Source organism: Lolium rigidum, chromosome 1 (genome assembly GCF_022539505.1).
Source record: "Lolium rigidum isolate FL_2022 chromosome 1, APGP_CSIRO_Lrig_0.1, whole genome shotgun sequence".
Lineage (NCBI taxonomy): Eukaryota > Viridiplantae > Streptophyta > Magnoliopsida > Poales > Poaceae > Lolium > Lolium rigidum.
This window is the reverse complement of record NC_061508.1, coordinates 84,473,577-84,545,665: the sequence shown is the minus strand read 5'-3', so window position 1 is coordinate 84,545,665 and position 72,089 is coordinate 84,473,577. Positions and strand designations below refer to the sequence as shown.

The 72,089-nt window shown below is 43.8% G+C and overlaps 2 protein-coding genes across 2 annotated transcripts; both read right to left on the bottom strand.

Moving 5' to 3' along the window:
- Positions 1-48,433: 48,433 nt before the first annotated feature.
- Positions 48,434-51,453, bottom strand: LOC124687804 (phenylcoumaran benzylic ether reductase Pyrc5-like). The gene is made up of 5 exons (XM_047221576.1): positions 51,091-51,453; positions 49,975-50,109; positions 49,300-49,537; positions 48,958-49,161; positions 48,434-48,836 (listed from the first exon to the last, which is right to left on the bottom strand). Exons 1-5 carry the CDS (start codon positions 51,286-51,288, stop codon positions 48,670-48,672), a joined length of 942 nt encoding a protein of 313 aa, XP_047077532.1. The 5' UTR covers positions 51,289-51,453; the 3' UTR covers positions 48,434-48,669.
- Positions 51,454-66,616: 15,163 nt separating this feature from the next.
- LOC124687694 (phenylcoumaran benzylic ether reductase Pyrc5-like) lies at positions 66,617-69,361 on the bottom strand. The gene is made up of 5 exons (XM_047221484.1): positions 69,061-69,361; positions 68,374-68,508; positions 67,505-67,742; positions 67,187-67,390; positions 66,617-67,076 (listed from the first exon to the last, which is right to left on the bottom strand). The coding sequence occupies exons 1-5, from the start codon at positions 69,256-69,258 to the stop codon at positions 66,910-66,912; spliced, it is 942 nt and encodes a 313-aa protein (XP_047077440.1). The 5' UTR covers positions 69,259-69,361; the 3' UTR covers positions 66,617-66,909.
- Positions 69,362-72,089: the final 2,728 nt, after the last annotated feature.

Here is a 72,089-nt window from a genome sequence, read left to right as displayed (position 1 = left end):
TGCCACTCCCGAGTGCGTGACACCAAACTTGTCGCCGCGGTACAAGGATACGCTGCCGTATGGCGGCTTCAACCCCAACGTCGTCTTCTACTCCCCGGCATACGAGCAAGCGTCCCAGCGCGAGCCAGGCCCCGGTGCGGACGGCGCCCCGTTCACTGGCCGCAGGGGCCCGCTCGAATTCGAGGCCGAGACTAGAGGCGACAGCGGCAGCGACGTCAGTGGCGTGGTATGCCTCTTTCTTTGATAATCTTTAGCGCCTACTTTTTGTTCGATGATCTGATTGTGTTTCCTTTGGTTAGTTCGACAAGGCCATGGATATGTAAAGAGAAGTGAGCCTACCTTATTTGGTTAGGGAAGTAGATGTACAACCCAGCCATCCAGGTTCAAGTTCCCACGGATGCAGATTTGAGTTCTTATTATTTTTAAAAAAATCACTGTAGGGGCTTCCCCTACCATATTCCGTTAAAAAAAGGCCATGGATATGTACTGGAAGCACTCAGAAGGGCATAAGTCTTTCGCGCTGATGCATTGCTATAGCAAGCTCAAAAAGAACGAGAAATGGCGGTTGACGCACCAGTCGTTGTCGAAGGGGAAAGACGTTATTGATCTGGATGCGCCGCTGGCAACGTCGGCAGGGCTGCCAAGGCCGCCTTGGCCGACGCTGCGTCGACCGAGAAGACGCAGGCGTCGATCACGCAGTGCCTCGCCGAGGTCTCCTCGACCCTGCTCTTCCGCGACAAAAAGACCGACGAAAGGTGGGCGGCGCTGCTCAAGAGGCAAGAGGAGAAGATGGAGCTCAAGAAACACAAGGACGACATGTCCCTGCTGACACCGTCGACAGAAGGAATGTCTCTCCGGACGCGGGTGGCGCACAACTTCTTCAAAGGCCAGATCCTCGACGACATCAAAGCCAAAATAGCGGCGGCCGAGGCAACGGCAGCAACCCCAACCCCGGAGCAAGAGCCGGCAGACGCGTCTGCGACAACATCTTCTAGTACACCTGCATTGGCCTTGCCTCAGCGTCAGCGGCATCGGCCTCTGCTTCGGCATCACGATGGAGCATGCACACCGGGCAGATCACGACGAGGTCGTCGTGATCGACGGGCCTACGTCGACTCAGGATGCACCGTCGGTGTCGCCGTCGCCCAACCCCTTCTTCTAATTTACGTCGGTATGTAATATGATCGCACACCCAATACTTTAATCGCGGCTACTCTGATCGCGATGACTACGGCGGGAACTATCTCTTTTGAATGCGAACTATTTGAATTTCTATTTGGGGGCGGCGTTTGGGGGATGCGATTGGGGAGCGACGTCCCCCAAACGTGCCAAGAACAAAACACGTCCCCCAAACGTTCGATCCGGCGCCGTTTGGGGATGCTTTGGGGGACGCGGCTGGAGATGCTCTTAGGTTGGGTTGCAACAGCTTAGACGTAGATATGGTGGCGACTCCAAAATTTCTGTCCATATAGTGATCTGTGCAACGAACTGAGCTAAACCTGGTGAAATGTGCAATTCCCTCCCTAGTCTCGCATCGGGGTCATAATTTTTGGGTCATTTGGACGTCCGGTGGTCTCCATGTTCTTGCATAACGCGGGTCTTAAAGCAGAAACACCCGGTTTGGCATTTTTCAGGGATATGCCCGAGCGCAATGAAAATTGACAACGCCGTTTGCCAACCTAAACTATGTAGAGGCTACAACAAGATCAGGAGAGGATTGCCAACCTAAACTACATCAACTACAACAATGCAGAGGCTAGCCAAATGATTCAGATGATAATATGCCCTTTCTATGCACTTGTCAAAACATCAGGGAGAGATGACTGCTAGTTGATAGCATACACACATGTGTCGAAGAACAAGTCATAATGTTTCTTCATGTCATGAGTCATAACTAGAGGTTCAAAGTGATCCATAACACATTTAGGCGATCCACGGAGACTATCTCTCGGTACTTCCAGCAAGTGTTGTATGCAGTTGGGGAGCTCAGTGGTGAAATGATCAAGCCACCGTCAAACAACACACCACCCAGTATCAAGAACAGCTGCGGGTGGTTCCTGTATTTCAGGGAGAGTATGTAAGGGTAAACTCTACCCTAACCTATATTTTGGTTAACTATGACATGTGGGCGTAGACGCTGCCAGGTTGGCCCGGGCCAAAGGGGAAGGACACACGTGCGGTCCATGTCGCTTCCGCGTCAACACATTTCTAGCCCAAATTTGAGTTTGGATTGGGTCGCCGCAGACATGTTGGCCCGTTTGCGTGGGGCCACTAGGCTAGGTTTTCCAGGTCCTCTTGCCCTCAACGCGGACCAAAATGGATCGAAGCGGATTGTTTGCGTCGGACCGTTGGAGATGCCCTAATGAACAATGTTCTATGTCCGAGGTGAAATTCTAGCTTTTACTGGTTAGATCCAGTTAATATCTGCATCGTCTTATTAATTAGATAGAAATCTTTGTTATGGTAGTGACAAGATGCACTTAGAGCATCTCCACAGGCACGCCCCAAATAGGAGTTGGTAGAAGTGCCGACACATGATTGGTTCGTATTGGGAGGGGTTGCCCACACACGCGCTCCCAATAGGCCGACCCCAATAGAAATTTTCGCCAAAAAGGTAAATTAAAATCACAATAGGAAAACAAATTTAAAGTCTAGGGATTAGGAATACAAATTCAAAGTCTACCACATCTGGATATAAAAATAAAATGCAAGTTCCGCCCAAGAGATCAGACCACCAAATCAAATTCTAGCTACCAAAAAAGCATAGACTTCATTTGCAACATAGATGGGGTTGGCATTCCATCACCTTCGGCTCTTCCGTCACCGGTGGCTCATAAATTCCGGGCAAGTTCCCGAACACATGGCGGTCATCACTGTCATCATCGATGGACAAGCTCAAGGAAGGTTGGTGCCGTCGGTCGCGTGACCGTCGTCACCGCTTGGTCACTGCCACAAGGCATGTGAGTCGTTGTAGGAGTAGTTGAGGTCGAGGAGGACACCCTCGTGTCATGGAGCCGCGATAGGCGAGAAGGCGATGTTGGGATCAGTGGGCGCCTCACTCTCGCATTTCTCGGGGGAGTCAAACCGCATCTGCAAGAGCATCGACATGTCATACCTCATTGTAGTACAACAACAACGAGGGGGGGGAGGGGGTGCTCCTAAAAAACCCGGCGGTGGTGCTACCTTGTGTTCCTCCGTTGCGAGCGTAGTATCCAAAACCTCCCTTGGATTGGCTGAGGCTGCCTCCGAAGTGGCATGGTGGACCTCTATATCTTTGCGGTCCACCCGCATGATCTTGCACCGGTTGCGCTCAGCCTCCCAAGCCTCGTCAGACATGTTCGTCGGCTTCACCTTCAATTTCTTCTTGCACTGTTGGGCCGTCATCACTACCTTATTCTTCAGAGGCATGCCGGTTGCGGTGGCGGTGTGGGGGAGAGCATACTCTAGGTGCAAACTGAAGAGGCGGGAGAATGGAGTGGAGGGGGAAAATGTGGATAGTTGTAGGGTTTTGGGTTGTGTGGCTGTCAAGTGGGTTCCACGGGAAAAATCTAAAGTGGCGACATGTGTCGGTGCCCACACCATGGCTCTTGTGGGTAGGGGCCGGCATGAGGTTGTCGGCTATTTTATTGGCTCGAATTGTGACGACTAGTTATGCGGGGGGGGGGCACCAATGTCAACCATAAAATTCATCGGGACCCCAATACGCCTATTGAAGCTGGTATTGGGTCCGTTGGTCGGGATGACGACTCAGTTATAAGGTGTTTTCTTTTTCATATCGCGTTATGGTTGTGTCTATTGTGTTACTCTTGAGTGGGAGGGTACTAGAGCATCTCTAGCAGATTCCTTAAAATGCCCCCGCTCGTTAGCGGGAGGGACATTTTAACGCCTCAGCCCCGCGGCTTCTAGCCTCGTTGCGCCACCTAATCGTCATGATGTAGCTCCTGAAGCAGGCCCCTATTCATATTCTAGGACACACCATTCCAAATTGTAGCCTCCCCAAAGTTTTGTGCCTCTCGCGGTCGACATCCATGTCGCCCTGCCAAATCCTTCCGCCATCACCATGGCAAAAATGAAGCTACATGGCAACCACCTTATCCAAGGATTCGGACACCCTATATATGGATGTGTCCTCCATTATCTGTCCCTCCAATAGTGGTGTCTCATCATCTAACATTGATGCCCACTGGGCCAAAGAAGTTAAAGAAGTCTGAAAGGACATGGATGCTGCCTGGAGGGGAGAATAGGAGGTTAAAAACTTTTACGATAATGGCTTGTGAATGTACTAGGACGTCGCCTAGAGGGGGGGTGAATAGGCGGTGTATAAAAGCTTCTAATTGAGAGCTAAACTAGATGGAATAAAACTACACATGTGTTTACTAGTTTAGCTCAAGGCCTATTAACTAGGAGTTTGCCTAAGTGCTCCAACAACCTATTCTAGCATGATGAGCAACAAGGTGATAACAAGATAGGTATAGCATCAAGCATGATAGATATCACAATGTAAAGCGTATAGGTAAAAGAGCTCGGGTTGAGAAGTAACCGGTGCACGAGGAGACGACGATGTATCCCGAAGTTCACACCCAAGGGTGCTACGTCTCCGTTGGAGCGGTGTGGAGGCACGAGGCACTCCAAGAAGCCAACTAGGGCCACCGTATTCTCCTCGAGCCTTTCCACCAGAGGAAAGCCTCGATCCACTAAGGGACACTTGAGGGTGGTCACTGAACCCGTACAAGCTTGGGCAAACACCAAGTATCAAGCTTGAGGCAACTCCACAACACGGAGGCTCTCAAGTACACGGCCACAAGAGGCACCACACACCACCAAGCCACCAAGATGCTAATGCGCCACAAGAGGCTAACACACTCCACAAAGGCCACACCGCCACAAAGACCACCACGCCACTAAGACGATAAGATCACTAAGGCTACAAGGCCACCAAGGAAACACGGTTCCACAAGAGGCAACATGGCCACTAAGGCAAGATGGACACTAAGGCAAGATGGCCACTAAGGCAAGAACACCACTAAGGGAACATGCCCTCTACGAGATCGAAACTCCGGAGAGAACCCAAACCGATGCACCTAATGCAATGGCTAAGAATACCACTAAGATGCCCAAGTTCTTCTCTCCCAAATTCCAACAAAGCTACAAAAGCTATTGGGGGAATAAGGGAGGAAGAACAAATATGAGGAGAAACACCAAGCAACTCCAAGATCTAGATCTAGCAAGATCCCCTCACTTGGAGAGGGATTCAATTGGTGAAGCTCTAGATCTAGATCTCCTCTCTCCTTTCCCCCAAAAATATGCAACAAGTAGTGGGGGGATCAAGAGGAGGATCAAGCAACTCAAGGTCAACAATGGAGGAGAGAGAGTGGAGGGGAAGAAGTGTTTGGGTCGGAGGTGGAAGAGAGGTATATATAGGGGCCTAGAAATATAGCTGTTGGGCTGGAAAAACGGTCAGATTCGCGCCCGAGCGGTACTACCGCTTGTCAAAGCGGTACCACCGCTCGCGCGCGAACTGCACAGAAAACGGTCAGAAAACGGGCCAAACCGGTAGTACCGCTCTGCGGAGCGGTACTACCGCTTGTGTTGAAAACAGTGCAAAAACGCAGAGAGAGAATGGCAGAGCAGCATGCGCGGCGTGGGCGGGAGCGAGCTGGGGCGACGCGTGCGTGGCGGCAGACTACAGGCGCGTGCATGTGCGGCGCAGGGATCGAGGGCGGGCTAGCGTGCGGCGCGCGGGTCAACGCTCGATGGGATCGAGCGCCCCCGGCTCTCCCGCGAGCGAGCGGCGTGCAGCGGCTCGACAGCTGCGTGGTGACGGGCCAGCGGCCCAGTGCGGGGCCGGGGAGGTGCTGGCTGGGCCTGGGTAGCAGGGCGAGCTGGGACGGGGCGGAGTATGCTGGGCGGCGGTGGACTGGCGTGGTGCGGCGCGGCCCAAGGCGGGCTGAGGCAAGCTGGGCCGGTACTACCGGCCACGGTACCGGCCTGGTACCGTAAATGAGTTACGGTAGTACCGGGCCGGTACCGGCCTGGTACCGGTCAGGGTCCAGTAAGCAAAAACCACGCGAGCGGTATTTAGGCCGGTACCGCCCGCGGTAGTACCGCCCGGCCCATATGTTGTTTCCTTTTCTTTTTTTAAATAGATGCATACGGAAAATGCAATATCTTGAGCTAGGAAGATCGGAATGACATGAAACCAATTTTGTTGGAAAGAGGGCGACAAGAGCTACATCTTTACAAGGTGAAATCATGCAAAAGAGTGAGTTATGATTTTCTCATGGTCATAGAGGTGTAACCTCTCAATACGGTATATCGAGAAAATCATCACTCTCGCATATGCAACATGCGATGCAACCCAAATCCGTTTCATGCATAAGAACCAAGAAGAACCAAAAACACGATGCAATACATGCAAGGTTTGAGCTCTCTCCGATGATGCGACTCACTATCCTATCGAGCACAAACCTAGTCCTTGCGCGTTCTTCTCGAGTCGGCAAGCTCCGTCTTCATCCTCTTCATGATTGTACATGCCACCGTCTTCCTTCAACATACCCGCCACCGTTTTCTTCCATCTTGTACGCACGCCACCGTCTTCATCCATCTTCAATGCCGTCTTCTCTCTTCATCTTCTACGCCATCTTCTTTCTTCATCTTCAACACCGTCTTCTTTCTTCATATTCAACACCATCTTCGTCTCTCTTCGACACCATCTTCGTCATTGTACTCCGTCTTCTCCAACTTGCAACCTTGAGTCCAACATGGCTATGGACTTGACCTAAGATTGATTCTCAATGCAACCGTTAGTCCATAGGGATTGTCATCAATTACCAAAACCACACATGGGGTAATGGACATGTTCTTTCAGCTTGAACTAATGCGGACTAAAATTAGCGTTTAATTTGTGAAGCACAAAACCTATATAGGTTTTGTGCTTCACAAATTATGTGATAGCAAGACATGCAACTATGTGATAGCAAGATATATAACTTCAAGCACGAAGGCTATCACAAAGTGAATAAGTGAGGCACGCGGAGATGACGATGAATCCCAAAGTTCACACTCTTGTGAGTGTTACTATCCGTTGGAGCAGCGTGGAGGCACAAGGATCCCGAAATGCCACAAAGGCCTCACCATATTCTCCTCTAGTCTTCCCACCAAAAGGGAAATTCTCGATCCACTAAGGAATCCTTGTGGCGGTCATAAACCCGTACAATCTTGGGGCTATCTCCACAACTTAATTGGAGGCTCCCACAAAATCACCACAAATGCCCCATACTTGAGGAATATCCACAACTTAATTGGAGGCCCTACCAGCACTACTAAGATCACTGAGCCATCCACGGTCCAAATACCCAAGGGTAACAAGCTCAAGGTACAAGCACCCAAGATAAATATCTCACGAACTTTCACCTCCACGTATAACCATGGAGAACTCAAACCGATGGACCGAATGCAATTGCAAGTCTCTCACTCTCAAATTCCACCAAAGCTACAAAAGCTATTGGGGGATAAGAGAGGAAGAACAAAGGAGGAGAACAACAAAAATTACCAAGTTCTAGATCTAAAGGATTCCCTCATAAAGGGGGATTTCGATTGATTGGAATGTATATCTAGATCTCCTCTCTCTTTTTTCTAAAATTGTAACAAGAATCATGGAGGGAATAAAGAGCAGGGAAAGCTTTCAAGGTCAATAATGGATGGGAGAGATTAGGGAAGAAGCAACCAGGCCTTGGGGAAGAAGGGGGTCTTTTATAGCCCCCCCCCTGATACGTCTCAAACGTATCTATAATTTCTTATATTCCATGCTACTTTTATGACAATACTTGAATGTTTTATGCATACTTTACAACATTATTATACATTTTCCGGCACTAACTTATTAACAAGATGCCGAAGCGCCAGTTGCTGTTTTCTGCTGTTTTTGGTTTCAGAAATCCTAGTAAGGAAATATTCTCGGAATTGGACGAAATCAACGCCCAGGGTCCTATTTTTCCACGAAGCTTCCAGAAGACCGAAGAGATAACGAAGTGGGGCCACGAGGTGGCCAGACCATAGGGCGGTGCGGCCTGGGCCCTGGCCGCGGGGACCTATGGTGTGGGGCCCCCGTGCCCCCTCCTGACCTACGCTTCCGCCTACTTAAAGCCTTCGTCGCGAATACCCCTGTACCGAGAGCCACGATACGGAAAACCTTCCAGAGACGCCGCCGCCGCGAATCCCATCTCGGGGGATTCAGGAGATCGCCTCCGGCACCCTGCCGGAGAGGGGAATCATCACCGGAGGGGCTCTACATCATCATGCCCGCCTCCGGATTGATGCGTGAGTAGTTCATCCTTGGACTATGGGTCCATAGCGATAGCTAGATGGTTGTCTTCTCCGCTTGTGCTATCATTGTTTAGATCTTGTGAGCTACCTAACATGATCAAGATCATCTATTTGTAATGCTACATGTTGTGTTTGGTGGGATCCGATGAATCTAGAATACTATGTTAAGTTGATTATCAATCTATCATATATGTGTTGTTTATGTTCTTGCATGCTCTCCGTTGCTAGTAGAGGCTCTGGCCGAGTTGATACTTGTAACTCCAAGAGGGAGTAATTATGCTCGATAGTGGGTTCATGCCTCCATTGAATCTGGGACAGTGACAGAAAGTTCTAAGGTTATGGATGTGCTGTTGCTACTAGGGATAAAACATTGATGTTTTGTCTAAGGATATTTGTGTTGATTACATTACGCACCATACTTAATGCAATTATCTATTGTTTACAACTTAATACTGGAGGGGGTGCGGATGCTAACCCGAAGGTGGATTATTTAGGCATAGATGCATGCTGGATAGCGGTCTATGTACTTTGTCGTAATGCACTGATTAAATCACATAGTAATCATCGTTGATATGTATTGAATCTTGATTTGTCAATTGCCCACCTGTAATTTGTTCACCCAACATGTTAGTTATCTTATTGGAGAGACACCACTAGTGAACTGTGGACCCCGGTCCATTCTTTTACATCTGAATACATTCTACTGCAATTATTGTTCTTTACTCGTTCTTTGCAAACAAACACCATCTTCCACTCGATACGTTTAATCCTTTGTTTTCAGCAAGCCGGTGAGATTGACAACCTCACTGTTACGTTGGGGCAAAGTATCTTGATTGTGTTGTGCAGGTTCCACGTTGGGGCCGGTTTCACTGGTGTTGCGCCGCATGATACATCTCCAACGTATCGATAATTTCTTATGTTCCATGCTACTTTATTGATGATACCTACATGTTTTATGCACATTATATGTCGTATTTACGCATTTTCTGGAACTAACCTATTAACAAGATGCCGAAGAGCCAGTTGCTGTTTTCTGCTGTTTTTGGTTTCAGAAATCCTAGTAACGAAATATTCTCGGAATTGGACGAAATCAACGCCCAGGGTCCTATTTTTGCACGAAGCTTCCAGAAGACCGAAGAGGGAAGGAAGTGGGGCCACGAGGCGCCGTCACCATAGGGTGGCGCGGCCCAGGCCCTGGCCGCGCCGACCTATGGTGTGGGGCCCTCGTGTGGCCCCCCACGTTGCCCTTCCGCCTACTTAAAGCCTCCGTCGCGAAAACCCCAGTACCGAGAGCCACGATACGGAAAACCTTCCAGAGACGCCGCCGCCACGAATCCCATCTCGGGGGATTCAGGAGATCGCCTCCGGCACTCTGCCGGAGAGGGGATTCATCTCCCGGAGGACTCTACACCGCCATGGTCACCTCCGGAGTGATGAGTGAGTAGTTCACCCCTGGACTATGGGTCCATAGCAGTAGCTAGATGGTCGTCTTCTCCTAATTGTGCTTCATTGTTGGATCTTGTGAGCTGCCTAACATGATCAAGATCATCTATCTGTAATACTATATGTTGTGTTTGTCGGGATCCGATGGATAGAGAATACTATGTTATGGTGATTATCAATCTATTGTTTATGTGTTGTTTATGATCTTGCATGCTCTCCGTTATTAGTAGAGGCTCTGGCCAAGTTTTTGCTCTTAACTCCAAGAGGGAGTATTTATGCTCGATAGTGGGTTCATGCCTTCATTGACACCGGGACAGTGACAGAAAGTTCTAAGGTTGTGATGTGCTGTTGCCACTAGGGATAAAACATTGATTCTATGTCTAAGGATGTAGTTGTCGATTACATTACGCACCATACTTAATGCAATTGTCTGTTGCTTTGCAACTTAATACTGAATGGGGTTCGGATGATAACCTGAAGGTGGACTTTTTAGGCATAGATGCAGTTGGATGGCGGTCTATGTACTTTGTCGTAATGCCCTGATTAAATCTCACTATATTTATCATATCATGTATATGCATTGTTATGCCCTTCTCTATTTGTCAATTGCCCGACTGTAATTTGTTCACCCAACATGCTTTATCTTATGGGAGAGACACCTCTAGTGAACTGTGGACCCCGGTCCTATTCTTTACATCGCATACAATCTACTCGCAATACTTGTTTTACTCGTTTTCTTGCAAACAATCATCTTCCACACAATACAGTTAATCCTTTGTTACAGCAAGCCGGTGAGATTGACAACCTCACTGTTTCGTTGGGGCAAAGTACTTTGGTTGTGTTGTGCAGGTTCCACGTTGGCGCCGGAATCCCTGGTGTTGCGCCGCACTACATTTCGCCACCATCAACCTTCAACGTGCTTCTTGGCTCCTCCTGGTTCGATTAAACCTTGGTTTCTTTCTGAGGGAAAACTTGCTACTGTGCGCATCATACCTTCCTCTTGGGGTTCCCAACGAACGTGTGAGTTACATGCCATCAAGCTCTTTTTCTGGCGCCGATGCCGGGGAGATCAAGACACGCTGCAAGGGGAGTCTCCACTTCTCAATCTCTTTACTTTGTTTTTGTCTTGCTTTATTTTATTTACTACTTTGTTTGCTGCACCTAAACAAAACACACAAAAATTAGTTGCTAGTTTTACTTTATTTACTGTCTTGCTCTCTATATCAAAAACACAAAAAAATTAGTTACTTGTCTTTACTTTATTTTCCTAGTATACTTTATTGCTACTAAAATGAGTAATCCTGAAGTTGAAGTTCGTTCTTTTAAGCAACAAGGTGGAGAAAGTTTTAAAGATGATTGGTATAGAATTAGTAATGCTCATCATAGGTGCATTAAGAAACACTCCACCACTATCCTTCTTAGGAACTTTTATGTTGGTTTATCTAGTTGGAATAGGTATGTTCTTGATGCTCTTTCAGGAGGTAATTTCCTAGGTGCTCCCGCCTTAGAAGCTAGTTGCATCATTGAGAGCCTAGTTGGAATACCACCTGTTAATGAAGTTAAAATTGAAATCTCTCTTGAGGATGTTATGAAAAAATTGGAAACCATAGAGAAAAATTTTCCAAGTATTGAAACTAAATTGGAAATGTTATTGGATAAAACTGATGAACTTGATAAATCCCTAGGAGGAATTGATGAAAGAATTAGTGTCTTAGGAACTTGTGTTGTTCACGATAATCAAACTAATAGGATTGATGAACTTGAAAAAGCTATGGGAACCTTGGGTTCAACCTTTTCTTCTCTCAAGAATAATGAGAAAGCTTACGTGGGTAAAGAGCAAAAATTTATGTATGTCTCTAAAGTGCCTAAACAAAAGAATTATTATAGGCCTAAAATTGCTAAAACCCCTAGAACCACCATAGAAAATTTAGATAATGGAGCACCTAAAGTACCCTCTGCAACAAGTTGTGTTTGCATGAAAAATAATGATGTTGATGCTTCTACTCTCGATGTTACTTGATTTGCACTTTCTGCGCCTAGGCTGAAAGGCGTTAAAGAAAAGCGCTTATGGGAGACAACCCATGTTTTTACTACAGTACTTTGTTTTATATTTGAGTCTTGGAAGTTGTTTACTACTGTAGCAACCTCTCCTTATCATGTTTTTGTGCCAAGTAAAGTTTCTATGTTATAGTTGATGTTATATTTGGGATCGCTGCGCAGAAACAGCATTGCTTGTCTGTCACGAATCTGGGCACAAGTCTCTGTAGAAAATTCTAAAAAATCTGCCAATTTACGAGCGTGATCCTCAGATATGTACGCAACTTTCATTAGTTTTGAGTTTTTCCATTTGAGCAAGTCTGGTGCCATTTTAAAATTCGTCTTTACGGACTGTTCTGTTTTTGACAGATTTTGCCTTTTATTTCGCATTGCCTCTTTTGCTATGTTGGATTTATTTCTTTGATCCATTAATGTCCAGTAGCTTTATGCAATGTCCGAAGTGAAAATAATGATTGTGTCACCTCTGAATGTGTGAATTATTAATTGTGCACTAACCCTCTAATGAGTTTGCTTGAAGTTTGGTGTGAAGGAAGTTTTCAAGGGTCAAGAGAGGAGTATGATATACTATGATCAAGAGGAGTGAAAGCTCTAAGCTTGGGGATGCCCCCGTGGTTCACCCCTGCATATTCTAAGAAGACTCAAGCGTCTAAGTTTGGGGATGCCCAAGGCATCCCCTTCTTCATCGACAACATCATCAGGTTCCTCCCCTGAAACTATATTTTTATTCGATCACATCTTGTGTTCTTTACTTGGAGCGTCGGTTTGTTTTTGTTTTTGTTTTTGTTTGAATAAAATGGATCCTAGCATTCACTTTGTGGGAGAGAGAAACGCTCCGCTGTTGCATATGGACAAATATGTCCTTAGGCTTTACTCATAATGTTCAAGGCGAAGTTTCTTCTTCATTAAATTGTTATATGGTTGGAATTGGAAAATGCTACATGTAGTAATTCTAAAATGTCTTGGATAATGTGATACTTGGCAATTGTTGTGCTCATGATTAAGCTCTTGCATCATATGCTTTGCACCCATTAATGAAGAAATACATAGAGCTTGCTAAAATTTGATTTGCATATTTGGTCTCTCTAAGGTCTAGATAATATCTAGTATTGAGTTTCGAACAACAAGGAAGACGGTGTAGAGTCTTATAATGTTTACAATATGTCTTTTATGTGAGTTTTGCTGCACCGGTTCATCCTTGAGTTTGCTTCGAATAACCTTGCTAGCCTAAACCTTGTATCGAGAGGGAATACTTCTCATGCATCCAAAATCCTTGAGCCAACCACTATGCCATTTGTGTCCACCATATCTACCTACTACATGGTATTTCTCCGCCATTCCAAAGTAAATTGCTTGAGTGCTACCTTTAAAATTCCATCATTCACCTTTGCAATATATAGCTCATGGGACAAAATAGCCTTAAAAACTATCGTAGTATTGAATATGTATTTATGCACTTTATCTCTTATTAAGTTGCTTGTTGTGCGATAACCATGCTTCTGGGGACGCCATCAACTATTGTTGAATATCATGTGAGTTGCTATGCATGTCCGTCTTGTCCGAAGGATCTATCACTTTAATGATTGGAGCATGCAAATTGTTAGAGAAGAACATTGGGCCGCTAACTAAAGCCATGAATCATGGTTGAAGTTTCAGTTTTGGACATATATCCTCAATCTCATATGAGAATAATAATTGTTGCTACATGCTTATGCATTAAAGAGGAGTCCATTATCTGTTGTCCATGTTGTCCCGGTATGGATGTCTAAGTTGAGAATAATCAAAAGCGAGAAATCCAAAATGCGAGCTTTCTCCTTAGACCTTTGTACAGGCGGCATGGAGGTACCCCTTTGTGACACTTGGTTGAAACATGGCATGCAAAGATCCGGTAGTCCAAGCTAAGTAGGACGAGGTGCGGGCACTATTAGTATACTATGCATGAGGTTTGCAACTTGTAAGATATAATTTACATAACTCATATGCTTTATTACTACCGTTGACAAAATTGTTTCATGTTTTCAAAATAAAAGCTCTAGCACAAATACAGCAATCGATGCTTTCCTCTTTGAAGGACCATTCTTTTACTTTTATTGTTGAGTCGGTTTACCTATCTCCCTCCACCTTAAGAAGCAAACACTTGTGTGAACTGTGCATTGATTCCTACATATTTGCATATTGCACTTGTTATATTACTTTATGTTGACAATATCCATGAGATATACATGTTATAAGTTGAAAGCAACCGCTGAAACTTAATCTTCCTTTGTGTTGCTTCAATACCTTTACTTTGATTTATTGCTTTATGAGTTAACTCTTATGCAAGACTTATTGATGCTTGTCTTGAAGTACTATTCATGAAAAGTCTTTGCTTTATGATTCACTTGTTTACTCATGTCATTACCATTGTTTTGATCGCTGCATTCATTATATATGTTTACAAATAGTATGATCAAGATTATGATGGCATGTCACTTCGTAAATTATCTTTGTTATCGTTTTACCTGCTCGGGACGAGCAGAACTAAGCTTGGGGATGCTGATACGTCTCCAACGTATCGATAATTTCTTATGTTCCATGCTACTTTATTGATGATACCTACATGTTTTATGCACATTATATGTCGTATTTACACATTTTCTGGAACTAACCTATTAACAAGATGCCGAAGAGCCAGTTGCTGTTTTCTGCTATTTTTGGTTTCAGAAATCCTAGTAACGAAATATTCTCGGAATTGGACGAAATCAACGCCCAGGGTCCTATTTTTGCACGAAGCTTCCAGAAGACCGAAGAGGGAAGGAAGTGGGGCCACGAGGCGCCGTCACCATAGGGCGGCGCGGCCCAGGCCCTGGCCGCGCCGACCTATGGTGTGGGGCCCTCGTGTGGCCCCCCACGTTGCCCTTCCGCCTACTTAAAGCCTCCGTCGCGAAAACCCCAGTACCGAGAGCCACGATACGGAAAACCTTCCAGAGACGCCGCCGCCGCGAATCCCATCTCGGGGGATTCAGGAGATCGCCTCCGGCACTCGCCGGAGAGGGATTCATCTCCCGGAGGACTCTACACCGCCATGGTCACCTCCGGAGTGATGAGTGAGTAGTTCACCCCTGGACTATGGGTCCATAGCAGTAGCTAGATGGTCGTCTTCTCCTAATTGTGCTTCATTGTTGGATCTTGTGAGCTGCCTAACATGATCAAGATTATCTATCTGTAATACTATATGTTGTGTTTGTCGGGATCCGATGGATAGAGAATACTATGTTATGGTGATTATCAATCTATTGTTTATGTGTTGTTTATGATCTTGCATGCTCTCCGTTATTAGTAGAGGCTCGGCCAAGTTTTTGCTCTTAACTCCAAGAGGGAGTATTTATGCTCGATAGTGGGTTCATGCCTTCATTGACACACGGGACAGAGTGACGAAAGTTCTAAGGTTGTGATGTGCTGTTGCCACTAGGGATAAAACATTGATTCTATGTCTAAGGATGTAGTTGTCGATTACATTACGCACCATACTTAATGCAATTGTCTCGTTGCTTTGCAACTTAATACCGAATGGGGTTCGGATGATAACCTGAAGGTGGACTTTTTAGGCATAGATGCAGTTGGATGGCGGTCTATGTACTTTGTCGTAATGCCCTGATTAAATCTCACTATATTTATCATATCATGTATATGCATTGTTATGCCCTTCTCTATTTGTCATTTGCCCGACTGTAATTTGTTCACCCAACATGCTTTATCTTATGGGAGAGACACCTCTAGTGAACTGTGAACCCCGGTACTATTCTTTACATCACATACAATCTACTGCAATACTTGTTTTACTGTTTTCTTGCAAACAATCATCTTCCACACAATACGGTTAATCCTTTGTTACAGCAAGCCGGTGAGATTGACAACCTCACTGTTTCGTTGGGGCAAAGTACTTTGGTTGTGTTGTGCAGGTTCCACGTTGGCGCCGGAATCCCTGGTGTTGCGCCGCACTACATTTCGCCACCATCAACCTTCAACGTGCTTCTTGGCTCCTCCTGGTTCGATTAAACCTTGGTTTCTTTCTGAGGGAAAACTTGCTACTGTGCGCATCATACCTTCCTCTTGGGGTTCCCAACGAACGTGTGAGTTACACGCCATCACCGCACTACACTCCTCCACCAACAACCTTCACGTGCTTCTTGGCTCCTACTGGTTTGATAACCTTGGTTTCATACTGAGGAAAACTTGCTTCTATACGCATCATACCTTCCACTTGGGGTTCCCAACGGACGTGTGCATCTCCGCGTATCACCCCCCCCCCACAAAAATCTGACTGTTACAACCATCTAACACCGGAGAGTCTGGCCTGGAGGGACGGAGAATCCGCCCCATACTGGGATCAAGGAAGACTTCTAAATAGAGAAAACATGATTCGGACTGGAGTCTCTAGCCCTGAAAAATCAAAAAATAGCTGAAACTAAAACGACCATAACTTGATCATCCGAACTCTGATTTTGATGACGTTGGGCTGCTTTCTAAGCTAGCAAGGAGCTTAACAAGATCATTCGGAGAAACATCATAGTATAACAAATGAGGGTAAAATGAAACGAAGAAATGCTTAACCTATATATGAGAGATAGACCAGTAAAACCTCCAACATCGAAAATGCAACAACTTGAGTTAGGAAACTCCAATTTAGGTGACACTAATTTTGCTGGAAATATGATGGCAAGAGCTAACCAACAAATAGTGAAAATATTATGAATAAGTTGGTTAGATTTTTTCCATGAAATTATAAGTGAAACCTCTCAATACAAAGAAAATGCAACAAGTATTTCATGCGGAATCTGTTTTCGATGAACTAGAGTTTTTCATGATAATACACACAAGATATAAAACACCATATAGATTGGATACAATTTCAACCAAGAAATATGATACAACGGTGAAAAAGTTTGAGATCGTTCCGAATGATACGATCAAGTTACTCACTCGAGAGGCCTTTTGACAGTGCGGCCAACTATCCTATAAACCGGTCTCCTGATGACCCACAAGTATAGGGGATCGCAACAGTCTTCGAGGGAAGTATTACCCAATTTATTGATTCGACACAAGGGGAGACAAAGAATACTTGTAAACCTTAACAGCGGAGTTGTCAATTCAGCTGCACCTGGAAATAGACTTGCTCGCAAGAGTTTATCAGTAGTAACAGTTTTATGGCAGTAGGAATAGTGAAATAACAGCAGCGGTGAAATAAAGACAGCAGTAGTGATTATAGTAAACAGCAGGATTAAAATACTGTAGGCACAGGGACGGATTAACGGGCGTTGCATGGATGAGAGAAACTCATATAACAGTCAAAGCAGGGGCATTTGCGAGATAATAATAAAACGGTATCCAAGTACTAATCAATCAATAGGCATGTGTTCCATATTTAGTCGTACGTGCTCGCAATGAGAAACTTGCACAACATCTTTTGTCCTACCAGCCGGTGGCAGCCGGGCCTCTAGGGAAACTACTCGGATATTAATGTACTCCTTTTAATAGAGTACCGGAGCAAAGCATTAACACTCCGTGAACACATGTGATCCTCACATCACTACCATCCCCTCCGGTTGTCCCGATTTCTGTCACTTCGGGGCCATTGGTTCCGGACAGCGACATGTGTATACAACTTGCGGGTAAGATCATAAACAACGAATATCTTCATGAATCAATAACATGTTCAGATCTGAGATCATGGCACTCGGGCCCTAGTGACAAGCATTAAGCATAACAAGTTGCAACAATATCATAAAAGTGACATCTACGGATACTAGGCACTATGCCCTAACAATCTTATGGCTATTACATGACCAATCTCATCCAATCCCTACCATCCCCTTCAGCCTACAACGGGGGAATTACTCACACATGGATGGGGGAAACATGGCTGGTCGATGGAGAGGCGTTAGCGGTGACGGCGGTGATGATCTCCTCCAATTCCCCGTCCCGGCGGAGTGCCAGAACGGAGACTTCTGGCTCCCGCGACGGAGTTTCGCGATGTGGCGGCTCTCTGGAGGGTTTCTGGCGATTTCGACTTCTCTCCGTGCGTTTTTAGGTCGAACCCGATAAGTAGTCCGAAGGGGGGCGTCGGAGGCCAGCCGAGGGGGCCACACCATAGGGCTGCGCGGGCCCCCCCTAGGCCGCGCCGCCTTATGGTGTGGGGCCCTCGGGCCTCCACCTCTCTTGCCCTTCCGGCTCCGTCGATATTCCGGTAAAATAGGGCCTTCGCATAAATTCCGAGGATTTTCCCGAAAGTTGGATTTCTGCACAAAAACGAGACACCAAAGCAGTTCTGCTGAAAACAGCGTTAGTCCGTGTTAGTTGTATCCAAAATACACAAATTAGACGCAAAACAATAGCAAAAGTGTTCGGGAAAGTAGATACGTTTTGGACGTATCAACTCCCCCAAGCTTAGCTTATTGCTTGTCCTCAAGCAATTCAGTTAACAACTGAGCGATAAAAGAACTTTCACGAACACATTTGCTCATATGATGTATATATTCTCATGCTATGGCTAATACTTAAGCAGTTCATAATGAGACACATGCAAATAAGATCGTCCAACAGTTATGTCAATCATGGAGAGGTACCAACAATTAATAATAAGCATCATGAATCATGTATATAAGCAGGATTGCAATGTTCATAAGAGAATATGGTAAAGTGGTATCTCGCTTGCCCGTATTTGATCGGCAAAACATAAATGCCGAGGCACCTCTGGGGTTCATAGAAAGACTAGAAGTAGTGATTGTCAAAGATAAAAGCATCAAAGTCATACCACAATCAATCATATTTTGAGACAAGCATATTATACTAAGAATGACTGTTGTGCTCTCAAGATAGTGCTCAAAGAAAGAATGGAGACACAACATAAAAGTAAAAGGTTGACCCTTCGCGAGAGGAAGCGAGGGATTAACATGCGCTAGAGCTTTTCATTTGTAAAGCGGGAGTAAAATTATTTTGAGAGGTGTTTGTTGTTGTCAACGAATGGTAATGGGTACACTAACTACCTCATCAACTGGACTCACAAGAGCGGCTCCCATTTTATTTATTTTTGGGTGGCACTCCTTCCAACCTTTCTTACACAAACCATGGCTAACCGAATCCTCGGGTGCCTGCCATCGATCTCATACCATGAAGGAGTGCCTTTTTATTTAAGTTTTATTATGATGATGACACTCCCCCCAACCTTTGCTTACACAAGCCATGACTAACCGAATCCTTCGGGTGCCGTCCAACAATCACGAACCATGGAGGAGTGTCTATTTAAGTTTTATTAATTTGGGACTGGGAATCCCATTGCCAGCTCTTTTTGCAAAATTATTGGATAAGCGGATGTGCCACTAGTCCATATGAGAGTCCGTCAAAAGTAAATGACAAGGTTGAAAGCTAAACACCACATACTTCCTCATGAGCTATGAAACATTAACACAAATTGAGAAGCATTTTGAAGGTTTTAAAGGTAGCGCATGAGAATTTACTTGGAATGGTTTGAAATGCCATGCATAGGTATTTATGGTGGACACTTTGGAACAACTTGGTTTTCAGGTATTTGGAAGCACGAGCGGCGTTTCCGCTCAGTACAAGTGAAGGCTAGCAAAAGACTAGGGAGCGACAAATCAAGAGAGCGATGAATCGTCATAATCATGCTTGCGGCAAAATAAATTAACGGGGGCATAAAAGTGATACAATAACTCGAAGCAATATAAATCATCGAGGCTTAATTGACTTTTTGTTCAGTCATATGCATGCGTGAGCATGTGCCAAGTCGATATAAATGAATTATTCAGAGGAGGATACCACAATGCCATACTTACTTATGAATAAAACAATGCAAGCGAACATCCATGACATGCTACTCATATTAATAAATTGGAGCTAAACATGAGAGATCATGAACTACTAGACTTTCTCAAATAACATATACCTCACATGAACCAACTAAGCATGCTCATATGGATGAGTATATGTACAAAAATGAAAACAAATAGAGTTCATACCAGCCTCTCACCACAATCAGATTGTCGTAGATCGTCATTATTGCCTTTTCACTTGTGTAGCTTGGATAATATGAAATGAAAACCACGCTCCAGCCACCGAAGACCATTGAACTCATGATGAACTTTACAAAACAAAGAAGAACAGCAAATATTTTTGGTGTTTTCGAATTGGAAACAAGAACAAAAGAAAACAAGCGCAAAATCTTTTTGGGTTTTCTCATAACAAACCAACGATAGCAAATAAAGTAAACTAAGAGCAAGGAACCAAATAAACAAATGGTGAAGAGAAACAACAGAAATATTTTTGGTCTTTTTGTGTTTTAGGAAAGAAACAAAGCGAAAACAAAAGGATGCAAACTAACAGAAACACAGAAAAGCAGGATGACAGAAATCTGCCAAATCCTGACAGCAGTACAGAAATCGAAATTAACAAAAATCTTCCGTTGCTCAGACCAAAAAGTGTTCAATTAATGAAAGTTAGATAACAACCTGGGGAACATGCTCAAAAATTGGCAGCTCAAAATAACGTTCTGGCTGTGCATACGAATTTTTTTGGTAACAGCCCAGAATCTGTTTTTTGACAGCACTTCCCCAAATATCATCTCCTTCTCATTAGAAAACCACTCTAAGAGACTAAGCAAGTATGTACAAGTATCCAGCAACCATAATATGCAAAGAATGAGTGATGCCGGTATACCTCCCCCCAAGCTTAGGCTTTTGGCCTAAGTGGAGTTCATTCCCAACGAGGGTCGGAGTTCCACGCCGGTGGATCATACATGGAGTGGTAATAGGGCCCCTGTGCAGAAGAATATCGTGGAGGTTCCACATGCCCATGATGTTGATATGAGGAGCTCGCTGCATCGGATGAAGAGTCAGGGTGCTCCTCGGCCTCCTCCACACCTTCCCTTGCACGACGGCTTTCCCTCTCTATGTATGCGTTTAGCTCATTTTCTGTGATCGACCACCCGTTCCCGGCATCAAGGTTAAACAAAGCAGAGTGCGGGCAAGCGTACTAGTTTTTCAATTTTCTTGGTTATACTCCAATTTTTCTTATACAAAGTTATCCTATAATGCAGGTTGTTCAAATTAGATGCATCTGAAATAAATTCATGTTTAATCATGGAAACAACGTCAAGCTTTTCTATAGAAAGCGAAATATCTAAAATGGTGAGGTCCTACACCATGCATAGCTAATAAGCGAGAGGCGATAAGACCTCCACAAATTCCTCCTTTCTCACGGTTAGTAGCAAGTCTACAAGCTATTAAAGCACCCAAATTATAAGTCCTATCCTGTTGCAAAGCAGCAGCTAAGAAAGCCAAATCTTGGACAGATAATTTACCTCCAGTCTTCCTAGCAAGAACGCACTTTGTAACGAAATAAGCAAAGTAGCGGACAGCTGGCTGTTGAATGCTACTAATCTTACCACTATCGTTGGAGAAGCTCCTCCCATTACAAATCATTGTATAAATATTTGAGAGCTCTCGCGGTGTTCCCCTGATCTTCTCGCAGGATCCCCACCGCGGCACTCTAATTGCTGTACAAAAATCACTAAAAGGCAAGTTGATAGTTTTGTTATAAATCTTGTACCGGACCATGGGGTTAGTTTGAGACCGATGAAATTCGAAATCCTGCACAACCGACACCGTTAGTTTAGCATATTGGTGAGGTTCACCAACAGTAAAACCTTCCAACCCTGCATTGGAAATCAGTGTTTGAACATCTTGCAGGATTCCTGCATTCCGCATAAAATCCGTGCATGGGTAATAAGAGGGGTATACTCCCTCTTCACGATGGACTCTCATGACTTGCTGTACCTCCAACTCTTGTTGGTTAAGTTGGTGCACACTCCCTTCCATTTTCTGAAATTTTTCAACAATCATTATAAAATTTGATTTCAAGGTATATAATTGAAGGGAACTACTATAGGAACTTGCTAGAGTACTAAACATGCATCAAAACTAGTTTCTTCCACTTAGAACAAGCATGCAAGCTCACTAAACATGTTATCTACAGCAGCAAAATATTCAAGATATACTCAACCAAACAAAATTCTAATTGGACAATCAAAGGAGTCACATACCAAGGAGTAAATGTGCCAAATTTCAAACGAAACTGGGCTGAGCAAGGAGATCGAAAAATCGCGAGTTTTTGAGCAGAAACACGAGTGAGAGGAACTTGGTACGAGTTTTTTCGGGAGAGAGAAGATGCTGGGAGGAAGAGATGATGTAGTGGGGCAAGGAGGGGCCCACACCACAGGGTGGCGCGCCCAGCTCCTTGGCCGCGCCGGCCTGTGGTGTGGCGCCCTCTGGTGCCCCACAGGTCATCCTCTAGTACTCCCAGGTACCTCGTCGAAAAATAGGACCAACGGTGTAATTTTTGTAATTTTTAGAGAACTTCGAAAAATGCACATTTCTGGGTATTAAATTAATGATTACTGCGCATGAAAATGATTTCTAAAATCTTAAACAACTAAAGCATATTGCAAAACAAAAGTGCTACAGCAAGTAAAATAAGTGGAGGGAGAAAGAAAGAAAGAAATGTTGTTTAGCTCTCTTATGCATTAAAATATACTTGTTAACAAGGTTGATCAAGTCTTGCTACCAAATAAATTTTATATGACATAAGAAGAATTAAATCTCAAATCAATCATGTTACCTTATATTGAATTGATATGGATCCAATCACAAGAGTTTGATATTCTTCTTTAGGCTCATATATAGGACAATCAATGGATCCCACTTTGATAGTTTTCACATTAAAAATTGTATTAACTCCACATACTTTATCAATCCTCTTGGGAAAATAGACGAGTGTGTTCCTTATCATCAACATTGAAAGTAACCATGCCTTTATTGCAATCAATAACAGCCCTGCAGTATTAAGAAAGGGTCTTCCAAGAATAATGGACATATTATCATCTTCGAGCATTTCCAACACAACAAAATCAGTTAATATCAAGCAATGCTTGAGTAACTTGAACAGGAACATTTTCACATAGACCAACAGGAATAGCGAGTGGATTTATCGGCCATTTGCAAAGATATATCAGTTGGTATCAACTTATCTAAATCAAGTCTCTTATAAAGGGAAAAAGGCATTACACTAACACCTGCTCCCAAATCACATAGAGCGAGTTCTAACATAATTATTCTTGATGGAACAAGGAATAGTCGGTATACACGGGTCGCCCAACTTCTTTGGAATCTTACCATTGAAGGAGTAATTAGCGAGCATAGTGGAAATTTCCTCATTGGGGACTTTCCTTTTGTTAGTAACAATATCTTTCATATACTTTGAATAAGGAGGCAATTTAATAGCATCGGTCAAAGGGATTTGCAAAAATAAAGGTTTCATCCAATCACAAAATTTATTATAATGTTCCTCCTCCTTTGATTTTAGTTTCTTAACAGGGAAAAGGCATTTGCTTTTGAACCCAAGGTTCTCTTTCATTACCATGTTTCTCGGTAATAAAATCTTCTTTAGTGTACTTTTTATTTTTAGCAGGCTTTTCGGAGTTCTTTTTCAATTTCTTCTTTATCGGGAGTATCATCCTTATCATTATCGTTATCATGTTCATTACCACTTTCGGTTTCAGACATCGAAATAGAAATACTATTAGGATCATTAACGAGTTCGGAGGATTCTACAGACATTCTTATGTTTCTTTTTCTTTTTCTTAGATGGAGCACTAGTTTTAGTTAGTTGAGAATCTTGTTCAACTCTTTTGGGATGTCCTTCAGGATATAGAGGATCCTGGGTAGAAACACCACCTCTAGTTGTTACTTCATAAGCATGTTTTTCTTTAGAATTATTTCCCAACAAGTCATTTTGCACTTTAGTAAGTTGATCAATTTGAGTTTGAACCATTTGAAAATGTTTAACAAGTATCTTAACATCATTGGAGGTTCTCTCCACAATACCATGCAATTCACTAATAGCTCGAGAATTTTCCATTAAATGATTCTCTACTCTCATATTAAAGTTTTCTTGCTTAACAATATAATTATCAAACTCATCTAAGCATTGAGCGAGGAGGTTTTGAATACGGAATATCTTCCCTAGTAAAGCGTTGAAGAGAGTGTACCTCAATCATGGATGAAGGGGGAGTTATCTCACATAAATCTTCTATAGGAGGTAAATTCTTCACATCTTCGGGTTTAATGCCCTTCTCTTTAAGAGACTTCTTGGCTTCCCTCATATCTTCATCATTTAATTTAATCATACCCCTCTTCTTCACTATCGGTGTCGGGGTTGGTTCGGGTGTAGACCAATCATCATGATTCCGGCCTATTTTAGCCAATAATTCTTCGAGCGTCGTCCGGAGTTCTTTTCCTGAAAACACAACCAAGCACAACTATCCAGGTATGCCCTAGACTCAATGGTTAGTCCACTATAAAATATATCAAGTAAATCATGCTTTTCCAAATCATGGTCAGGCTGAGCTCTAATAAGAGAGCAAAATGTCGCCCAAGCCTCAGGCAATTTCTCTCCATCTTCCTGGTCAAAATTATAAATTCTTTGCAAAGCAGCATGTTGAGCACTAGCAGGAAAGTATTTCCGGAAGAAAACATCAAGCAATTCTTTTGGACTTTTAATAGAACCAGGAGGCAAATTATTATACCAAGTTTTAGCATCATCCTTTAATGAGAAAGGAAAAATTTTAGCGACAAAATAAGTACGCATCTTAATATCATCAGAAAACAAGCCACCAAGAGTAGATAACTCGGTCATGTGTTCAACAACACTTTCTTTTTCGAGTACCACAAAAGGGTGTTTTCTCAACAATAGCTATATGAGATAAATCAAGAGAAAAATCATAATCTTTATCCCTAATGTTTATAGGAGATGTGGCAAATTTAGGATCAGGAGATAGTTTATATCTAACAGCATGTTCTGCAAGCAACTTTTTAATTTTTCTTGTATCAGTAGTAGCATTGCATTTTTCAATAAAATCATCATCAAGCTCTACATAATCTTCATCAAGCTCATCACTAGAATATTCAACAGACTCGGGTGAATTAACAGGTGTAGCGACATTTTCATTAGGAGTTTCGAGTATTTTCAATTTGTCTAGATTTAGCAATTGTAGCATCTAGAAAAGATCCTAACGAACCATCATTATCAAGCACATCGAAGCATCATCACAATTATGAGAGGGATTTTCAGATTCAGTGAAGTACCAAGCATTTGAAGCTTGTGGTGGTGAAACAAGTTTACTTATCACAGATGGTGAATCAAGAGCAACAGAGGTACTAAGAGTTGTACCTTTTCTTGTAGTGGATGGTAATATGGCGATCTTAGTATCGCGAGGTTTACCCATGATGGAGAATTTGCAGCGAACAATATCAATCCAAGTGAACTTCCAAATAAAGCTATGCTCCCGGCAACGGCGCCGAGAAAATAGTCTTGATGACCCACAAGTATAGGGGATCGCAACGGTCTTCGAGGGAAGTATTACCCAATTTATTGATTCGACACAAGGGGAGACAAAGAATACTTGTAAGCCTTAACAGCGGAGTTGTCAATTCAGCTGCACCTGGAAATAGACTTGCTCGCAAGAGTTTATCAGTAGTAACAGTTTTATGGCAGTAGGAATAGTGAAATAACAGCAGCGGTGAAATAAAGACAGCAGTAGTGATTATAGTAATCAGCAGGATTAAAATACTGTAGGCACAGGGACGGATTAACGGGCGTTGCATGGATGAGAGAAACTCATATAACAGTCAAATCAGGGGCATTTGCAGATAATAATAAAACGGTATCCAAGTACTAATCAATCAATAGGCATGTGTTCCATATTTAGTCGTACGTGCTCGCAATGAGAAACTTGCACAACATCTTTTGTCCTACCAGCCGGTGGCAGCCGGGCCTCTAGGGAAACTACTCGGATATTAAGGTACTCCTTTTAATAGAGTACCGGAGCAAAGCATTAACACTCCGTGAACACATGTGATCCTCACATCACTACCATCCCCTCCGGTTGTCCCGATTTCGTCACTTCGGGGCCATTGGTTCCGGACAGACGACATGTGTATACAACTTGCAGGTAAGATCATAAACAACGAATATCTTCATGAATCAATAACATGTTCAGATCTGAGATCATGGCACTCGGGCCCTAGTGACAAGCATTAAGCATAACAAGTTGCAACAATATCATAAAAGTGACATCTACGGATACTAGGCACTATGCCCTAACAATCTTATGGCTATTACATGACCAATCTCATCCAATCCCTACCATCCCCTTCAGCCTACAGCGGGGGAATTACTCACACATGGATGGGGGAAACATGGCTGGTCGATGGAGATGCGTTGGCGGTGATGGCGGTGATGATCTCCTCCAATTCCCCGTCCCGGCGGAGTGCCAGAACGGAGACTTCTGGCTCCCGCGACGGAGTTTCGCGATGTGGCGGCTCTCTGGAGGGTTTCTGGCGATTTCGACTTCTCTCCGTGCGTTTTTAGGTCGAACCCGATAAGTAGTCCGAAGGGGGGCGTCGGAGGCCAGCCGAGGGGGCCACGCCATAGGGCCGCGCGGGCCCCCCCTAGGCCGCGCCGCCTTATGGTGTGGGGCCCTCGGGCCTCCACCTCTCTTGCCCTTCCGGCTCCGTCGATATTCCGGTAAAATAGGGCCTTCTGCATAAATTCCGAGGATTTTCCCGAAAGTTGGATTTCGCATAAAAACGAGACACCAGAGCAGTTCTGCTGAAAACAGCGTTAGTCCGTGTTAGTTGTATCCAAAATACACAAATTAGAGGCAAAACAATAGCAAAAGTGTTCGGGAAAGTAGATACGTTTTGGACGTATCATCTCCCAACTACACCACGAGGCCGGTAAGAAAGAAACACTATCAAGAACAAATCTTAAGTTTGTGAATTCCACTTGAGCTAGATGATGATGATATTGACCGCTACATTATGGAACTCCTTTCTTATTGTGCTTGCTTGATGAAGTCTGGCGGATTGCTCCACCATAATCCACTATGGGAGAGCTTCTTATTTGGTGCATATTCACATAACCATTATCACCATACAGATGGCAAGATTCAAGCATATGGCCTCTTAGAGATAGCTCATCTTATGATTGCACATAATTTCTTCTTTCTTCATCTTGTTGATGTCTTGAAGATACATATAAGAGCTCACTCAATATTTTCTTCAAGACATACTTTTCACTTGATCTTCTTAATTTTATTATTCTTGCAACCTTTAAGCCAATATATGTTTCAAGCATTCCCGCTGAAAAATCCTACAAAAATACTCAATGCAAACATTAGTCCATAGGTTTGTCATTAATGACCGAAACCACACATGGGGGTTCCATGCACTTTTAATCTCCCCCATTTTAGTAATTGATAACAATATCTTTGAGCGGGTTAATATAAGGAATTTAAAGAACAAACAAGTTGAATACATAGAGAAAATTCCCCCATAATACATGCAATCAAATCCTAATGGAGTTTCCTCTAAAATTCAACCAAGCAAAGCAACGTGATGTAAAGAATAAAAGGAAAATGCTTAAGAACACAACAAAAGCATAAAAACCAACTCCCTTAACCCCTCGAAACTTTTCCCCCATTGGCATCCATTCCAAAATGAGTGAAAAATTTAGAAGGACAATATAGTGAGAGTTCCTCCATAAGGTGCATTTCTCATAATGTGAGTGGAATCAAATGCATGTATCCAATGATGAATACTTGGAGGGAAAGGATCAAAGATTGCAAAAAATAAAAAATTAATGAACCAAGCAACCAAATGAACCAACAAACCAAGTGGAAGATAGATATTATGATATGATCAAGAAGATTTCTTTAAACAATAAGAGGATTCTCCCCAACATTTGTGCATAAAATAGACCAATTGGATCACTCCCATAAATCGTTCAAAACTAGAGATACCAAGTGAAATGAAATACTATGATAACCGCAAAATGGTGTTTTAAATAACATGAGGAGCTCCGCAAGGAATCGCCATGAAGGCCTCACACTTGAGGAATCTCCGCAACTTAATTGGAGGCCCCACAAACACCACTAAGATCACCAAGCCGTCTAGGGTCCAAAAAACCAAAGAGGAACAAGCTCTGTGTGTGTTGGAGACATGCCCGAGAGGCAATAGTAAAGTGGTTATTATTATATATTTGTGTTTATGATCAATGTTTATATCTCATGCTATAATTGCATTAACCGGAAACATTAATACATGTGTGTTTTATAAACTAGAGTTCCTAATAAGCCACTCGTTTAACTAGCTTGTTGATTAACCGATGATGAGGGTTTCCTGATCATGAACATTGGATGTTGTTAATAATGAGATCATGTCATTAGGAGAATGATATGATGGACACACCCAAAGTAGGCATAGCAATAAGATCAAGGCGTTAAGTTCGGTTTGTTGTAGCCTTCAAATCCATAGTAACCTAATCCTTAGACCATGAGATCGTGTTAGTTACTGACACCGTAGGAATGCTTTGATGACATCAACGTCACACCATGACATGGTGATTATAAAGGTGACCTTGGGTATTCTGAAAGTGATAATTGAGGATCATGGATCAAGAGTGAGATAGCATCCAATTAGCTTGCAAGCATGTGAATAGATTACACGGATGGCATATCATGGAACAAGTAAAGAGTACATCGGTGAAGATATTGAACTAGGTATAGTTGATACCAACAATAGAATCTTAGGTAAATAAAGTATCGCGAGACAAAGAGAATCGGTAACAAATGTATGTTTTTCATTCGATCACGAGGTCATCTTTGAATATGTAGGCGATTGCGGATCTCTAGGTACCAGTGTTGGTTATTGACCAGATAGGTGTCTCGATCATGTATGCATCATTCGCGAGCCGTAGGGTGACACACTTAAGATTCGATGTCGCTTAGGGTAGGTACAAGAATATGATTTGGAGACCGAATTTTATTCAAAGTCTTGAATTGGATAGGACACCACGGGGAGGTTCGGAATAGTCCGAAGGATAAGATTGATGTATGGGAAGTCGTGAACCAAGGCATAGCCTGGTGGCAGTGAGCTGCTGATAGCTCTCAGCCCGCCCGAGTTTGAGTGTCCATACTCGCATTCTCGGTGTTGTGCACACAATTACCGCTATGAATACACAATGCTGCTGGGTTTCTTCCCCAGTACGACCAATCATTTTTTTATATATGGGAAGTCACTTTCCGGGTTTCGGAAAGTTTGGGAATTTTCCGGTATCATGACGAAGAGTTTCTAGAAGGTTCTGGAGGGGCCACCAGTGGGCCCGATAACCCGAGAGGGGCCACATGAGCTTAGGGGTTGTAAGCCAGCCCTAATGGGCCAAGAACACAAGCCAGCTAGGCCCAACTGGCCAGCCCCAGGGGATAAGGATCACCCAAACGGGATAAGCGCAAACCCACCAAAATACAGAGCAACTTGGGTGGAAGTTTTCTTCCCCCATGCGCCGACCGTATGGAGGTGGGGCCAAAGGGGGAAGCCTTAGCCGACCCCTCCCTCTATAAATAGAGGGGAGGGGCAAGGGGGCCGACCACTCCACCCCTGGAAACCCTAGCTTCCACCTTCTCTTCCTCCTCCCTCCCGCGCAGGCTTGGCGAAGCCATGCAGGATTTCTTCTCCACCACCACGCCGTCGTGATACTGAGATTCCTGGAGGATCTACTACATCCTCTGCCCGCTGGAATGGGGAGATGACGTATTCATCGACACAATACATGTGCCCAAGTACGGACGTGTTGCACGCTTGCAGCGCTGGAAGGACTTCATCATGAACTTGAGTTCGGCAAGTGTATGACTACTTCATCCACGATATTTGATCTTGTTAGCACTTTGGTTCTTCAAGGGTAAGACTCTAATCCATCTCGTTGCTCTCATCTAGTAGATTAGATCCTGGCTTTTTTCTAGATTGGATCTTGGTTTTGTTCGTTCTTGTGGTAGATGTTTTTTGTTTTCTATTCTACTAACCTATGAGTGGTATTTTTTTGAGAAAAATCAGTGGGTTTGCCCACTGAGTATATTTATAAATTTTATAAAGTAAGGCTGTATAAAAGGCTGTTTCTAGAGGAAAACCTATGAGTGGTATCCGAGCCGATCTTATGCGTAGATGTGTTGCACGAGTAGAACACAATAATTTTGTGGGTGTTTATGCTTTTGTTGTTTCCCCTCTCTCTCTCTCTCTCTCTCTCTCTCGTGTACTTTGCATCTTACGGGATGGTGGGATGAAGCGACCCGGGCTAATCTTACATGTCCTCGTACACAAGACTTGCTCCACGCTTGACGTGCAAATTGCATTGCACAAGTGGCATTGCGGTTGTTTGTCTCTCCCACCGTAGTTGAGATTCAATTTGCAATTGGTGGCTTGGCAATATTTGTATCAGCGTTGTGGTTCTTGTTCGTAGGTAAGAACAGTTCTTATTTGAAAGCCCCAAGCCACATGAAACATGCAAACAAAATTAGAGATATCCGACTTGATTTTTAGGGGCATGTGATGTGATATGACCATTATATGATATTCTTTTCTTGCACTATAACTTTGTACGGAGGCAGCCGAATTTCAGTAGTCCAGCAAAAAGAGTAAAAAACTTCTTAGAGCAATTACGTGTGTCATTGTTCTTGAGCAGTAATATTAGACAGTCCCATTTGTTAATCATCACGATCGGCCAGGGAGCCTCACACGACGCGGCGGCGGCCCTCCTGCCTCCCGGATGGATGGGCGGAGGCGATCCGACGGGGATGGAGGGGCGACGGCTCTCCCGCCTCCCGCATGGGTGGACGGGGAAGGTGGCCAGGCTGCGGCCTCCCTGCATCCCATCGGCGGCACACCGTTGGTGGCTGGTGGTGGCGGACAGCGCCATCCCATCCGCCTCGCGCTAGTGCGGGGTGATGATCTTGGGCTTCTCCCGCGGTACGAGGTCGCCCGGGGCAGCAGCCTTGGGTTCGACGGTGGAGGCGGCCTTCTTCTTCGCAGGAGGAGGTCGGCTGGTTGCTGGGGTGGCGGATCATGAGATCCCTCTAACCCGGCGATGAAGATCTAGTCAACGACGAGCTAGCGACGAAGGGGCCACCGGTGAACACCGAGCCTTGACTTCGTTCTTGGCGGATGATGGCGGCGGCTGCTGGCGTCGTTCCCCTGCGAAGGCATCATCTTTGTTGGCCTCTCCGTTTGCTCTCGCCGAGTTGGGGACTCATGGCTGTCGGTGAAAATCGTGTCAAGATTGGCGGGCGATGGCGGCGTTGTGCGTTGCTTCCTTCTTGAAGGCATCGTCGTCGCAGTCGGCAGGAACTCACTCGTGCTGCTCCGGGGGAAACTCTAGATCCAGCCAGGATCGGACGATGACGGCGCTCCTTGCGTCGTGCTACCTCTTGGGGCATCGTTTTTGGAGCAGCGGCTGGATGGAGGTGGATTTTGGTGGAGTGGTGTTCATCTACCTCGTTGTCGTCTTTGATTCTTAGCGGCATGGAGCTGCGGGGTATCGAAGACGGGCGAGGACTGCTGGATGCGGGCAGGATGGTGGAGCTGTTTGGTGTTATGGTGACATCGACGGCAGGCCTGGCACGGTCAGTACGTTGATATCGCTTGGAGATGGGTTCGAGATAGATGGCGGTTGCAAACTCTGCGACGTGTGCAATGGCACACCCTCAGGGTTTTGCTTTTTGGATGATGTGTGTTAGTGTACCGTCAGGGAGTATGGCCTTGTTCTTGGTTCCCCTTCATCGTAGGTATAGCGAGTTGTCGCTAGGAAGGAGAGACTTCGAGTTGATCTTTGTATTCCCCTTGTAAGGCATTGCGAATAATTTAATAAAGAAAAAAGCTGTGTGCATCCTTTGGATACAGATGCTGGGGCTATGCTCCTTGATCGAAAAAAAATTTTTGTTAATCATCAAATCCCAGCTTCGCAAATGATCATGTTGAAAGTAAAACATAGAAAGTCGCAAATAAAGTAGTCTATCTCGCTAGTCGAATCCCGCCAGGAACAACAACAGCCTTAAGCACAGCTTTTGGAGCTTGCTTCGAGCAACAAGAACGTAGAGAAATCGTCTGAAGGGGTGTTCCATAGGAATGTTCAACTTCGATCAACCTTGGTTTGGTCCCATGCCTAGAAAAGCATTCACTCTATCCGGTTCTTCTTCAGAAATGACGTGCGTCAAAGTTCGGAGCACCGATCGCAGGCACTAGGCAGGCCTGGTTCTCTCGGGAGCTTCAGAACGCAACTGATTCGCCCTGTAGATCGTCATGCAGTTTATGCACCTTCCCCATATTAATCGCATGCGCTACACACCCACACCAAGATATGGCCATTGTTTTTTTATTGACTCGAAACTTGTGGAAGCAAACCAGGACTTATCTGAAAGACTCTTGTACCGTAAGAGTGAAATCAAATGTATACTCGTCCTCGAGAGCATTTAGTCCAGCCAAAATTCAGCGCGGTAGCACGCGATCTCTCTTTTTAACATTTATACCTATTTTCAATGTTCAATACCTAGTTTATCTTCTCACCGACCCCCCAGCGCAAGCGCTGGGCAGCTGACCTACACCATCTCTTATCGACCTCATGTCCTGTGTATATAAATATGACGATGGTTAGTAGGTTGCTGAGTACTAGTTCTGTTCGAGAAACTATCCACACAGGCAGATGTGCATGTTCGGGATGTCGTAGCTGCAGGCCAAGCACATCCCACTTTGGTGGCCACTTTGTGTGAGGTTTTGGAACTACTAGTAGATTACATTATGTTGTGTCATGCGTATGTGAATTGGAACGTGGGCTGCGAGTGCGAAGCGTTGGGAAGTGATGTTGTAGACATGCCCTGGAGTGGTCTGCGTCAGTGTGCTCCTCTAGCTCCATACTTCCACGGCTCAGCGGACCAATCCTCCATAATGAAAACATAGTTAACAAGCTCATCATGAGAATCACATCTAACAAGATATGCAAAAATAACTATGTTATAGTCTAAAAATGCTTCCATTTGCATCACATACACATAAAACTTTTTTCATGCTTCCAACGCCAACCAAATAAAACCAAAAGTAGTGGGTTTGCAACAAAAAGTCCTTGGTCCTTCATATCATCTATTTCTGGTTATCTTAGATGGTTTGAGGATTGGCAGCATTCTTGTAATGAAGGGAAAAGTTCAGTATCGGCATGCATGAGTTTGAGAGCCCCATGCATAATTCTTCTGCAAGTTCCTTCTCATTGACGCAACCGATTAATACATTCTGCAAAGGGTCCTTCAATTTCAGCACTCGTCACTCAGAATCGCAGACCAACTACCATCTGAAGATACGAAGAAAAGGCACCATCACGGCATTGACCACCGCCATGTGTTTAAGTGTTTCGGTTGACATCTAAAAAGAAATTGTTCGGCTGAAACTGGAGCAATGTGCGGTACATTAAGGAATGTTGGATGATTTTGTGTTCATAAAACTCATTCATGTTTAAGGTCAATCAATTTTCCGGAAGTCGTAAACAAATTAGTCATTTGCCGAGGGGCACATTAACGAACTGATCTCTTAGGCCTATTTGATTTGCAGGACTCATACAACCGTACAAATATGAAGAAATGCAAGATTGCAGTGCTACGTCCACTTAAAAACTACAAAATTGAGTCAGCACCAAAGTTTGTTTCATTGCAACAAAATGATTTCTTTCCAAGAGATTTTAGTAGATGGAAAATATTCTTTCAAAGGTAATACAAAGAAAACTATCATTAGGAAAAATTCCTATGGACTTCAACCATGTAAAAAAACAACGGCATCAGCAAAATTCCAAAGGAATCTGATCTTCCAAACATTTCTATAGATAGCTTGAAACAAAGATAACCTGAGCCCGTGGTCTATTTTTGAGGCTTGACTCTTTTTTTTCCTGTATGAGTGGGAGACTCTTTTATTCAAACTTGAGGGTTCCCCTCGCATTGTTGCAGGATCTGTTGTGTTCAAATATAACAATTGTGAAATAATATATCACTTGTTAAACACAAAAGGTGCATTATGTTTTGTACGTTGACACCAAGCGACCCTTGCATGAAAATAGTACCAAATAATCTTGTTTGGTGTGAAAAATGCAATTGGTGGGTTGGAGAGTGTAGCAAAATACTATACTGAAGATCTTGCAGTAAGAAATAAATCTGGGCATAATAGAAGTAGGCATGTTCTTTAAAGAGCATTAGTGTGTTCTGAATTAAGACAGTAACATCGATACTGCTATGTAGCAGATTAGATTTCAGGTGTTCCATATAAATGTTGACTTAACTGCATAGTACATAAAGAGCACCCAAAGGAGCATTTTCAAAAAAGATATGAATTGCATTCAGACAGGTTAATGTGAAGTTAGATGCCCAGCCAAATAGTGCAGACTATGAGTTAGAGCATCGAGTTTGTCAGAATGAACCTTCAACTTCGAGGTCAGGTTTTTGTTGTTGTACAAATATAATAGCTGAAACTGATTAAATCTCAGAGCAGATCCAATCTCTATGTTTTTCTGCATCTTAATTACCATATACTCAAACATACGTGATGATTTAGATAACATGTCTCCCCATTATGCTGGATGAAAAGGACAATGAGCCAACAACCCTGCAAGGGAAGAAAAGGTTAAAGTAAGTATCGAGATGACTCTTGCACCTGACATGAGAGATAGAGCCACTAAGTGAGAATACTATGGAGAAATCGTGTGATGATTATTACAATCTAACATTTATTTGATGCACTACCCGTAGTCTGCAAATAAATCGTTCGGTGCAGCAACAGTGCCCTTGTCTCACATTATCAAACTGTAATTTATATTAGAACCATCATCACATAACTACATATAAAGACAACATAACGGAAATTAAACTTTGCAAGGAATAATAAATCATGAAATAAAATTGTGCCAATGGTAACTTTGACGTATGTGGTGACTAATTATCACCTTGAGCCTGAATAAGATGATGCACATTGAGGGATGAAAAAGGAAAGAAACTGTAATGTAAGATAAGAATATGGATATGGGTTCAAGACAGGTTCGACCCAACACAACAGTCATGCTGAACATACGAAGCTGACATGGTTTACAAAGATATCCACAATTGACCAGAATGAAGCTGACATGGTTTACACAGATATTCACTACTTGGCAGAATGACTTGGAAGAGCAATCACTCAATGCGTGAAGAGAACCCAAACTGCATAATAATTATTTGTAAGAAAACGATGGAAGTATACAGAATTAATCTCAAGCTACTCAGACCGTGAAAACCAAATTGTTGAGCTGACACGCTTGAGGAAAGTATTCAGTACGTCAAGATTAAGCACAATGCACTGTTAGAACCATTAATCACTTTTTCAGATTCGAAAATCAAATGAAGGGATGGAAAGTTGAAAATAATAGATTTCATTACAAATCTTTATATATTGGTTTTAAAATACGGAGTGGGTGTGTTTAACTAGTCCAAATTTGTGGTCTGGCAAAAATTCAGCGGCCCCTAAGCTTTCCTGATGCTACAAATAAACAAGTCAACGAACTTGTATGCTATGTAGAGTATTGCGTTCCAACCAAATTCCAGCAGTAGATGCAGATATATTTTACCTCTTTAACTCCCTTGACATTCAGTAGCTATACTGCCACCTACCTTTCTGTGCAAGCTCTGATGATCCTACTTTATCTCTTATTGTCGACCTCTTGTTCTATGATATAATGCTTGTGCTTGCATGTTCAAGACATGCTGGCTCAGCCAGTCACATCTTACTTTGGTATTGCTTCATCCGCTGCTTTAGAAATAGACCAAAATATGTCATGCATGTGCATATTGCAATCGGGGCTGCGAGGCATCGGGAGAAGATGTTGCTCCCAAGGTCTGCAGTGACGTCCATCACTGGATCGGTCCATTTAGCGGTCTTAAAGACTGAGTAGATAAAGATACGACATAGTAGCACGAGTTCTCAAAATAGTTTTTTCATCTGTTTTAAAAGCGCCAGCAGAATACCCTTTAAGATGGATCTGGAGGAGTAAATCCCCGAGGCCTCTAAGGACCAGGAGATTACATCCTCATGGGTAGACAAGGGAAGTGCCTGTACCTCACAGATTATCCCATTCAACGTCTCAGCCAGGCCAAACTATCCTCTCAAACGGAAATACGGAAGCACCATTCCGGTAGGGACGCCTCCCTCAACCCTCGTCCCCTGGACTGTGATGTAATGTTCCGCACATCAGCTAAATAGACGCGGGTATCTAGCTCGGAGAGGACCTGTTCCATTCCACCAATCAAGCGAGAAGAAAGTCTGTTGCCCGCTGCACACCGCTGTACTTGGCCCCCAATTTGAAATACCATTTAATTCTATGAGTAGCATTCCAAAATTGAGATCCACTGTTGGGCACCAGCCTAAAAAAGAGATCCCTTACTCCTAGGTACTTTTCCTGGATCAGCTCAGCCAGGGGTCCTCCGCCCCCGGTAAAGCGCGATGTTTATAAATCCGGTGTTGAGAATTCCCAATCCACCAGACTCCGGAGGTTTACATACAGTGGCCCAATCCACGAGATGGTATTTCCGCTTAACTCCCACCCCTTCCCAGAAAAGGCAGGAGCGGTGCTTATTCATAATGCTATGGGTAGAATTATGCAGCAGGTAGATCCCCATTGCAAACATGGGTAAGCTAGATAGGCATGAGTTGGTAAGCTCAAGCCTGCCTGTCGAGGCAAGGAAAAGTCCTTGCGGGTCAACCTTATGACTCACCTTGTCCAATAGAAAATCCCAATCACCCACAGTTAGCAGTTTATCGTTAATGGGTAGGCCCAAGTATTTCATAGGAAGTTTACCCAATTTGCAGTTTAGCATATTTGCTACCCTGCGCTCAAGTATTTCATGGAAATTTTACCCAATTTGCAGTTTAGCATATTTGCTACCATGTGCTTCCCCAGTAGTGACCCCCGTCACCAACACCTCGCTCTTGTCGAAGTTAATTTTCAACCCTGACATGATCTCAAAGCAGAGTAGGAGTAATTTGAGGTTCGTGATTCCCAGATCGGAAGGCTCCATCAAAATCATTGTATCACCTGCGTATTGGAAATGGGCACTCCCCCTTGAATGAGATGTGATACAACCCCTCAAATATGGCCGGCGATATTACCCTTTCCAGCATGGCTCCAAGTGCATCGACCATAAAATCGAAGAGGATTGGAGCTAGTGGGTCGCCTTGATGCACACCCTGATTGTTACGGAAAAATGCCATATTTTTGTTGACATTGATTGCAGTTTAGCCTCCCATGACCATCTACATCAACCACCATCGCCCGGAAGCCCTTACAGATCAGGACTTCTCGAAGGATATCCCAGTTCACCCGGTCATACGCCTTCTCAAAGTATAACTTGAGAAGCAAGCCCTCAAGCTTCTTGACCCGGAGTTCATGCACAATCTCATGAAGCTCGAGAAGTCCCTCATGTAGGCACCAACCTTTAATGAAAGCGGAGCGCATAGGCCTATGGGCAATTGGTGCAAGGCGGAGCGCATAGGCCTTGGCCACAAATTTGAAAATGACGTTTATGAAGGAAATTGGCCTAAATTGCTTAATCGTGTTGCCCCCCTTGACTTTTGGGATGAGAGAAATTGTCCAAAAATCAAACGTGCAATATCCATCCTCCCTAGGGCAAAGTCATTGAGCATCCATATGCTAGGCCCATACAAAACTCCCCAGAATAACTTGAAGAACAGGATTCGTAACCCATCTGGCCCGATGCCGAGTCGGTCGTCATTCTCAGGAGAACCTCCTCCAGGTCCTTCGGCGTGAAGGTGAGTTCCAACATCTCATTCTCCACCACCGAGACCCTATGGCCAGGTTTCCAGAGGTTAGGGGCAATGGAGAACACCCTATCCTCCACCCCGACCCCATGAGACCCATGTAGAACTGGTAAATATGGTCCAATAGGTCATGCTCCTCGATCTCCATGACAGGTGATAATTCACGGAATTTGGCACTTCCGTCGCCGCCCGTTAGCGATGGCTTGACAATACGCAGTACTGGAATCTCCCTTGAGAGTCCATTGCACCCTGTTGCGTTGCCACCAATATTCCTCCTCCATCCAGTCAAAAGTTAGGAGCTAGTCCTCAAGATGTTAGGGGAGGGCCCATCCCTCTCGATCGAGACCACTAGAGTCCACCAACCTATCAAGTGCATCAACTCAAGACAACATGTTCTCTTTGTGGATCCTCTTCTCCCTACCAAGATTGGATCCCCAACATTTAAGGAATTGGCGAGAGTTCCAAGACACACACTACCATAAGTCGATGGAACAATGGTGTGGGCCAAGGTCATGAAGGAAACTAATGAGCTTCCCGTTCACGAGCTCCCCGAAACCGTTGACCTCAAATAGCCAGGACTGTAAGAAGAAGCGCAGTCGTCAGCAATCCGTCCCCTCCCCACTGCAAAGGAGTAGGGGAGTGTGATCTGACTTGATCCTAGTGATCGATGTTACGAAGTAGCCTCCCAAGCGGGAGCGATGAACACCCGATCCAAAATGCATCGAATTGGGTAAAGTTGCTTGTTGGTCCAGGTAAAGCGAGCCCCTACTCGGTTAATCTCCATAAGGGATAGAGACGCAACGGTGTCATTAAACCGTATGACCTTAGACCAGCCTATGTTGTCCTTTATGGTGTCTCCAACCGCAAAAATGAACTTGAAATCCCCTCCCACCACAGCCGGAACCTAGCAGGCCCGCACCTCTCGCAGAATTTCTCCCAAGAATTCTTCTGTCCAACAGTGGTCCGCTAGGCCATACACCAACATGAAGCACCACTTCATGTTGTTACTCCGCTGGAGTATCAAGGAGCTGATGAAGAAAGTTCCCTTCTTCCACTCACCGACCTCAAAATATGGTCACAGAAGCTCAGCAGCAAGCCACCCGAGTGGCCCTCAGTTAGCAACCAGTTCTAAGAAAACTGGCTCCCGCACTCAAGGACAATTATTTTCTCCAGCTGCACGAATAAGGTTGAAATCCCCTCCCACCACAACCGGAACCTAGCAGGTTCCCACCTCCTGTTGAAGTTCTCCCAAGAGTTCTTCCATCCGATTGTGGTCTTGTGCCTTATACCAACATGAGTCACCACTTCATGTTGTTACTCCGCTGGAGCATCAAGACACTGATGAAGAAAGTTCCCTTCTTCGACGCACCGACCTCAAAACTATCATCATATATCCAGCAGCAAACCACCCGAGTGGCTCTCAGCTGGCAACCAGTTCCAAACAAACTGCCCCTACACTCGAGACTAATTGTTATCAACTAAACCACGACGGGTGTGTCCGTCGGGTGCGTGTGTGTGTGCGCACGCATTGTGGCGGTGTGCGAGACTGGTTCGTCTGGAGCCCGCCGCGTAGTGCCAGGTCGTTGGCGACATGAGCGGAGGTGATCACGTCTAGTTTGTTGGAGGCCGACCGCGTCGTGCATGCTTGTGCGGGCGAGCGGATCACGGAAGTGCGATCGTGGGCGCATGGGCGAGTGGAGTGTGTGCGTGCGTGCTCTGTATAAATACTGCCATGTACTGATCGTTGAGTTACTGGTTTTGAGCCAGCTGAAAAAGAAAGAAAGTAGGGTGTCTCTGCACGCCCACGGCGGCGTTCGTGCGCCGGCCGGAGAAAAATCCGTGTGTCTCTTCTACCTTGTTAGAGCGAGAGAGAGAGAGGGCTGCGGCGTTGGTCGCCGGAGGGCTGGTTCGGCGTGTGTCGCCGAGGCCAGCCCCAACAATTGGTATCAGAGCCTCATGGTTCAGGGCCGTGGCTCGCGGTGAGTCCGCGACGAGCGCGGTGGACACATAGGCGGCGCGCTGTGCGCCGTATGTGCGTGCGTGCGTGGAGCGCGGCGGCCGCGGCGGACCTGCGTGGTGGCGCAGAGGCTGAGGTGGCGCAGCGTGGCTCGGCGGCATGGAGGAGAAGTCGTTCGTGCGGCGGGTGAGGCAGCTCGAGCGGCCACATTGCTTGCGTCAGGGCGCGGCATGTGCGTGAGCCGAGGGCGTGCGGATCACCGGAGGAGAACACGTCCAGCAGAGCGCAGGACGGCCGCGTCGATCACGTCAGTGCGTGATCGTGTGCGCGAGCCGGGGCGTGGCGTCATGGAGGAGCTCGGCGTGTGTCGCCGAGGAGCTCGGCGGTGGAGTCGGGCGTGTGTCGCCGGCGGAGAAGGAGCTCGGCGTGTGTCGCTAAGTAAGAAGATGGAGGCACGGCGGCGGCCACAACCGTCGACGAAGAGCCGGCCATAATGTTGGTCGCGGTTTAGGGGGAGATTGTTAGCAACTAAACCACGACGGGTGTGTTCATCGGGTGCGTGTGTGTGTGCGCACGCGTTGTGGCGGTGTGCGAGACTGGTTCGTCTTGGAGCCCACCGCGTAGTGCCAGGTCGTTGGCGACATGAGCGGAGGTGATCACGTCTAGTTTGTTGGAGGCCGACCGCGTCGTGCATGCTTGTGCGGGCGAGCGGATCACGGAAGTGCGATCGTGGGCGCATGGGCGAGTGGAGTGTGTGCGTGCGTGCTCTGTATAAATACTGCCATGTACTGATCGTTGAGTTACTGATTTTGAGCCAGCTGAAAAAGAAAGAAAGTAGGGTGTCTCTGCACGCCCACGGCGGCGTTCGTGCGCCGGCCGGAGAAAAATACGTGTGTCTCTTCTACCTTGTTAGAGCGAGAGAGAGAGAGGGCCGCAGCGTTGGTCGCCGGAGGGCTGGTTCGGCGTGTGTCGCCGAGGCCAGCCCCAACAAGACTAGGCAGCTCCGTCCCCCGCCCTTAGTATGTCACAAGGGGTGGTGGTCACACACACTTCAAAGGAGGTGTGGCGTACTAGGGTGCCACCCAAGATCTGAGTCTTCTTATGGCAGCTCATTCAAGGGAGACTCCCTTCCAGTGTTCAGATGGCGAAGCATCGTGGCCCATCGATGTCATGTCCAGTGTAGCTAGAGGATTGCAACCACATTTTTTCCCGTGCCACTTGGCTCAATTTATGTGGGATAGAGTTAGGGAACTCCTACACAATGATTGGAATCCGGCGGGGGCTGGGGACTTTATTGTGTTGGCCCAAGTTCTTGCGGCCCCCATGCGTAGGCTAGCTTGATTTACCTTTATGGCCCAATGTTAGGCGTTATGGAACATTCACAACAAGCTAAATGTGAAGGGAAGATGATTAACAACCGTGTCGATGCCTTCTTCAAAATGTCCTTAATGTTGAAGGGTGTTGGTCAGACCGAGGGACCAGGAGTTACTGGACAAGGCGCTAAGCGAGGTCAGGAGGCTGCATGCGCGAACTAGGGCTCGAGACTAGGTGTTTTTTTGCATATCCTTATTTGCCCCGCTTTACTGTGGTTATGTACTAGATTTTCTTACTTCCCAGTTGACTAACATTTCCGCGTCGTCATGGACCTCCGTGACTACTTCCGCGCGGGGGGGGGGCCCTGGCGAAGCACATCCTACCTTTTTTTCAGAATGGGGCATACCCTACTTTCTGCATCAAAGGGATGCATATGGCCGCTTTATTTGATATAACGATGAAGCACATCCTGCTTACCAGTGTCCCTTCCGAATTTTAAAAAGATATATATGCTGCACCATATTGTGTCTATATAGTAACTGGGGGTGTGAGGCATTGAGAAAAGATGTCGTAGAATGAACGCTGAATAAAGTGGTGTGTTCATCACTTCATCCATTTATATTAGCGTGTCATCTCCAAGGCGTAGTAGATTGGGCCTCCAAACAGCAGTACATGTGTTGGACTTGGTCTTTCTATGTATCTACTTTCGAATAATTATTGGTTATGCCAATGAAGACTAGTTTCTAGTAGCTTGTCCAAGAAGATCATAGAGAAGGACATGCCGTAACAAAACTGAAATTTTGTGGAGATGAATGCAAGAGGCAAAAAGGAGAATCGGGTAGACCTGGTGCTCACGGTGGGCAGAAAAACCGAAAACCGAAAACCGAAACCGAAGAAACCGAGACCGAAACCGAATAGACCGAGACCGAAAAGACCGATTGTAAGTTTGGGTAGAAAAAAATTTAGACCGAAATTTATACTGGCAATTCGGGCATTACAAGTAAATAGACCAAACAACCGAATAGACAGACTTTACCTGGGAGCAGCCCAGTTTGGCATTCCACACTTGCCCGCTCCTAGGCCCAGCAGCCAGTTGTAAGTCATTATTTCTCGAGAACTCCAGAGGACGAGGGCGATACTCCATTTCCCCAATCGATCTATTCCCTAGGCTAGCGGAAGCAGTCCCGATGCGACCGCCGCCTCAGCTAACGCCGGCGCCCGGCGCCCCTCCTGGTCGCCCACCATATAATCCCATCACGAGATGGCGAGAGCTAGCGCCACGCCCACCATCATCTGCCGGTGCTCCTCTTGCCAGCACCACTGGGCCGCTTCTTCACCCGGTCTCCGAGTCCGAGCAACACGGCGCCACGCCGTCGCAGGACTGCAGCACGCAAGCTGGTCGCCGGCCGGACCATCGTTCTTGAAGCAGGCACAGCTCCTACACGTCTACGCGGACGGCGCAGCGACGACGAGCTACAAGAGAATCAAGCAGCTCCTGGATCCTGCAACGTGAGTCATATATTTCTGAAAGTTATATTTCTATGTAACCAAGTTCAGAGAACTTAATCTTTCTCCTATTCACTCACAATTTCAAGTTAGTATATACGTAAATGTTGAAGATAATGGTTCAACCTTTCCATAGATTATTTATTTGCGAAATTTGGTTAGATGGTTTGTGAGCAGCAGTCGTTTTAGATTTACTGTCCAAATTCGATCGTCTTGTGTGCAGCAATCTATTATGTGATATATCATGCGTTGCCAGTGTTGTACAAATTGGATAGTCTTGTTTTTTTATTAATCACTGCCACTATCTTTGTTGTTAGATGTCTGAACCTGAAGAAACTACTAAAGATAATGCGACTGTGCATATTGAAGATGACAGAGAGGGAGAAAATAAAGAAGATACCGGGAAGAAGGAAGCGAGAAAGCAAATGGCATCAAGATATTGTATAGTTCTATTTGTTTCCTGGCCAATTGCTATTTTATTTTATCATTTTGTGACTTTGTGGTCGTCACATGTAAATGTGGGTTTTTTCAGTTTTTGATTTGAGACTAGTGAGTTCTAAGTTGTGAATATGGGTGTGGCCTCTTCCCGTGAGTGTTTTATCTTTGGCTGATTTGCCAAATTCTTGTATATCTTGTATGAAATGAATTATTAAGACTACGTATTGATTTGATATCAATGTATGATTTACAATTTTGTTGGAATTATAGGTGAATGCTGCCAAAACCAGCCTCCATTACGCCTCTATTGCACAATACGGTCGTGACCGAAATAAAGACCGAAATGTCGGGTACCCGAAATTTTCGGTTAGCAAAATTTCCAGTGAAATTCGGTTTTCAAAATTTTGAGACCGATCTAAAAAAAGACCGAAATGCAAAACCCGAATTTTCGGTCTAGACCGAACGCCCACCCCTACCTGGTGCATGCGCATATGTGTTCTTATTAACACTAGACGAGAAGTGGCTATTTTAGATGATTATGCCAAACATAGGAGGAATGATACTTGTATTTTTTTATAACGGAAATATATTAATATGAAAATATACCAATTACATCCAGTCTCTGCAACAACAGAACACCCTAATGTCAGTACGGATACACACAACCAAAAATGAGAAAAGAAAACTAAGAAATCACTGCAGGCCTAGCAACAACAATACATCTACCACCAAGACAACACCTGAAATACAGACTCTCCAAAAGCGACGCCTCCAAGAAGGAAACAGTGCGCCAGCGCCGTCGTCGCCTGATCAAAGATCTTAGGTTTCCACCCCCGCTGTCAAAACAATACCTCCAACAAGGTCCTTGCCTGGCACAACCAGTTAACGCCAGACCTTGGGTTTTCACCCTGAAAGGTAGAACTCTGAACTTCACCTGTGCTGCCGCCCTCACTTTCCCACTGCTGCGAATTCCTGAACACCAAGCAAGTTCCTCAACATCGCGGAGACTTGAAACTTTTTTTAACTAATTCCCTAACCCCGCCTTCATGATATTCTCTGCTTCTGACTACACCATGGACCAAAAGTCTCTTGATGTCAACACAGAACAGAGCATCACACCGCTCCCTCCGAAGCCAATCGGTCGGAATAAAAGCATGGGTGCAGGCGACCGAATACCACCCGATGCTGTGAATAGGCCTGTAACTGGACACGGGCTGCCCACGGCGCCGCCAGCCCAACCCTATTAAATCCCTTAAGTGAACACCCACAGCATAAATTAAACTGTCGACGGGTCAATCGCTATACTCCCGCTACCGCCACCCCGCCGCCCCCATGCTGCATCCGCAACTGCCTCCATGGCGCTTGCGGTGGGCTCCAGGCAAAATATGCACTGTTCCATTCGCTGTCGGAGCCTTCGGAACTCATCACTCCGGCTAGATGAAGAAAGATCGGCATTCAGAACGATTTCATCTTCGCGAAAGAAGAACCCTGGGACCACCACCATGAAAGCCGGAACGGCCGGCCCCCACGCCGCCGCCATGGCTGGGAACCGCGGTCCATCTTCCTCCTCCAAACCGGCCGGTGGAGGCCAGCAGCCGTTGGGATAGCGGCTACGCACGCCCACGACGCGGAGACGGCCGGCTGCTGCTCGCCAGGAAAGCCTGGCGGAGCCTCATTGCCGCTGCCTCGCGACCATGTACCTTGCCACCGCCGCCTAATTCCGCTGCCGCTCTTCATCCCCGCCGAGTTCCACCACACCACCGCGTCCCCCGCCACGATCCAGGTGATGTAGCCAAAGGCCACCGCCACCAGACCTGCCATCCACCGATGCCACCCCTGAAAGACCCCACCTCCGCGCGAAGGGGAGTCCATGGGCGCGCCACCACCGCCCCTGCCTTTGGCAACCAGGCGCGGCCACCACCGCCGACCCCGACGGCGGCAGCGGCCAGGAGGAGGGAGATCGGCCACCTTCTTCTAGGATTTGGGCGTCGCCCGGAGCCGCCTCGCGCAAGACGACCCGGGGTGAAGGTTGGGTGGGGAGGGAGGAGAGAGGGTGGGAGGGGTCGGTGGTGGAGGTGGAGGGGCGGCGGCGCAGGGAGAGCGGGCGCCGGCACTAGGAGGGTGGAGGGGCGGCGGCGCGTGGAGGGTCCCACGCGCGTGGAGCTGCAACCCCTTTGCTCCGATTTCTATTGTTGCATCTCGGTACTTGTACCTAATTAATGAACAAGTTTCTTTATACCCGTTTTACTCAATTCAGGTAATTGTTCTTGGGTGATCATTTCACATGTTTGAGTCCAATGCAAACTGTTCCAGGTTCCTGGCGAACTTCGTAATCTAGCTAATAAATACGGAGCGATTTCAGTCTTTGATGTATTTGAGTTTAAGGAAAGGGGAGGTGTACTGAAGCAGAAGCCTAGCCATCGAATTTCAGGCTACCTAAGAGAAAACCTTCGCAATTACCTGAATTTTTCAGGGACACAAATATAGTATCTTATCTTTTACTCCGTTTTACCAAATTGAGTTTGGTATTATTTTCATGTCACGCAACCTTACATTCCGTTGTTCTAAATGTTTGTTAAACTATATTCCCTCCATTCTCACATAAGTGTATTTCTAGCTCTTGTCTTTAGTAAAAAAATCAAACTTTGACCAACTTTATTGAAAAAAGTAGAAACATATATGACATCAAATTGATATAATATGAAACTATATTTCAAGATAGATCTAGTGATACTTAATTTATCTCATAACTGTTAGTGCGTTTTCTAATAAAAATGGTCAAGCTTTAAAATAATTAACAGAGGGGTATCCCAATCTAAATTTTTCTAGTTTTTCTGTCAGAGTTTGGGAGCTGATTTCTGATATGCTTGTTATTGAGCCTTTGTTTCCATGAGTTCTCCTTACGCAACAATAAACTAGCTAATGATACTGAATTTGTGTATTAGTTTTCTAGAGTATGCAGCCCAGCCAAAATTCAGACATGACATGCGATCTCTTTTACCTCTTTAATTTTACACGCGTTGCTCCCACATGACCATCCGGCACCTAATTCTCTTGCAAACTTCTTACCATTGACCCCAATCAATTAATTCATCATGCAGAGCGTCCTGTGATTTGAGCATATTTCCTTGCACCTGCCGCATGCCCCAGACCAGATTTGTCACGCAGAATAGCACCCGAACCACCACCAGAAGTACGGAGAAAAGGTGTCTTCGGGGCATCGATCATCACCGTGTGCTTGAGTGTTTCGTTTAAACTTGGGACAAGGTGCGTTATACCAAGTAAATTTTTGGTTCGTCACAATTTGTTTAAGACTAGTAAGTGTGCATGTGCAACGCAAGACTCATTTTGAAAATTTGAAAAATTTCAGCCAATGTGCAGTAGTCCACTATCCCTAATTTCTGACTCGTTAAAATATTCTGAAACATGGTGTTGTTTTCATGAACGAATGTGCTTCCTGTACCCAAATACTACACGTTACTAATTTATTTTGCATAATTACATAATTTTTTTATCCAAAAGCACAGTTATATGGATGTATGATACTTCGAACAACGGATATTATGAATGAAATGTTCAAGAGACTTGGCCCAATCTTTAGTCCATGTCAAAAATGCACTCAATTAAAAATTGCAAGTAATAATATTCTTGTAGCATAACTGAGTGAAAATACAGAATGCATTTTCTGAGATTTCAAAATACTATAAAAGATTTATCACCAGCATACACATACAAAGTCGTATCGTTTACAAAAGGTGAGATAAGGCAACTGTGAGACTGCAGAGATAATTGCATCGAGAGTGCGATGACTAAGCTATCTGGATAAGACTGAAAAATTTGGCACCAAATTACATACATTGGACAGGAAAATTGGGGATGTGCAACTCACAGATCAACATTGTATACATATGCATATACTTTACATGAATATTCTCAGGTTGGAAAACTGATGAATTGACTGTCACACAACTATTACCGCCTTTATAGGTGTTACCATCATTGACCGGCGTTAAACCAGACGGAACAGAGTAGCATTAAAATGAACTGAAAATATTGTTTGAACCAATCCTGCCCGCCGATTCTGGATGGCAACTCCCCGTAACCCTTGGGTAACTGAAGCTTCTTCCAGTGTCGTCAGGTACAGAGGCGTGCCATAAGCTCTGAACAAAGCAAGAAAAAAAACTGCATGGCATCTGAAGACATTCTTAAATGATGGATCGACCTAGCAGAAAATGCTTAGCAAATGCTAACAGGCAAAAAAAATGACCTGTTCATTTGTTCTCTGTTGACATGAACTATTTTCAATCAAAGATGGTTTAGATGCATGCAGCTGCCAAGCTCGCCCATTTAACCATGCAAGAAGCAATTAAGTATATGATAGTATGGCTTACATTTTTTTTCGATATGGGAGCGTAGCCCCGGCCTCTGCATCAATAGATGCACACAGCCATGTCTTTTATTGAAAAAGATATTCAAAGTATATGTTTATTACAATCATGCAGTATCTAAGATACTTAATTGCTTCTTGAATTAATTTGTCTGGCTTACATAGATACAAAAGTCACATGTTAATTAGTCTGGAATTCATTTGTGGATCATGCTATCATAAATTTGCACCTGATAAACTCGAGCAGTCATCCTTGTTTGCAAGCCAGCAACCATCAGGAGAAAACAAAAGGCTCAAGTTTCAAGAGAACACAAACATTGTACAGAGCATATGCATTGATGCAGTGCATGTCCCCATTAAGAAAAATATGAGCAGATTAAATCTGTATAAAACATGATGGAATGAGTTGTGGAAACATCCTGTAGTAACAGGTTCTACCCGATCATGTTCTATCAAGCCATTTTCCAGATTTATACAATTCAAATTTACAGAGGCATAAGCTCAAGGCAATGCACCTCACAATTTCGAGATTGCAATCTCACACCTTCTGATTACATAAGTCAAAATTCAAATGGCATTTTAATAAATATACATAACGTGCAACATTTAATTAAAGTATATGAATACGGGTGCCAAACTTCCAGTAGGATTTAGAAGTTCAAAGGATCCTGTTTAGATATTCATCCACCGTAATGTAATAGACATCAGGGTAAAGTTCAGTCGCTTCAACTCCAAATGATGGGTCTATCTCAAAGTTAGTGTGGCCCGCCTTCACCCAGAGAGAGTGGCTGATTGCCAGCGCTATATTCAGCGGAGCTGGAGACTCTGAAACATATCCAACAGAGCAGAATTTGTAAAAAACTAAAAATGGAACAAACATTCTTTTGGATGGAACAAAAAAATACTAATGGATGGCAACTACAGTGTTCCAAGTGAAAAAATATAGCCTTTACTATGACCTTGAATTTATACAGTATTCAACGAAATAACTAAATAACTTCCTACCGAAAATAGTAGTAAGCCCCATTGACTGAATAAACTCCACTCTACGCTCAAGAAACTAGTTACAATGAACTGGATCTGGAAAGCTGATGTTATGTTCCTAGGTTTTAGAATAGTATAAACTCCGAGCACAAGTAATAATACCGACATTTACACATTGTTGTAATGATGAAGGTTAATGTTCATATCATAGACTTTGAAGGCTTAAACTTTTTTATGTTACCAGATAAACCATAAGTATCCATTATAGAAACATTACATTAACATGTTACAACCTTGTAATTTAGAGAGCCCTAAGATCAATGAAATGCATTGCCAGTATGGTCTGCATTCTTCCTCACAACTCACAAGATTGAGGTCTCACACTTTCTGATTACATAATTCACTTGGCATTCTAGTAAGATACATGACCTCCGATATTTATTCAGTGCATATGAATATTGGTGCCAATAGGAATTTGGAGTTCAAATGAACCTATTTAGGTATTCATCCACGGTAACATATTTCACATCGGGGTAAAGCTCAGTGGCTTCAACTCCAAATGATGGCTCGATCTCAAAGTTAGTGTGGTCCCCCTTCACCCAGGCAGAGTGGCTGATTGATAGTACTATATTCAGCGGCACCGGAGACTCTGAAACATATGCAAGAGATAAAATTCAATCCAAAAATTGTTTGTGCAGAAACAAAAAAAAGATAAGTATGGAGTATAGACAACAGCTTCAGTGTTTCAAGTGAAAAATATGGCTTATGACCTTGAATCTGCTTCAGGACTTCGTCTTCTGGGATGTACACCCTCTCAATTGTTTTCCCAACTTTCTTCTCCCAAAGCGAGACAAGCTGGTTATGAGACAAAGTGTTGTTTGATGGCCTCAGATATAGGATCTTGTTCAAGGTCCTTGGATCATCTACAGCTTTAATAGTGTATGTGCCCACGTCCTCCTCCAAGGAAAATACTCCTATTGTCAACAAAAAAACAAAATCAATGCAGTCATAATTCATTTCTTGTTTGACTTAAATACCTTATGTGAAATAGATATTCCTCTCTTATATATCAAAAATGTACAATCAAGTAAGGGCATCTTGATCAAATTTACCTTTCACATTACCATCTCCTAAAATGAGAATCTTGTCAGTTGGGGGTCCAGTGACCCCAATCTGTGCAAGACTTGGCAGAAAACGACTAGCAAAGAAGTTGGAAGAGACATATGTGTAGGGAATTCCTTCAGCTTCGATGGAACGCCTTATACGAGCTTTCGCACCAAACATTGACTTTGCAGGCTCGACTGCATGTACATGATCCACATCATTACCAAACTCTGACGGGAAGAATCTCTGCAAAAAGCCCATCAATATGGAACCACAACATGAATTGCAGTAAAAAAATGACATCAGAAATTCATGGTATCAGTCTATCAGATATAAAAAGAAGCACATTCAACATGTTTTAAACAAAATAAGCACAACCAATATCCTTCCTGCAATGTGAAGACACGGAATATCCTAAGTAGTCAGCCCAGCTACTTAGTACCAAAATGAAAAGTGTTATCAGATATATATCAATGCTTGGAGCAAATAAAATGTACGAGTTTAGTTAAAGATGTCTGATGGATGCACAATCTAGTAACGACTAGAAGCGATTGTACATCAGTACTTCCTACTCTTCAATAAAATATAAATTTGAACTATACCATCAGTTAAATTATGTTAGTAAGCCATGAAGTGTGCATACAAAATAATTTGATACTGATGATTTGGAAATTGAAAGTTACCTTTACATTCCCAGCTTCCTTAATTGCCGCAATAATGAGAGTTTGATCTGGTAACAGCGCGTAACCCACAGCCGAGATCACAACATCGGCGGATTTGATAGCTGCCACCAGGCTCTGATGGTCATATATATCACCCTAATGGTCCAACCGTAATAAAACAGGTATACATGAGTGCACAATCATATTATACCGTGAGGTGATTATTCTAACAATCAGACAATGTTACTGTACTTGCTAAAATTGCAGTTTTTTCTTGGATGGCATGAAAGATTGTTGGGCTTGCTTAAGACTTATCAGATAAACATCAAAATTTTTTGTCCACGACAGAAGGACTGTGTTATGAAATACAGTATTGTTTTTCTTGCGACGACACCATGGGTTGTCAGAAAAGTTTGTTGACCAGTAGGCAGACTACAATGTATTGTGCAGTGAAGATGCAAACCACGAATAAGTATTAATTATAATAACACCCTCTGAGGCATTTTTACTACTCCCTCCATCCATAATAAGCGCCGTAGTTTTAGTTCAAATGTGTTGTACAATGGAGTACAATTTCAGGAAGACTGAAGAATGTTCAAGATCCTAGATAGAAGATTTGTTTGAGAAATAGCTTCTGTAGACAATCAGTGGTAATGGTTTGAATCACCTAATATTTTGTTTCAAATCACCTGATATGACTGTCTTACCCGATCGGTTGAATCGAACAGCATGAAAATGAACCTCGCCTTAACAGATTTCTGAGATATTTCTTTTATCTAAAGCAGCACATTTCCTTGATTTCAGTCCTGTTGGTAAACATGCCACAGTAGAAATCAAGTTCACCATTATGTTTACTTGTTTAGTACTAGTGCACCGCGTAAATGAAGAGCCTGAAGTAGCAATCCTAGTAATAAACCAGTACAGGGGATTTCTTGGTATCTTTGTTTGTGCTATCATAATGACCCAAAATAACACCATCATAGCTAATACCACCGACTTGGGTCATGAACCAATACAGTGAATCTCTTACTCTACTAGATGGCAACGTAGCTAGGACCACCAACCAACTTGACGGAAGAAGAGAAAAAATAGCAGAACTGAATAACAAGAAATACAAAGAAGAGAACGGCGGCTGACCACGACGAGAGTGACGCCTGCATCCCTGAAGCCCTGGAGGACCGCGGCCTTGGCTGGGTCGGCGGGCGCGGCGTCGCGAACGAGGACGGCGGTGGGGTGGCCCTCTCGTGCGCTGGCGGCGACGATGAACCTGCCGATGTACCCCGTGCCGCCGATCACCAGCACCCGGCTCTTCCCCTCTACCGCCGCCGACGCCATGTATACAGCAGGGTATAGTACAAGGATATTTCTGAGAGGCAAAACAAATCCTGAGAGTATTTCTTTTTGAACAAAATCCTTAGGATATGCTAAAGCAAACTGAGTAGAGTGGGAATAGGCAAGGACGCCACTCCAAGTTAGGAAAAGGAGAACCCGGGAAGACGATGAGATAATTAAGTTCATTGAATATAGACACGTTTGCTACTACAGTAGTTAATTACCCACTGTTTATTTTTCAATTTTTCTGGCCAGGGAATCGTTCTTGAGATTCACGCTCGAAGATTCGCCCACTAGGCAAACTTCGGCTGTCACATGTTTCGCTCTCGGGGCCCAATTTTTGTTTTACTCCTTTGTCAATTCATTTCCCCTAACGATGAAGTGGAGGAATAATAACAAGGTTTGCTTTAAGGTTTAAAACAGCCTAAACCTCCAAAAAGGGCTTATGGTATCGTTTAATCTCAATCATCCTAACTCTACTCCCAAACAGTCGTTTGTGTGTTTCACTCAAGAAAACTTTCAGCCTTAGGATAACAATACACCACCTCTGAACTCTTCATCCCAGAGAATCCACCTTGTCTCGGCCCACAGATCTCACCAGATCTAACGCCAGCGACACCCGAGAAATATATCTCACCAGATTTAACGAAAGGTGAGAAGACCAAGCTGCGGATTTGAAGGATCGACAAGCACACAATACCATCAACTCTGAGACACCGTCGTGAAGATCGGTGTCGGTGTGGGAGTAGAGTTGGGGATCTTGGTCCAAGCTAGCGCGGGGACGTCCCCCGGTCGACGTGCCACAACGACACGTGTCCCGTTGTTTGTAGAGGGTCTCTTCATCGACTCACAAAGTCTACTCCCAGTTAGCAATGGTGCTCATTTCGACCTAGCAATGGTGGAGGCTCGACGTCTCTACGCGCATCCAGTGGCGTTGGAGTTTGGTGGCGGCCGATGGCTTAGGCGAGTGTAGGAAACACTAGGGATAGTTTCTGCAAAGTTTTCAGAACACTTTCTTCCCTGGCCTGTCTGTTAGTTTTCATGTTTGTTTTTCGATAAAGGGAATATATTAATATCAAAAGATACCAATTACACCTAGCCTCTGCAACAACACCCCGCCCTAGTGACAGTACGGATGCACACAACCAAAAAAGAGTAAACAAAACTAAGAAATAAAAGTCCCGCTACAGCATTTCAGACCTACCAACAACAATACAACCACCACCGTGACAACACCTGAAATATAGACTCTCCAAAAGCGACACTTCCAAGAAGGAAACAGTGAACCAGCGCCGTCGTCGTCCGACCAAAGGTTTTAGGTTTTCACCCTGAAGATAGTCCCCACTCTTAAAACAATGCCTCCAACAAAGATCATTACCATGCACAAACAGTTAAGACCAGACATTGGGTTTTCACCCTGAGCCGCCCTCACATGCATGATAACGCGTGAAGCACACGTCCGTTGGGAACCCCAAGAGGAAGGTGTGATGCGTACAGCAGCAAGTTTTCCCTCAGAAAGAAACCGAGGTTATCGAACCAGTAGGAGCCAAGAAGCACGTGAAGGTTGTTGGTGGAGGAGTGTAGTGCGGCGCAACACCAAGTGAAACCGGCGCCAACGTGGAACCTGCACAACACAATCAAGATACTTTGCCCCAACGTAACAGTGAGGTTGTCAATCTCACCGGCTTGCTGAAAACAAAGGATTAAACGTATCGAGTGGAAAATGGTGTTTGTTTGCAAAGAACAATAAAGAACAATGATTGCAATAGATTGTATTCAGATGTAAAAGAATGGACCGGGGTCCACAGTTCACTAGTGGTGTCTCTCCAATAAGATAACTAGCATGCTGGGTGAACAAATTACAGGTGGGCAATTGACAAATAAAGATTCAATACATATCAATGATGATTACTATGAGATTTAATCAGGGCATTACGACAAAGTACATAGACCGCTATCCAGCATGCATCTATGCCTAAATAATCCACCTTCAGGTTAGCATCCGCACCCCCTCCAGTATTAAGTTGTAAACAACAAACAATTGCATTAAGTATGGTGCGTAATGTAATCAACACAAATATCCTTAGACAAAGCATCGATGTTTTATCCCTAGTTGCAACAGCACATCCACAACCTTAGAACTTTCATCGTCACCGTCCCAGATTAAATGGAGGCATGAACCCACTATCGAGCATAAATACTCCCTCTTGGAGTTACAAGTATCAACTTGGCCAGAGCCTCTACTAGCAACGGAGAGCATGCAAGAACATAAACAACACATATATGATAGATTGATAATCAACTTGACATAATATTCTAGATTCATCGGATCCCACCAAACACAACATGTAGCATTACAAATAGATGATCTTGATCATGTTAGGCAGCTCACAAGATCTAAACAATGATAGCACAAGCGGAGAAAACAACCATCTAGCTACTGCTATGGACCCATAGTCCAAGGATGAACTACTCACGCATCAATCCGGAGGCGGGCATGATGATGTAGAGCCCCTCCGGTGATGATTCCCCTCTCCGGCAGGGTGCCGGAGGCGATCTCCTGAATCCCCCGAGATGGGATTGGCGGCGGCGTCTCTGGAAGGTTTTCCGTATCGTGGCTCTCGGTACAGGGGGTTTCGCGACGAAGGCTTTAAGTAGGCGGAAGGGTAGGTCAGGGGGCGACGCAAGGGCCCCACACGCCAGGGCCGCGCGGCCAGGGGCCAGGCCGCGCCGCTCTGTTGTGTCGGCGCCTCGTGGCCCCACTTCGTATCTCCCTCGGTCTTCTGGAAGCTTCGTGGAAAAATAAGACCCTGGGCGTTGATTTCATCCAATTCCGAGCATATTTCCTTTGTAGGATTTCTGAAACCAAAAACAGCAGAAAACAGCAACTAGCGCTTCGGCATCTTGTTAATAGGTTAGTGCCGGAAAATGTATAATAATGATGTAAAGTATGTATAAAACATTCAAGTATTGTCATAAAAGTAGCATGGAACATAAGAAATTATAGATACGTTTGAGACGTATCAAGCATCCCCAAGCTTAGTTCCTACTCGCCCTCGAGTAGGTGAACGATAACACAAATAATTTCTGAAGTGACATGCTACCAACATAACCTTGATCAACATTATTGTAAAGCATATGAGATGGATGGAGTGATCTGAAGCAAAAGATTGCTAACAAAAGATGATGACTAAACAAATGAATCATATAGCAAAACTTTTCATGAATAGTACTTTCAAGACAAGCATCAACAAGACTTGCATAAGAGCTAATTCATAAGCAATAAATTCAAAGTAGAATGCATTGAAGCAACACAAAGGATGATTAAGTTTCAGCAATTGCTTTCAACTTGTAACATGTATATCTCATGGATATTTGTCAACATAGAGTAATATAACAAGTGCAATAGGTAAACATGTAAGAATCAATGCACACAGTTAACACAAGTGTTTGCTTCTAAGATAGAAAGAAGTAGGTAGACTGACTCAACATAAAGTAAAAGAATGGCCCTTCGCAGAGGGAAGCATGGATTACTATTTTTGTGCTAGAGCTTTTATTTTGAAAACATAGAAACAATTTTCTCAACGGTAGTAACAATTCATATGTGCTATGCATAATACTTCCTACAAGTTGCAAGCCTCATGCATAGAGTACTAATAGTGCTCGCACCTTGTCCTAATTAGCTTGGATTAACACGGATTATCATTGCATGACATATGTTTCAACCAAGTGTCACAAAGGGGTACCTCTATGCCGCCTGTACAAAGGTCCTAAGAGATCAATTGCATTTGATTTCTCATTTTTAACAGATCTCAACTTAAGACATTCATACCGGGACAACATAGACAGCAGATAATGGACTCCTCTTTTAATGCATAAGCATTCAACAACAGATAATATTCTCATAAGAGATTGAGGTTGTATGTCCAAACTGAAAACTTCCACCATGATACATGGCTTTGGTTAGCGGCCCAATGTTCTTCTCTAACAATATGCATACTCAAACCTTTTGATCATGAAAATCACCCTTACTTCAGACAAGACGAACATGCATAGCATCTCACATGATATCCAACAAAGGTAAAAAGTTGATGGCGTCCCCAGAAACATGGTTACCGCTCAACAAGCAACTTATAAGAACTAAGACACATAACTACATATTCATCACCACAATAGTTTTTAAGCTATTTGTCCCATGAGCTATATATTGCAAAGATAAAGGAATGAAATTTTAAAGGTATCACTCAAGTAATTTACTTTGGAATGGCAGAAAAATACCACATAGTAGGTAGATATGGTGGACACAAATGACATGGATTTTGGCTCAAGGTGTTTGGATGTACGAGAAGCATTTCCTCTCAGTACAAGGTTTGGGCTAGCAAGGTTGTTTGAAGCAAACACAAGTATGAACAGGTACAGCAAAACTTACACAAGAACATATTGCAAGCATTATAAGACTCTACACTATCTTCCTTGTTGTTCAAACACTTTACCAGAAAATATCTAGACTTAGAGAGACCAATCATGCAAACCAAATTTTAACAAGCTCTACGGTAGTTCTCCATTAATAGATTAAACTACATGATGCAAGAGCTTAAACATGATCTATGAGAGCTCAAAACAATTGCCCAGATTATTCCAAACCATATGAAGCATTTCCCGATTCCAACCAAATAGCAATCAACGAAGCAATTTCAGCCTTCGCCATGAACATTAAAGCACAACTAAGAACACAAGTGTTCCATATGAAAAAGCGGAGCGTAATATCTCCAATATAAGGATGGTGGGATCCAACTTTATTCAAAACAAAACAAAAATAAAAGCAAAAAGACGCTCCAAGTAAAGAACATAAGATGTGACGGAATAAAAATATAGTTTCAATAGAAGTGACCTGATAAGTTGTCGATGAAGAAGGGGATGCCTTGGGCATCCCCAAGCTTAGATGCTTGAGTCTTCTTAAAATATGCAGGGATGAACCACCGGGTCATCCCCAAGCTTAGACCTTTCACTCTTCTTGATCATATTGTACCATCCTCTTCTCTTGACCCTTGAAAACTTCCTCCACACCAAACTTCAAGCAAACTCATTAGAGGGTTAGTGCATAATCAAAAATTCATATATTCAAAGGTGACATAATCATTCTTAACACCTCTGGACATTGCACAAAGCTTCTGAAAGTTAATGGAACAAAGAAACTCATTCAACATAGCAAAAGCGGCAATGCGAAATAAAAGGCAGAATCTGTCAAAAACAGAACAGTCCGTAAAGACGAATTTGGCAGGGGCACTTAACTTGCTCAAATGGAAAAACTCAAAACTAATGAAAATTGCGTACATATATGAGGATCACGCTCGAAAATTTGCAGATTTTTTTGATTTTTTTACAGGGAAATCTGTACGAATTCGTGAGAGACAGCAATGCTGTTTCTACGCAGCGATCCAAATCTAGCATCAACTTTAGCATAAAAACTTTACTTGGCACAAAAACATGATAAGGAGAGGTTGCTACAGTAGTAAACAACTTCCAAGACTCAACAATACAGTAAATAAAATGAAACTTGGGTTATCTCCCAAGAAGTGCTTTTCTTTAACGCCTTTCAGCTAGGCGCAGAAAGTGCAAATCAAGTATTTTCAAGAGATGATGCATTAACATTCTTACCAGAGGCTTTTCAACAACCATATGAAGCATTTTCTGATTCCAACAAAATAGTAACAAGTGAAGCGATCAACTTTCGCCCTTGAACATTAAAAGCAAGAATGAAGAACACTAGTGTTCATATGAAAAAGCGGAGCGTGTCTCTCTCCCACATGAGCATGAATTTATTCAGAGAATGAAAATAACAAAATGAAAATAAAAGCACACAGACGCTCCAAGTAAAGTACATAAGATGTGACGGAATAAAAATATAGTTTCACTAGAAGTGACCTGATAAGTTGTCGATGAAGAAGGGGATGCCTTGGGCATCCCCAAGCTTAGATGCTTGAGTCTTCTTAAAATATGCAGGGATGAACCACCGGGGCATTCCCAAGCTTAGACCTTTCACTCTTCTTGATCATAGTATATCATCTTCTTCTATTGACCCTTGAAAACTTCCTCCACACCAAACTTCAAGCAAACTCATTAGAGGGTTAGTGCATAATAAAAATTCACATGTTCAGAGGTGACACAATCATTCTTAACACTTCTGGACATTGCACAAAGCTTCTGAAAGTTAATGGAACAAAGAAACTCATTCAACATAGCAAAAGCGGCAATGCGAAATAAAAGGCAGAATCTGTCAAAACAGAACAGTCCGTAAGGACGAATTTTATAGAGGCACTTAACTTGCTCAAACGGAAAAACTCAAAACTAACGAAAGTTGCGTACATATCTGAGGATCACGCACGTAAATTGGCCGATTTTTTTGATTTTTCTACAGGGAGTTCTACGCAAATTCGTGACAGAAAGCAATTCTGTTTCTGCGCAGCAATCCAAATCTAGCATCAACTTTACCATTGAGACTTTACTTGGCACAAAAAACATGATAAGGAGAGGTTGCTAAAGTAGTAACAACTTCCAAGACTCAACAATACAGTAGTAAAATAAAACATGGGTTATCTCCCAAGAAGTGCTTTTCTTTAACGCCTTTCAGCTAGGCGCAGAAAGTGCAAATCAAGTATTATCAAGAGATGAAGCATCACAATTTTCTTACAAACACAACTTGTTGCAGAGGGTAACTTAGATGCTCCATTATCCAAATTTCCCATGGTGGTGCTAGGGGTTTTATCAATTTTAGGCCTATAATAGTTCTTTGGTTTAGGCACCTTCGAGACATACATGAATTTTTGCTCTTTACCCACATAAGTTTTCTCCTTAAACTTAAGAGAAGAAAAAGTTGAACCCAAGGTTCCCATAGCTTTTTCAAGTTCACTAATCCTATTGGTTTGATTATCATGGACAACACAAGTTTCTAGGACACCAATTCTTTCATCAATTCTTCCTAGGAATTTATCAAATTTATCAGTATTATCAAGTAGCATTCCCAATTTAGTTTCAACACTTGGAAATTTTTTCTCTATGGCTTCCAACTTTTTCATGACATCTTCAAGAGAGATTTCAATTTTAACTTCATTAACAGGTGGCGTTCCTACTAGACTCTCAATGATGCAGCTAGCTTCTAAATCAGGAGTACCTAGGAAATTACCCCCCGAAAGAGTATCAAGAACATACCTATTCCAGCTAGATAGGCCAACATAAAAGTTCCTAAGAAGAATAATAGTGGAGTGTTTCTTAATGCACCTATGATGAGCATTACTAATTTTGTACCAAGCATCTTTAAAACTTTCTCCACCTTGTTGCTTAAAAGAACGAACTTCAACTTCAGGATTACTCATTTTAGTAGCAATAAAAGTAAACTAAGCAACTAGAATAAAGTAAAGACAAGTAACTAATTTTTTTGTGTTTTGATATAGAACAAGTAAACAAGACCGAAAGTAAAGTAACTAATTTTTTGTGTGTTTTTAATATGAAGCAAACAAGACAGTAAATAAAATAAAGTAAACCAAGACAAAAACAAAGTAAAGAGATTGGATGTGGAGACTCCCCTTGCAGCGTGTCTTGATCTCCCCGGCAACGGCGCCAGAAAAAGAGCTTGATAACGCGTGAAGCACACGTCCGTTGGGAACCCCAAGAGAAAGGTGTGATGCGTACAACAGCAAGTTTTCCCTCAGAAAGAAACCGAGGTTATCGAACCAGTAGGAGCCAAGAAGCACGTGAAGGTTGTTGGTGGACGAGTGTAGTGCGGCGCAACACCAGTGAAACCGGCGCCAACATGGAACCTGCACAACACAATCAAGATACTTTGCCCCAACGTAACAGTGAGGTTGTCAATCTCACCGGCTTGCTGAAAACAAAGGATTAAACGTATCGAGTAGAAAATGGTGTTTGTTTGCAAAGAACAGTAAACAACAATGATTGCGATGAGTTGTATTCAGATGTAAAAGAATGGACCGGGGTCCACAGTTCACTAGTGGTGTCTCTCCAATAAGATAACTAGCATGCTTTGGGTGAACAAATTACAGGTGGGCAATTGACAAATAAAGATTCAATACATATCAATGATGATTACTATGAGATTTAATCAGGGCATTACGACAAAGTACATAGACCGCTATCCAGCATGCATCTATGCCTAAATAATCCACCTTCAGGTTAGCATCCGCACCCCCTCCAGTATTAAGTTGTAAACAACAGAGAATTTCATTAAGTATTGTGTGTAATGTAATCAACACAAATATCCTTAGACAAAGCATCGATGTTTTATCCCTAGTAGCAACAACACATCCACAACCTTAGAACTTTCTGTCACTGTCCCAGATTAAATGGAGGCATGAACCCACTATCGAGCATAAATACTCCCTCTTGAAGTTACAAGTATCAACTTGGCCAGAGCCTCTACTAGCAACGGAGAACATGCAAGAACATAAAAAACACATATATGATAGATTGATAATCAACTTGACATAATATTCTAGATTCATTGGATCCCACCAAACACAACATGTAGCATTACAAATAGATGATCTTGATCATGTTAGGCAGCTCACAAGATCTAAACAATGATAGCACAAGCGGAGAAGACAACCATCTAGCTACTGCTATGGACCCATAGTCCAAGGATGAATTACTCACGCATCAATCCGGAGGCGGGCATGATGATGTAGAGCCCCTCCGGTGATGATCCCCCCCTGCGCGGAGGTGCGGGAGCGATCTCCCTGAATCCCCCGAGATGGGATTGGCGGCGGCGGCGTCTCTGGAAGGTTTACCGTATCGTGGCTCTCGGTACAGGCGGTTTCGCGACGAAGGCTTTAAGTAGGCGGAAGGGTAGGTCAGGGGGCGACGCGAGGGCCCCACACGCCAGGGCCGCGCGGCCAGGGGCCAGGCCGCGCCGCCCAGTTGTGTCGGCGCCTCGTGGCCCCACTTCGTATCTCCCTCGGTCTTCTGGAAGCTTCGTGGAAAAATAAGACCCTGGGCGTTGATTTCGTCCAATTCCGAGAATATTTCCTTTGTAGGATTTCGAAACCAAAAACGCATGAAAACGACAGCTGGCGCTTCGGCATCTTGTTAATAGGTTAGTGCTGGAAAATGTATAATAATGATGTAAAGTATGTATAAAACATTCAAGTATTGTCATAAAAGTAGCATGGAACATAACAAATTATAGATACGTTTGAGACGTATCAATGCATACCACTGCTGCGGAGCCCGGATCGCCAAGCAAATCCCTCAGCATCACGGAGACTCGAACCTCCTTTAGCCAGTCCACCAATCCGGTCTTCATGATATTCCTTCTTCTGACTTCACCATGGGCCAATAAGTCACTTGATGTCAACACAGAATAGAGCTTCGCGCCGCTCCCTCCGGAACCGAATGGCCGAAGATCTTGTGAGCGACCGAATACCACTCGATCGAGCAAACTCCAGGCAAAAGATGCACTGTTCCATTCGTCGGTGGATCTTTCCGGAACTCATCTCTCCAGCCAGATCAAGGCAAACTGACCTCCGGTAGATCTTCATATTCGCTTGCGAGAAACCCGAGGACCGCCACCAAAAACAAAGCAAGATCAGCAGCCTCCACGCCGCCAGTCCCTCCTGCCGGATCACCAGGGAAGAGTACAACGGCACGGATCATGTGTACCACCGTCGAACCGTCACCGGGGGCGGAGGCCGCCACCGCTCCACCGAATCCTCCATGGCTACCGACGGAGAGCATGAGGCCCCGGCCAAGTAGCCGTGCCGCCTGGCTTCCACCACCGGCGCTACATCACCTTCCATGTAACGCCGCCGCGGAAACCCTCTTCCCTCTTGTCGTTCGACTAAAGAGGCGCCGCCACCGCCGCTAGAGCCGGGGCCGGGGTCGGGGCCGAGGCCGGCAACATCGATGGCTGTGGGGCGGCGGTCCGGGGGTGGCTGCTCGGGGCGGGGCGGGCGGATCCTCCGCCGCCGCCCGGGAGGGGGCGGGAGAGGAGGAGGTAGGGTTTTACCAGCTTTTCAACTGGTTGGGGGAGTGGATGTACAAACCCAACATTTGAGTTCAAATTCTCACGGACGCGAATTAAGGTTCTTATTTATACTTAAGGCCCAGGATGGTCCTTGTACTCATGCAATTTATCTTGAGGACTATGCTTTAATCTTAACCAAGATTAAAAATCTTAGTAATCATGCCAAATAGCTGTGTACATCCCTGGTTGGTGTAGAGGCAGGGAAGTGAAATTCTCCCCTTTTTTTCATGTTTGTTTACTTAGGTAACTTGATTTTTCTATTAATAAATACGTGGTTGTTCTAAAAAAATCGTTGGGTGGTATCTTGTTTGTGGCGGCATGTAGAGAGGGAAGAGGGGTTGGTGAAAAAATGGTTTGAGTGCCCGAGACCCTATGGGCGATATAGAGCAAATGTGGGCGAAAACTTGTGGAATCGGTGGTTGCCCTCCACTTTTTTGTTTACAAGTTTTAGGGTGTGGTTGACATTTTTTAATAACCGTTCATCCACCTCAATCTAATGGTGGTACATAGACGGAACCAATCTGACGGAACCAAAAATGTGAAACCGGAACCTTAGATATATTTCACGAAAATTATAAAAAAAACGTCCTTTTGATCAGCCGAAACCTTCGATGAAACAACACGGATCTTAAAGCAATTGACTATATCCACTCTCCTTGTTCATCATCTTGTATTTATTGAACTGGCCCCTCTTCATCATCTGTGGTAGTCTGGTTCCGACGGAATCCTCTCTCCGGCGATCACGCACTCTCCACCAGCCAGCCATCTCACATTGTAATTCCAATCTTGCCGGCGAGCGACCCTATCGGTGTACTCGCGATGACCGACGCGGCAGTCTCCCACATGGCTGTCGTCGCGGAACCACGAAGTCGTGCGCCTGCGCTAGGCGAGGAAGGACGAGGGGCATCGGGGATTGTCGGGACCGGGGCTATATCCAGGATCGGCGGCGGGAACCTGGGTGGTGCTGCTTCATTTCGATTCCCCAATTCCCGGACCTCTGCGCTTCGTGCCGATGACATGTTCGACGGAAGGCTCGCCTGAGCAGTGGAAGTCAGGGGAGGCAGGGATATACTTGGTGAAGCGCGACGGGCGGCAGGAGGCTCTCCACTTCGCCAAGATCATGTCACGGCTCAAGAAGCTCAGCTACGGCGTCAACCAGGAGCACGACGACCCTGTCCTCATCAGAATGTCTGGGCCGGCCTAACGCTGGCCTTACAGGTCTAGCTTGTATTTACACACGCTAAGAAAATGCTAATTCGGCAAACAAGATTTTGATTCGTCTTCAATGAATTGGCTAGTGGCTACTACGTACTTACTACTAGACTAGATCAGATTTCGTGATAAAATTACTAATTAAGTGGTGTTTACTCGCACAATCATAACTCTGCCTGGGTGGTTGCTTGATGTTTCAGAGAGGGACGCTAGCAGGTACTTCCAAGTCTGCCAGGACCAAGATGGGGCAGAACGTGACGTCAGTGCATAATAGGCTCTCTTTGCTTGACAGCAACAATAGCTGCAGAGGTTGACACATTGATGATTATGACGATTTTAAGCTGATGGTGAGAGGCTTAATAGAACGAAATCATCTGATCTCCCGTTAGTTGGGTTGGAAACAACTAGGGGCGCCTGACTGCTGTAACCTTGGCGTACCAGCTATGCATGAGAACATGAGAAAACAATCAAGACCTCAGTTATGCGTGAGCTGGTCGAGCATGGTGCTCACTTAGGCGCACAACGCGGATGCTCCTGGTGGTCGTACATGGTGGTGCAGCCTGCCGCCGATGCCCAGTTCCTCGCCGGCGATCCCATGAAGGAGGGAGGGGGTCTATGACGGAGAGGACGGGGAGGTGACTCTCCAGCGATCCCCGCGACGGGGGAGGGGCGGCGGCGGGCGCTCGTGAGTCATCAAGAGTATCGTGGCCTTCTAGTTTTATCAATCACGGTACAAGCATCGTGGCCTTCTTTTCATAGGCTAAGGACGAGGAGTTTTTTTTATCGGATTCTGATTGACGAGCTGACTTCTAAAACGATTGTTTAGAATTGTTGAAGCATTATAAAAGTTACACAAAATTTATTACCAATTTAATCAACGGTCAAGAAAAATTAAATTAGACGGAACCTAGATTCGATTAGACGGAACCAAGGTTTCGTGCCAATCACCAATCATTGTTTCCATGTCTAGCGGTCCCCTCCTATACCACTCAACCATTTTTCTTCTCACAATTTGGTTTCTTTGTCTCGATATACTATGGTTTGCTGCCGCTGGTTTATTTTTGTATCTGCCAACAATATCTGAGGGGAATACATAGAATGTTGTTTTGCGCCAAGAGATGGTGCTCGAAGAGCGCGGAGCTTGGTATATGAGCTATTTGTCTTTCATTACGCCATGTGTTTGTGTGTTATGTATGTAGTTGGAGAATTGTAATCTCTTACAAACGTCTAGGGCTTGCAACCGATTTTGATCTTTGCTAACGCTAGTGATGGTTACAAACTCCTTAATTTGCATACCAAGTGTAATATTATTTCTTGGGGGGGGGGGGCGTGGGGTGGTGAAATTTATAGTGGTTATGTTTTCTGCAGTGTGTTCATATGGTATGTTTTAAAATACACACTTTGCCAGCTTGATTGCTTTCATGATTCAGTAGAATTGGAAGATATTGCAACACACATCGCTTGGTATGCAAATATGTAGCAGTTCTTGGGCAAAAGACAATCCCTCATTTACAACAGGACATTCGTGAAGATGCGGCTAATGTGGTGTTCTAGTTGCTTTATCTCCATGTTTGACTATTTTCCTTTCCGCATGCTTTTTTACATAAGAGTCCCTATATGTGGACACTTCATATTTTATTTTGTATTTCGTAAATTTACCGTTTGATTTGTTGTCAGGGTCTGTCAGTGGAAGATGAAAAGTTTGATATTGCATTGTTGGGGTTTTGTTAATCATGGAACTTGTTTCCGTTTTTGTGGGCATCTACCACCTCTCTGGTCTCTAATATGGTTTTATGTTTTGTCTTTCCAGACAATGAAGAGCTTTCAAACCGAAGATTACATCTAACTTAGTGTATTAGGGGTTTTTTATGTATTACATTATTTTTCTTTAATTGATGAGTTTTCCATTTTTTCTAGTTTTTTAACTTCTTGTTTCTATCTTGTGTAGATCAAGAAGGCAAAAAAAAAAGGGTGCACGTACAAATAATTATACACAGTATGCTATCAAGTACACATTTTTCATTTTATATAAGTGTTTGACTATGAGGCAAATATCTATCATGACAAATTTTGACTTAGAATGTTTGCTAAATTTGAACAAAAAGTATGCCCCCACTTAGGTTTGTGAAGGGGGTAGCAGGGAACTTTGACTCCGTGCTTTCTGAAATCTAGTGGACCAAAAAGACATTCCTATCATGAAAACAAACTATCCATAATACTCTTGATTTACGAGCTGAGGGGATTGAGCTTGTACCATATTGTGAGGCTAGTCTTGAATATATTTTGTCATATTTTTATCCGAATTCCACCCGTCTAGCCATTTTTTTTTGCAAACACGCTGACGTGGATGGGATCATGGGAAGATGCCACTACGCTCTCAAATTGAGTCTTTGATTGCCGAGTTACAGAAAGCTTTATTCGATTTTTCCTTTATCCATTTTCGTAAGTCTTAGTTTTTACCCTCCGAAGGAATGCACCTAACTACAACAACCTACACGTGTGTCCTACTCGGATAATTGTCTTTGGGTTAAATTCCCTCCCTGCAATGTTTCCAAGTTTGCTTCTATGAAAAGGGAACATAATAGCATATTACTTAGATTTATACAAGAACAACTCCAACTTGTGTGCATCGTAAAGGCCTCTGAAACGCTTGTCATCTTTAACAATTATCAAGTGTTCTCATTTTTTTTCCCCTTCAATAATGCTTCACTTTTCTGCTTTTATTTCACCTTACCCCTATGTGTTTTTTTGATGTAGTTTTTTTGTACCCTTAAGCTAAATGTTCATATGGCAATGCTTTGTGCAGCAAGTTTGCTAAGGTCTTAAATTCATGATCAAGTTTTAGTGAGAAACTAAAATCGTTTCACAACCTACCTACACAAAAATATCTGTACACGGTTATTAAGTTTGTTATTTTTTCATTTAAATTAGGTTTCTTTCAACAGACTCCCTTTTAGGTATTTTCTAGAATAGGGTTTAGGGTGGTCTGAAAAACTTGTGTGCCACGTGTTTATTTTTTGTGTCAGACCTTCTCAAAGTCAAAGGAAGATGCTGACACCAATTTTGTCGAATCATTACACTGATTCACTAAATGATTATCAAGTGGTTTTTATTCGAAAAACCCTTGGTTTAGCTTTAGACTCATCGTGGCTCTAGTATGAATCTAAGGTATTAATTGAACTAATTCATAGGATCTCGACAAGATAATTTCTATATTACGATTATGCACAAAAAAAAATCCAAAATAGGGAAGAGAAAAGTCAAGAGGCCTCTAATGACTGTCATAAGGGAAAGGAAAAAAGATAGATGAGCCAACTTGATATTTTTTGGCATTATCATCACAAAGAAAAGTGAAGCATTGTTGAAGGGAAACAAAAAAAGTGAAGCATATATCTTCAGAATTTTTACTATTTCATATGTTCAAGGCAAATAAACCCAATCCAGTTGCTGATGAAGTTCTGAAACTTTTTTCTAATATTCGTTGATAACTTGTGTGTTTCTGCTTGAGCCGTACGAGATGAAAATTTTAAAAAACAGGAGAAATCGTGGACGAAAACATAATGAGCAACAACCCAAAGCAAGTACATTTCCTTTTTATTTTTAAAAATCTTGCATAGAAGCACATTATTGTTACAATTTACCTCATTTCTTTTTGTTATTCATTGTTTGTAGGCATGCTAGAAGCCAACTATTAACTGATGGTGTCACAAAATTCCAACCAAATACATTGTGTAAATGTCCGGATTTAATTTCTAATTGTTGTTTTATTCCTTCTCTTTTTTGTTCCCATTTGTTGTGCTTTGTCACACCATCTAAGACTCAGCCATGGCTCACAAGATTGCCATGAGGGTTGGAGGCGTGGACATGCCGGTTATTACGTGTTTGCTAAATGAGTTTTCATGGTGGCAAGTATCTTCAGCGAAATTACTAAATAACTTCCTACCGAACATAGTAGTAAGCAAAATTGACTGAATAAACTCCGACTTGTTACAATGAACTGGACCTGGAAAGCTGAATGATTCTATGTCAACAATATAAACTCTGAGCACAAGTAACAATACCGACATTTACACATTGTTGTAATGATGGAGGCTAATGTTCATATCATAGACTTTGAAGGCTTAAACTTTTTGATGTTACCAGATAAAACCATAAGTATCCATTATAGAAACATTACATTAACATGTTCACAATCTTGAGGCCTAAGATCAAGGCAATGCATTTCCAGTATGGTCTGCATTCTTCCTCACAACTCAAAAGATTGAGGTCTCACACATTCTGATTACATAATTCACTTGGCATTCTAGTAAGATACATGACTTCCGATAATTATTCAGTGCATATGAATATTGGTGCCAATAGGAATTTGGAGTTCAAATGAACCTGTTTAGGTATTCATCCACGGTAACATATTTCACATCGGGGTAAAGCTCAGTGGCTTCAACTCCAAATGATGGCTCGATCTCAAAGTTAGTGTGGTCCCCCTTCACCCAGGCAGAGTGGCTGATTGATAGTACTATATTCAGAGGCACCGGAGACTCTGAAACATATGCAAGAGATAAAATTCAGTCCAAAAATTGTTCGGGAAGAAAAAAAAAGTGAGTGTAGACGACAACTTCAGTGTTTCAAGTGAAAAAAAAGGCCTATAACCTTGAATCTGCTTCAGGACTTCATCTTCCGGGATGTAGATCCTCTCGAATGTCTTCCCATGTTTCTTCTCCCATAGTGAGACAAGCTCGTTATGAGTCAAAGTGTTGCTTGGCGGCCGTAGATACAGGGTCTTGTTTAGAGTTCTTGGATCATCAACAGCTTTAACAGTGTATGTGCCCACGTCGTCCTCCACGGAAAATACTCCTATTGTCGACAATACACATAAAGACGCAGCGATATTTTCATTAAATCGATCATGTCTTCAAAATAGACACTCCACTGTTATGTAATAAATATGTAAAGGCATATCAAACTTACCTTTTACATTTCCATCACCTAATATGAGAACCTTGTCAGTTGGTGGTCCAGTGACCCCAACCTGTCCAAGGGTTGGCAGGAAATAACCAGCAAAGAAGTTGGAAGAGACGTATGTGTAAGGAATCCCTTCAGCCTCAATGGCACGCCTTATATGAGCTTTCAAAGCAAATATCGACTTTGCAGGCTCAACCGCATTTACATGGTCCACATCATTACCAAACTCTGAAGGGAAGAATCTCTGTGAAGAGCACATCGGGAAATGACATCAGACATTTGTAGCAGTCTAACAGACATAAAAAAAAAGAGGCGGAATGTAAAATTTTGATTTACAGTAAAAAAATAATGCCTTCCATTTTCTTGTCCTCAACAGGGTAGAACTATTTTACATAAAGGGCTCCTTTGTTTGATAGGATAGGGAAATCATTGAAATATGAAAAGTATAGGATTGAGATGTCACCGCTAGTTGAATCCTATAGGAAGATGAGTTGTGTTTGATTGTCCCGAAGGAAATTTTCCATGAGGTATGACATAATGTTTTATTCCTATAGGATTTGCACTACACGATTCTTATAGAATTAGTTCGTATATGATATTTTTCTCTAGTAATCAAACAACTAGTGTAAGAAAAATTCACATAGGATCTAAATACTACACAATTCCTATGAATCAAAGAGGCCCAAAGAAATTCAACGGATACACAATTTGTTACTGGTAAAACCTACAAGCCGTTGTGCATTAGTACTGCATACTCTTCAATAATATAGAAAACTGAACTATACTAATATCAGTTTAAACATTCTTAGTAAGCCATAAAGCAGTGTGCACACATAATAATTTGATATTGACGATTTGGACCTCTTGAAGCTCACCTTTACATTCCCAGCTTCCTTGATTGCCGCGATAATGCGGGTTTGATCTGGTATCTGTAGGGAACCCACGGTCGAGATCACAACATCTGCGGACTTGATGGCTGACACCAGGCTCTCATGGTCATATAGATCACCCTTCAGGACGAATAGTAGTAACGAAACAGTTTGGCATCACTAATATGCAATCTTATAAGAATATGCGATTAATCATAGTAAGATACTGACACAATCAGAGATGGTAGTCCTTGCTACAATTGTTGTTTATTTTTAGATGGCACGAAAGATTAATTGTTGGCTTCGTGCAGGTGCAGCCTCATCAAATAAACTTTCTTTGTCGAACAACAGAAGGACTGTTATGAAACACTACATAGACGTCATTTCTGTATGTGTTCCTATGCATCTAACCCTATTATCTGATTGTCAATTTATTGTTGGGTGTTTGTATCATTTTTGGGGCTGGTATTCCGCTAATTAACTGGCCACCTCTCTTCTCCTAGTTAATGAAAATGGCAAATATTTTATCTTGTTTCAACAAAAAGTATATATTATATTAGAGGTGATTTGCAGAGTTGATGCTTTTAGTCCTTTTCAAATAATAGCTGTTTTTTTTTTTTGAACCAAGATCACAACACCTAGGTAGAACCACTAACCACACGAAGCCAGAAGAAACATAAAAAAGGGAACCACCTTGACGAGGGTGACGCCAGCATCGCGGAAGCCCTGGAGGACGGCTGCCTTGGTCGCGTCGGCGGGCGTGAGATCGCGAACGAGGACGGCGGTGGGGTGGCCCTCGCGTGCGCTGGCGGCGACGATGAAGCGGCCAATGTAGCCCGTGCCGCCTATCACCAGCACCCGGCTCTTCCCCTCTACCGCTGCCGACGCCATGTATACAGCACGGAGTAGAGCAAGGCAAGAACAAGAGTAAATTTGAGAAATTGGAAAGGCAAAGTGAGTAGAGTGGGCATGGACAACTCGCCACTGCTCGTACTAATAGCGAGGAAAGAGGAGAGTAGCTGAAGAGCCGGGTGGGCCTGGGAAGAGTACGAGATAATCAGGTCCATTGAATGTAGACTTATTCTTGATACTAAATCCATTGAATCTAGACTTACTGTGGGACGAGCCATTTGTTCTCGTTAGGTATAGCTTGAGTGGAATGGAGGTTAGCATGATGTATACCAGACAACACAAATTGTCCCCAGCCTCCATGTAGCGCCTTTCTTTTTTCTTGACAATTCATTTGTTCTCGTTAGGTAGGTTAATTGAGTGGAATGGAGGTTAGCATGATGTATACCAGACAACACAAATTGTCCCCGGCCTCCATATGTGTAGCGCCTTTTTTTCTGGACAAAACTCAAAAACGTCCTGGAGCTTCAAGAATTTCCAGAAAATTGCATGTATATGTATATAGGTTTAGCTGGAATGTACGTTAGCATGATGTATACTACCAGGCAACACAAATTGTTCCGGCCCAGCCACTGTGTTTTACGGTATAATTTTTCAACCAAGTGAGGTTTACTCCTGTAATCATCTCAACATCATACAACATCTTTTCATATTCATAATGGAATTCTTATTATGGTTAGCATGGCATGTCTCAAATTCAGGATTCACTTCTATTCCATTTCATTTATCAAAATAATCACAATATTATGTGTTGCAAATTGAGTATCAAACAAAACACAATATTATGTGTTGCAATTCCAGAATAACAAGATTATATTACAAGATTAATTTCCTCTAGCATTTTTGTTTGACACTGAAAAATGAATAAGCAGCATGCTAAAGATTTCGAAATAATTTTTCTCGCACTTTCTTCACATTGTTTTTAACCATGAAAAACTAGAACACCCTTAATTCCAAATTAGTTGTCGCACCTTTGGTCTGATTTGGTCTATGAAATTAGACGCAATTCAATGTATATATATGTTCGCTCATTTTAGAAAAAGCCACATCATCTAATCTAATTTGAAACGGTAAAAGTAAAAGACTAAGTACTCCCTCTAGCCACCATAAGTACTAGTCGCACATTTAGGCAAAACATATGCTAAAATGTGTCTAGATTCATTGAATCTCTGACACATATTTATGACGGAATAGAGTATTAGAATGTATTCCAAAGATAGTCTAGCAAAAAAGAAATATGTAGGCACTACAACACCATAAGCGGGCCACGATGGCCGTGATGGCCGCTGAGGCCCGCTTGTAAGATCGAGATGTCGCCTAGAGAGGGGGTGAATAGGCAATTACAAACTCTTGCGGATTTGTCTTGTAAGAATGCGGAATTAAACTAATGTTTAGTTTACAAGCACAAACCCTAAATATGCTAAGCTCAACTAAGTGTAACAATGGCAACTAGAGCTAAGCAAGATAGGCACAAGATATATGTAGCACAAGTGATAGCAAGATATATGTACTTCAAACACGATGGCTATCACAAGGAAAGAGAGCTCGGGTATAGAAATAACCGAGGCACGCGGAGACGAGGATGTATTCCCGTGTTCCCTTCCTTTGCAAGAAGGTACGTCACGTTTGGAGGAGTGGAGGTCCCACGAAGGATTCCCCGCGCCACGAAGGCTCACCCTATTCTCCGAACCACACCCACGAAGGATAATGGCCCTTTCCTTATGGTTAGCTTTTCCTCCGCTCCGGAGATGGCAAGCTCCACAACCACTTCACAAGCTCCACGAAGGAGAAGCCCGGGCCTCTTCACAATCTTCTTGAAGAGATCACCGGAGCACCAACCGCCAAGCCAACTAGGAGGTCTCCCTCCAAGAGTAACAAGCTCACGGTCTCTCACTCGAACTAATCGTGGTGGAGAGCTCAACACTATGCAATGATGCAAAGCAAGAACACTAGAGGTGTTCAAGTCCTTCACTCTCAAATCCCACCCAAACAACAAATGCTAGGATGAGATTGGAGAGGAAGAACAATGGGGAAAGTCAACAAAAGACTCCAAGATCTAGATCCCAAGAGTTCCCCTCACTTAGAGGAGAAATGGATTGGTGGAAGTGTAGATCTAGATATCCTCTCTTAGATCCCTCAAGAATGAGCAAGAATCATGGGGGGGAACAAGAGAGAGAGCAAGTTCTTCAAAGGCAACAATAGAGGTGAGAGAATAATAGAACTAACTCAGCCCAAGGTGGAAGAAGGGCTATTTATAGCCCAAGAGCAAATATAACCGTTGGAAAAAAGTTGGACTGAGTCAACCATCGGGGAGGCCGGTCAACCGGGCCTTAGGCCGGGCCGTCCGGTCCAGGGCCCGGTCAGACCGGGCCACAGACCGGACCAACCGGTCCAAACCGGTCGACAGGCCGGACCCCGACCGGGGTCACTTTGTGTCGTCCAGGAGGTCATCCGGTTGGCGCCCGGTTGGCGACCGGTTGGCGACCGGTCGACCGGACTGCGCGCCGGACTGGCCGGTTGGGAGGCCGGTCAAACCGGGCGAGAAACCGGGCCAGCAGGAAAAACATGTTTTACTAAAACTGTGATAACTTTTATGTCCGGACCCCGATTGACATGAAACCAATTTTGTTGGAAAGATAACGACGAATAGAACCCCAACAAAAACATTTTAGAACATTTTAGATGATTTTAGAGAGGGAGTCTCCCACCGTCAAGAAACGGTGAAGACATCCAAACTCGAAAACGCAATAGAAGATGCATGCGGATTCCGTTTTCGATGAACTTGGGCTTGTTGTAAAGCTAGCAACAAGCTC

Coding starts and splice junctions, on each gene's coding strand:
- LOC124687694 (XM_047221484.1), bottom strand. CDS start 69,258: ATGGCGTCGGCAGCGGTAGAGGGGAAGAGCCGGGTGCTGGTGATAGGC. Junction 68,509..69,060: donor CTGGCGTCACCCTCGTCAAG/GTGGTTCCCTTT, acceptor TTCGTCCTGAAG/GGTGATCTATATGACCATGA. Junction 67,077..67,186: donor AGTCCTGAAGCAGATTCAAG/GTTATAGGCCTT, acceptor CATATGTTTCAG/AGTCTCCGGTGCCTCTGAAT.
- LOC124687804 (XM_047221576.1), bottom strand. CDS start 51,288: ATGGCGTCGGCGGCGGTAGAGGGGAAGAGCCGGGTGCTGGTGATCGGC. Junction 49,538..49,974: donor AGGAAGCTGGGAATGTAAAG/GTAACTTTCAAT, acceptor GGCTTTTTGCAG/AGATTCTTCCCGTCAGAGTT. Junction 49,162..49,299: donor AGGAGATGGTAATGTGAAAG/GTAAATTTGATC, acceptor TGTTGACAATAG/GAGTATTTTCCTTGGAGGAG.